The sequence below is a fragment of the Nerophis lumbriciformis genome, linkage group LG15 (assembly GCF_033978685.3).
Source record: "Nerophis lumbriciformis linkage group LG15, RoL_Nlum_v2.1, whole genome shotgun sequence".
Taxonomy (NCBI): domain Eukaryota; kingdom Metazoa; phylum Chordata; class Actinopteri; order Syngnathiformes; family Syngnathidae; genus Nerophis; species Nerophis lumbriciformis.
The window spans coordinates 17,757,501-17,811,650 of NC_084562.2; the positions used below are offsets into that span (position 1 = coordinate 17,757,501).

At 37.9% G+C, this 54,150-nt stretch overlaps 2 protein-coding genes across 3 annotated transcripts; both read left to right on the forward strand.

Annotated features, from left to right (window-relative positions):
• Window positions 1–6,502: 6,502 nt before the first annotated feature.
• Window positions 6,503–36,816, forward strand: zdhhc13 (zDHHC palmitoyltransferase 13). 2 transcript variants are annotated; one of them, XM_072914790.1, is made up of 17 exons: window positions 6,503–6,596; window positions 11,915–12,123; window positions 13,652–13,774; window positions 16,477–16,554; window positions 16,709–16,853; window positions 16,989–17,053; window positions 21,055–21,217; window positions 22,061–22,186; window positions 22,282–22,415; window positions 24,383–24,483; window positions 27,810–27,934; window positions 28,030–28,092; window positions 28,165–28,258; window positions 30,041–30,124; window positions 30,206–30,363; window positions 30,426–30,523; window positions 36,345–36,816. In XM_072914790.1, exons 1-17 carry the CDS (start codon window positions 6,573–6,575, stop codon window positions 36,481–36,483), a joined length of 1,929 nt encoding a protein of 642 aa, XP_072770891.1. In that variant the 5' UTR covers window positions 6,503–6,572; the 3' UTR covers window positions 36,484–36,816. The 2 variants fall into 2 exon arrangements, with proteins under 2 accessions (XP_072770891.1, XP_072770892.1); XM_072914791.1 differs by having other exon boundaries at window positions 6,574–6,702.
• Window positions 36,817–44,476: 7,660 nt separating this feature from the next.
• Window positions 44,477–47,965, forward strand: LOC133616199 (immunoglobulin superfamily containing leucine-rich repeat protein 2-like). The gene has a single exon (XM_061975357.2). The coding sequence runs from the start codon at window positions 44,477–44,479 to the stop codon at window positions 46,508–46,510; it is 2,034 nt and encodes a 677-aa protein (XP_061831341.1). The 3' UTR covers window positions 46,511–47,965.
• Window positions 47,966–54,150: the final 6,185 nt, after the last annotated feature.

The following is a 54,150-nucleotide window of genomic DNA, read 5'->3' on the forward strand; positions in this document are numbered from 1 at the left end:
TAGTGAGAGTCCAGTCCATAGTGGATCTAACATAGTAGTGAGAGTCCAGTCCATAGTGGATCTAACATAATAGTGAGAGTCCAGTCCATAGTGGATCTAACATAATAGTGAAAGTCCAGTCCATAGTGGATCAAACATAATAGTGAGAGTCCAGTCCATAGTGGATCTAACATAATAGTGAGAGTCCAGTCCATAGTGGATCTAACATAATAGTGAGAGTCCAGTCCATAGTGGATCTAACATAATAGTGAGAGTCCAGTCCATAGTGGATCTAACATCATAGTGAGAGTCCAGTCCATAGTGGATCTAACATAATAGTGAGAGTCCAGTCCATAGTGGATCTAACACAACAGTGAGTCCAGTCCATAGTGGATCTAACACAATAGTGAGAGTCCAGTCCATAGTGGATCTAACATAATAGTGAGAGTCCAGTCCATAGTGGATCTAACATAATAGTGAGAGTCCAGTCCATAGTAGATCTAACATAATAGTGAGAGTCCAGTCCATAGTGGGTCTAACATAATAGTGAGAGTCCAGTCCATAGTGGATCTAACATAATAGTGAGAGTCCAGTCCATAGTGGGTCTAACATAGTAGTGAGAGTCCAGTCCATAGTGGATCTAACATCATAGTGAGAGTCCAGTCCATAGTGGATCTAACATAATAGTGAGAGTCCAGTCCATAGTGGATCTAACATAATAGTGAGAGTCCAGTCCATAGTGGATCTAACATAATAGAGAGAGTCCAGTCCATAGTGGATCTAACATAATAGTGAGAGTCCAGTCCATAGTGGATCTAACATAATAGTGAGAGTCCAGTCCATAGTGGGTCTAACATAATAGTGAGAGTCCAGTCCATAGTGGATCTAACATAATAGTGAGAGTCCAGTCCATAGTGGATCTAACATCATAGTGGGAGTCCAAACAAGATAAAACTCTTAAAAAACGCTTTTCCACCCTCTTTTTTTCTTTTCATGACATTGGTCATGAAGACTTTCATTGGTGGTGAAAGTCCTAAAAACAGTCTGTAAAACGTCTGTAGAATGTATACTATCCATGTATAGAGAAAATACTTCAGCCAGTGATGTAGTGGAGGGAATACAACCTGTTTGAGCCCACTGCAACAAGCCAGCTATTTGACTACCACATTCACCCAACAATTATATAACAAGCTCTAAATGAAATTTGATGCATCTGTTCCACAATAACTACATATGTACATTCTCTAGACATTGTAATAACAACCAAAAACAATATAAGAGACATTTTAATTACTTGAATCTGATTAATCCAGTCCAATGAAACAAATAGATTTTGTTCGAAGGAATCCTTGAGAGGTTGTGTTAGTTCATGGCCAGAAGGCGTGACTTATAAACAAATGTACGATCCAATAGCGTTGTGAGACTAAACAATAGGACACAATGACTATGTAAATGTGGTATAAACATACTTGCCAACCCTCCCGGATTTTCCGGGAGACTCCCGAAATTCAGCGCCTCTCCCGAAAACCTCCCGGGACACATTTTCTCCCGAAAATCTCCCGAAATTCAGGCGGACTCAGGTCCATGAGGACCTGAGTCCGCTAACCCACAATATAACCAGCATACCTGCCCAATCACGTTATAACTGTAGAATGATGGAGGGCGAGTTCTTGGTTTCTTATGTGGGTTTATTGTTAGGCAGTTTCATTAACGTCCTCCCAGCGCGGTAACAACACACAACAACAGCAGTCACGTTTTTATATAGCAGTTCGTCTGCCGTAAACAGCAATGTTGTGACATCTAGTGCATTTGATGAAAGCACTTTTGTGCGTGCCACACATCAATGCATCATCAGAGTTCAGCATGGTTAGAAAAATAGTGACAGAGAATAGAACAAGGATGGACAATTCAACCCTTAACTCAACAATGAGTAGATGAGTGGTATGTGTGTGTATAAGTGTAAATAAATGAACACTGAAATTCAAGTATTTATTTTATATATATATATATATATATATATATATATATATATATATGTATAATAAAATTAATATATATATATACGTATATATATATATATATATATATATATATATATATACATATAATAAAATAAATATATATATATACATATATATATATATAGCTAGAATTCACTGAATGTCAAGTATTTGTTATATATATATAGGGACGGCGTGGCGCAGTGGAAGAGTGGCCGTGCGCGACCCGAGGGTCCCTGGTTCAATCCCCACCTAGTACCAACCTCGTCATGTCCGTTGTGTCCTGAGCAAGACACTTCACCCTTGCTCCTGATGGGTGCTGGTTAGCGCCTTGCATGGCAGCTCCCTCCATCAGTGTGTGAATGTGTGTGTGAATGGGTAAATGTGGAAGTAGTGTCAAAGCGCTTTGAGTACCTTGAAGGTAGAAAAGCGCTATACAAGTACAACCCATATATATTATATATATAATACTTGACTTAGTGAATTCTAGCTGTAAATATACTCCTCCCCTTTTAGCCACGCCCCCAACCACGCCCCCCTCCCACTCCGACCACGCCCACCCCCTCCCCCCACCTCCCGAAATCGGAGGTCTCAAGGTTGGCAAGTATGGGTATAAAAAAAATATATAACAGATTGTTTTTTAGGACGGTTAAAGGTAACGTTGTAATTTTACAACAAGGGGTGTTACAGGGTTAATGTAATGCAGACAATTCTGCACGTAATGTGAACATGTTGTAGACGCACATGTTATTAAGGGGCATTAAAATACTCACATGGTGAGGGGTGATGTTTGAAAAAAAAAAAAAAAGAAAAGAAAAGTTGAATGGGATCTTGGCTCCATTGTCAAATAGGCCCTTACATGTTTTTACTGGCTGACCCCGCTTCCTCTATGGTGCATGGCCTGTGACTGCTTATCTTGCCTGTGTGTGTGTGTGTGTGTGTTTTATTCCTACTACCAGTCTCAGTGGACACACACATTAGCACACACGTTCGTGACAGCTGGACTTTAATTGTGCTGCAGTTTAAAATTGGTAGGCGAAACTTTTGACTGTCTTTTAAGGTTTGCAACCAGCAAACACGCAAATGGGCCTGAAAATGGACTGGATGATGTCGCCATCTAGCGTCGGTATGCAGAAGTGCATGGTGTTATTGAGGCACAGACAGTTATTACCCCTTTAAAAGGAATTAAATAGTTTGCATAAAACACACATTGATATGGAAAAAAATAAAACCATCCCAATGGTAAGTCGACTTCCTTTTTTCGACCTTTTATCTCCTAATGACTTTTTATCTCATTATTTTGACTTTTTACCTTAAAATTAGGGCAGTACGGTGGAGCAGTGGTTTGGGGCCTTTCTGTGTGGAGTTTGCATGTTCTCCTGCGTGGGTTCCACCTCCACAGACATGCACCTGGGGATAAGTTGATTGGCAACATGAAATGGTCCCAAGTGTGTGAATGTTGTGTGTCTGTTGTGTGCGACTTGTCCAGGGTGTACCTGCAGCTGGGATAGGCTCCAGCACCCCCCTGATCCCAAGAGGGACAAGCAGTAGTAAATGGATGGATGTAATCCTTATAATTCAACTTTTATTTCATAATACCGACTGGTTATCTCATATTTTCGACTTTTTATCTGTGGTTACGAATTTTCATCTCATAATTTCAATTTCTTGTCTCATAATTACAATTTTCAATCTCAAAATTTGGACTTTTTATCTACTAACTATGATTTACATATTCCATATTTATGACTTTTAACTATTAAGTATGACTTTTTATCTCACAATTTCAACTTTTTATCTCATAATTACAACTTTCTATCTCAACATTTTGACTTTTAATCGACTAATTTGGATTTTCTTTTTTCATAATTATGATATACCTTTTTTCATCTCATAATTTCGACTTTATAATCGCATAGTTACGACTTCTTATCTTATAATTTTGTATTTTCATCTCATAACTTTTGACTTCCTTATTGTATAAATATGACGTTTTTATCTCATAATTTCGACTTTTCATCACGTAGTTATGACTTTTTATCTCATAGTTTTGACCTTTCATTTTATAATTTTCGACTTTCTCATCATTTATCTCATAATTTTAACTTTTTAGCGTATAGTTACGACTTCTTATCTCATCATTTGGACTTTTCATCTCATGATTTTGACTTTTTATTTCATAATTTTGACCTTTCATTTGATAATTTTCAGCTTTCTTATCATTTATCTCATAATTTGGATTTTTTAGCGCATAGTTTCGACTTCTTATCTCATAATTTTTACTTTTCATCTCATAACTTTCGACTTCTTTATTGTATAGCTATGAATTTTTATCTCATAATTTTGACTTTGTCATCAGATAATTATGACTTTTTAATCTCATAATTTCGATTTTGTTATCGTATAAATCTGACTTTTTATCTCATAATTATAACTTTCTTATCTCATCATTTTGACTTTATATCTCATAATTTAGAATTTTCATCTCATAATTTTCGACTTTTTTATAATAAAGTTATGACTTTCTTATCTCGTCATTTCAACTATATCTCACAATTTTGACTTTTCATCTCATAATTTTGACTTTTTATCTCATAATTTCGATTTCTTGTCTTATAATTACAACTTTCTATATGAAATTTTGACTTTTTATCTCGCAATTTCGATTTTCTTAATGGCCATCTCAAAATGTTGACTTTTTATCTCATAAATATGACTTATTTATTCCATGATTATGACTTTTAACTAATAATTATGACTGTCTCATATCATCATTTTGACTTTATTTCATAATTATGACTTACTTATTCCATAATTATGACTTTTAACTAATAATTATGACTCTCTCATCTCAAAATTTTGACTTTCTTATCTCATAATTATGACTTTTTATTTCAACATTTCAACTTTTTATCTCATAATTATAATTTTCTATCTCAATATTTTGACTTTTAATCTACTAATATGGATTTTCTTAATTCATAATTATGACTTTTAACTCCTACATATACCTTTTTTCATCTCATAATCTCGACTTTATAGTCGCACAGTTTTGACTTTTTGTCTCATAATTTCGACCTTTCATTCTATAATTTTCGACTTTTTAATCATTAATCTCATAATTTTGACTTTAGCGCATAGTTACGACTTCTTATCTCATAATTTTGATTTTTCATCTCATAACTTTCGACTTCCTTATTGTATAATTATGACTTTTTATCTCATAATTTTGACGTTCTCCTCGGATAATTATGACTTTTTAATCTCATAATTTCGATTTTGTTATCGTATAATTCTGATTTTTATCTCATAATTATAACTTTTCTTATCTCATCATTTCGACTTTATAACTCATAATTTTCGACTTTTTTAGTATATAATTATGACTTTTTATCTCATTATTTTGACTTTCTTATCGTATTATTATGGTTTATCTCATCATTTTTACTTTCTTATCTCATAATTTCAGCTATATCTCATAATTTCGATGTTGTATCCCATAGTTACGACTTTATATCTTATAATTTTGACTTTTCATCTCATAAATTTCAACTTTCAATGATGACGTTGTTATTGTACAGTAAGCATGACTTTCTTATCTCATGATTAAAAAAATTCTTTATCCACAACCATGATTTTTTTTTTTATCCCATAGTTACTTTTTATCTCATAATTTTGACTTTTCATCACATCATTTTCAACTTCCTTATTGCACAATAATTAATTTGTATCTCATAATTTTGACTTTCTAATCAGATATTATGACTTTTTAACCTCATAATTTCGATTTTGTTATAGTATAAATCTGACTTTTTATCTCATAATTATAACTTTCTTATCTCATTATTTCGACTTTATATCTCATAATTATAACTTTCTTATCTCATCATTTCGACTTTATATCTCATAATTTACAATTTTCATCTCATAATTTTTGCCTTTCTTATCGTATAATTATGACCTATCTCATAATTTGGCCCTTAATCTCAGAATTTCAACTATATCTCATAGTTTCGACTTTTTATCCCATAGTTACGACTTTATATCTTGTAATTTTGACTTTTCATCTCATAAATTTCAACTTTCAATGATGACGTTGTTATTGTACAGTAAGCATGACTTTCTTATCTCATGATAAAAAAAATGTCTTTATTCATAACCATGATTTTTTATTTTTTTATCTTAAAATTATAACTCACTACTGGAGTATTTTTGGTTTGTTTGTTTTTCCTTTCTTTTAATGGCGGAAACGGGATTTTAGAGAGTTGAGTTTGGAGAAATGAAAAGAGTAAATGACAAACTTCAGGAAAAGACAATCAAGGTAGCAACACTCTGACTAAACCGATTTCAAAATAAAGAATACGATCAAGACAACGCAGCACACAGTTCAGTAAACTTCTAATATTATCTGATTTTCACCAAAGTAAAAGTGCTTACGTGGAAAAATCAACAAAATCTAATTATGTTCCGTTGTTCTACGCGTCAAAAAATACATTCCTACCTTTGTTGTGAAAGGCCAATAACGGAAGTAGAATTCTGACTCCGGCCTTTCCATCATTAGTAGGAACTTTCCCTTAATTCCTTCACAACAAAATGGATTGGGACAAAGGCGGTGGCGTAAGTAGGTTTTATATTTCAACAACTCCCGCCTGTGTCGGGGACGGCGCTGTTTTTTAACTTGACATATTTGGATTTATTGTCGCGTTGACAAGGCATGTTGTCGGTAAGTTGCTAGAAGGCGGAAGAAGCTGTGAGACGCAACTGTCAAGATTGTTAGCATGAGCGTGCTAGCCTCTTGGTGTTAGCATCTGCTAGTAAACAATGCTAGCCAGTAAACATGCCAGCTAGCGTCGTGTTCATGTTTGCATCATTCCTGACCCTGATTGGGACCGCTGATTCTCCGCTGTAATTGACGGCTTCGGTTCGGATTTGGGTGAGTGACAGCGGAGGTGCGCGCATCAGTAGCTTCCGTATACTTAAAGTTCAAGTTAAAGTACCAATGATTGTCACACACACACTAGGTGTGGCCAAATTATTCTCTGCATTTGACCCATCACCCTTGATCACCCCCTGGTAGGTGAGGGGAGCAGTGAGCAGCAGCAGTGGCCGCGCCAGGCATACTTGCCAACCCTCCCGATTTTTCCGGGAGACTCCCGAATGTCAGTGTCCCTCCCGAAAATCTCCCGGGGCAACCATTCTCCCGAATTTCTCCCGATTTCCACCCGGACAACAATATTGGGGGCGTGCCATAAAGGCTTACTGAAATGCGATTTTCTTATTTAAACGGGGATAGCAGGTCCATTCTGTGTGTCATACTTGATCATTTCGCGATATTGACATATTTTTGCTGAAAGGATTTAGTAGAGAACATTGGCGTTGTTAGGCCTATTTTAGGGGGGCTCAAGCCCCCCTAAAATATTCTTAAGCCCCCCTAAGTAATTTGGTGTTTTATATATATATATATATATATATATTAGAGATGCGCGGTTTGCGGGCACAACCGCGGAGTCCGCGGATTATCCGCGGATCGGGCGGATGAAATTAAAAAAAAATAGATTTTATCCGCGGGTCGGGTCGGATCGGGCGGGTGAAATAAAAAAAAAAATAGATTTTATCCGCGGGTCGGGTCGGGTCGGGTGGTTGAAATAAAAAAAAAAAAAGATTTTAAATAGATTCAGGTGGCAGTTAAACCAATTCGGAAATATATATACATAGTTAAATGTTGTTACCCACATACGAAAAATGAGCAGGCACCTGCAGCATATGCCACAACAGAAGAAAAAAAAAAAAAGAGATGGACACTTTTACGGAGCGGAGAAGGGACGCCTCGCCGGGGTCCGGGACCGAGGCCCCTTCCCCCGAGAGGGCCCCACCGGGAGCTGTAGCTGAGGCGATCCGCGAGAAGGGCCCGACGCACGTCCAGGGTCACCACCGCGCCCACCGCACCGACACCCCGCCTCGTCCGCCTTCGCCGCGGCCGGCGTCACGCGCAGCAGGTAAGCAGCTTACCTGCCCGCCACCCCCGTGGCCGGGGGCTCGTAACAGGGGTCACTCCGCGCGCTCCGCCCGCGCAGCTTACCTGCCCGCCACCCCTGTTGCCGGGGGCGCGTAACAGGGGTCACTCCGCGCGCAGTGCGCTCACGAAAGGGGTGGGGCTCACCCTGGTTGATATAGACAGCAGCTAGGACGGTGGCCATGGAAGTTGGAACCCGCTAAGGAGTGTGTAACAACCCACCTGCCGAATCAACTAGCCCTGAAAATGGATGGCGCTGGAGCGTCGGGCCCATATACCCGGCCGTCGCCGGCAGCGAGACGCGCTTGGAGGTGCGCTCAGCGCGGCTCCCATATGATTGCGCACTGGTGTGCGTCTGGGTCGTGACAGCGTGGCACGCGAATGTCTGTGCTGCATTGGATCAGTCTCCTTTCTTTAACAGGCAAAAGCTTTATAACCTCACTAATGCCTTGCATCGTCTATATTAGATATATAACAACGGGCGGGTGCGGGCGGATGCGGTTCTGATCAAATGTTAGATCGGGTGGATTGCGGATGGTTGACGACTTTCTGATGCGGTTGCGGATGAAATAATTGCCTATCCGCGCAACTCTAATATATATATATATATATGTATAATTTTTTAAATTTTTTTAACAAATACATGCCGACATATTCATTATAAAGTGGCCCGAATATGAGTTTAAATAAATAATCATATAAACTGTCATTATTCACTCCGTTTCCCCTACTTCATAGCGTAAATCACCAAAAATGATTCCCGGGCGCGGCACCGCTGCTGCCCACTGCTCTCCTCACCTCCCAGGGGGTGAACAAGGGGATGGGTCAAATGCAGAGGACACATTTCACCACACCTAGTGTGTGTGTGTGTGACAATCATTGGTACTTTAAGGTAGAGAGCCCCTTTAGTGTGTCGGTATCCAATCCATTCCACTTGTTCATATAGAAAATGCCCACATCACTCAAAATCCAGTCCGCATTTTCTCTGCGACCTTGCCTGCGGTCCTTGGACTTGTTCATATAGAAAATGCCCACATCACTCTTGTAGAATCTATATAAAGTAATATACATTAGCCTAATGTTAAAATAATGAAAAAACACCATTAAATATATTTGTTTTATTGTATTGTTACATTAATAGCTGTTGTATTATTATAGGATGGCTTGTTAAACATTTCATAGGATTTTCAGAGGGAGGAAAAACCAAGACATTTAATATAACATGTTAAATGAATAAATACATAAAAAGAAAAAGAAAAAAAATGGTTAAAAGCCATCGTCCCGGGGAGCATTTCATTTCGTCCCGTGCATTTTTTAAACAATAATAACAATGAATAATTTCTAAGTATTTGTTAGTATTTTGTGTAGTTTTGTGCTCGTGCGCTACGTTCGCTCTCCTGGGGGCTAAGCCCCCCCCCTGTCCTTAAAAGCTAGTGACGCCCCTGGTAGAGAACATGGACGATAAAGTTCGCAACTTTTGGTCGCTGATAAAAAAGCCTTGCCTGTACCGGAAGTAGCAGACGATATGCGCGTGACGTCACAGGTTGTGGAGCTCCTCACATCTGCACATTGTTTACAATCATGGCCACTAGCAGCGAGAGCGATTCGGACCGAGAAAGCGACGATTTCCCCATTAATTTGAGCGTGGATGAGGAAAGTGAGAGTGAAGGACTAGAGGGCAGTGGGAGCGATTCAGATAGGGAAGATGCTGTGAGAGGCGGGTGGGACCTGATATTCAGCTGGGAATGACTAAAACAGTAAATAAACACAAGACACATACCGTATATACTCTATTAGCCACAACACAACCAGGCTTATATTTAATATGCCACAAATTAATCCCGCATAACAAACACCTCCCCCCGCCCGTCCATATTACCCGCCAATACAACTCAAACACCTGCACAACACACTCAATCCCACAGCCCAAAGTACCGTTCACCTCCCCAAAGTTCATACAGCACATATATTTCCCCAAAGTTACGTACGTGACATGCACATAGCGGCACGCACGTACGGGCAAGCGATCAAATGTTTGGAAGCCGCAGCTGCATGCGTACTCACGGTACCGCATCTGCGCATCCAACTCAAAGTCCTCCTGGTAAGAGTCTCTGTTGTCCCAGTTCTCCACAGGCCAATGGTAAAGCTTGACTGTCATCTTCCGGGAATGTAAACAATGAAACACCGGCTGTGTTATCCGGCACAACAGTCAGGGGGTGCATTCTACGGCGGGGGTGCGTGATTACAACACTTGCCGCAATACACCGCTTCCCACCTACAGCTTTCTTCTATGCTGTCTCCATTGTTCATTGAACAAATTGCAAAAGATTCACCAACACAGATGTCCAGAATACTGTGGAATTTTGCGATGAAAACAGACGACTTAATAGCTGGCCACCATGCTGTCCCAAAATGTCCTTTACAATCCGTGACGTCACGCGCATGCGTCATCATACCGAGACGCTTTTTCAGCAGGATATTTGGTGCAAAATTTAAAATTGCACTTTAGTAAGCTAACCCAGCCGTATTGGCATGTGTTGCAATGTTAAGATTTCATCATTGATATATAAATTATCAGACTGTGTGGTCGGTAGTAGTGGGTTTCAGTAGGCCTTTAAAGGCACTGCCTTTAGCGTCCTCTACAACCTGAAACCTTTCACCCCTTAACAGCCCCATGCTGTCTAGGCGTCCACTTTTCCCCCATATAAACAGCGTGCCGGCCATACTTGCCAACCTTGAGACCTCCGAATTCGGGAGATAGGGGGGGGGCTTGGGTGGTAGTGGGGGTGTATATTGTAGCCCAGAAGAGTTAGGGCTGCAAGGGATTCTGGGTATTTGTTCTGTTGTGTTTATGTTGTGTTACAGTGCGGATGTTCTCCCGAAATGTCTTTGTCATTCTTGTTTGGTGTGGGTTCACAGTGTGGCGCATATTTGTAACAGTGTTAAAGTTGTTTATACGGCCACCCTCAGTGTGACCTGTATGGCTGTTGCCAAGTATGCTTGCATTCATTTGTAAGTGTGTCAAAAGCTGTAGATATTATGTTACTGGGCCGGCACGCTGTTTGTATGGTGAAAAAGCGGACGCAACGACAGGTTGTAGAGGACGCTAAAGGCAGTGCCATCACGGCACCCCCTTAATAATGTTGTCCTGGTGAAAATCGGGAGAAATTCGGGAGAATGGTTGCCCCGGGAGATTTTCGGAAGGGGCACTGAAATTCGGGAGTCTCCCGGAAAAATCGGGAGGGTTGGCAAGTGGCCTAGTGGTTAGAGTGTCCGCCCTGAGATCGGTAGGTTGTGAGTTCAAACCCCGGCCGAGTCATACCAAAGACTATAAAAATGGGACCCATTACCTCCCTGCTTGGCACTCAGCATCAAGGGTTGGAATTGGGGGTTAAATCACCAAAAATGATTCCCGGGTGCGGCACCGCTGCTGCCCACTGCTCCCCTCACCTCCCAGGGGGTAAACAAGGGTGATGGGTCAAATGCATAGAATAATTTCGCCACACCTAATGTGTGTGTGACAATCATTGGTTCTTTAACTTTAACTTTCTTTAAGTATGGTGCCGGCCCAATCACATAATAATGTAGCATTGGACGGGTTTGACAATGGTCTTTACTCGAAGATGTCAAGCAATGCTGACACGTTGTATGATCTTTTAACTGGTTTAATGATAACGTTGGTTTTAAGCACGCACAAGTGGATGCAAGGCATACTTGGTCAACAGCCATACGGGTCACACTGAGGGTGGCCGTATAAACAACTTTAACACTGTTGCAAATATGCGCCACACTGTGAACACACACCAAACAAGAATGACAAACACATTCCGGTAGAGGTGTAACGGTACACAAAAAATCCCCCCCACCCCCCAAAGAATCAGTTCTAGTCCATTTGCACTGATTTGTCCGTTTGTACTTGCAGGATCAAAGTTGCCACCATGGACATTCCACTCATTCACACAGCCATGGCCCCAGAGCAGCGGCGTTCGGTGGCATGGTGCTCCCGTTTATGCCCACTTCTCACGGGCAATTTGGCAAAAACGCCAATGAGTCGCCGGACCTCAGTCTCCAGCCGAAGAAACGATCACTCCTCGATGACAGCAGCAGTTGGGACATAGTGAAGGCAACACAGTAAGGCATTTGTAACACAGTATATTATTGTTTCTTGCAAATAACTAGTTTGTTGCGTATATATTAAGGGTGGAACAGTTCACAAAATCCACTATTAGGATCTTATTGTGGTTTTGTGATACGGTTTTTTGGTTTGGTTGTGCATTGTTCTTTTACCAAATATTTCAATAATCAACCATTTCTATTCGTTGGCTCCTAAAGCTCTGGACCATTGAATTAGTGTAAGCAAAAAATTTACCTTTACTATCTTTATAATAACATGGTATCAAATGAAGCACAAGCTTTATCAGCATCAGAGTTTTTTTGTTTGTTTGAATCAAAACAAAAACAATGTAAACATGGGAATATTATATGTGACTTTTTGCTGTGTCCGAGTTTTTACATTTTAAATGAGTGAAGTAATAAGTTGTAGCCCTGCATATCATTGAGATTAGAGATGTCCGATAATGGCTTTTTTGCCGATATCCGATATTGTCCAACTCTTAATTACCGATTCCAATATCGACCGATACCGATATATGCAGTTGTGGAATTAACACATTATTATTCCTAATTTTATTGTGATGCCCCGCTGGATGCATTAAACAATGTAACAAGGTTTTCCAAAATAAATCAACTCAAGTTATGGAAAAAAATGTCAACATGGCACTGCCATATTTATTGTTGAAGTCACAAAGTGCATTATTTTTTTTAACATGCCTCAAAACAGCAGCTTGGAATTTGGGACATGCTCTCCCTGAGAGAGTAGGGGGAGGTTGAGGGAGGCGGGGTTGAGGTGGGGGAAGGGTATATTGTAGCGTCCCGGAAGAGTTAGTGCTGCAAGGGGTTCTGGGTATTTGTTCTGTTGTGTTTATGTTGTGTTACGGTGCGGATGTTCTCCCGAAATGTTTGTCATTCTTGTTTGGTGTGGGTTCAGTGTGGCGCATATTTGTAACAGTGTTAAAGTTGTTTATACGGCCACCCTCAGTGTGACCTGTGTGGCTGTTGACCAAGTATGCTTTGCATTCACTTGTGTGTGTGAAAAGCCGTAGATATTATGTGATTTATGCCAAAATTGTTCTTTGATTGCAATAAGAAATGTATGTTTAATGTATCCTAAGATTTACTGTTAAAATAAAGCCAATAATGACATTTTTTGTGGACCCTGCGGTACCAAAATATATAGATATATAAAATAATATCTGAACAACACTGCATCATGATTATTCCAGGGTCAGTCAGTGTGTTTCTATTGACAAACTGTAAAAGTGCATTAGCTTAAGATAGTGATCAGCTCGGTCAAAAAGTATGAGGAAGGTTGTTTGCAGATCGGCCACACCTTTTGTCATTGTTGCTCAACTAAACCTTCATTGAAATATGTTTGCAGTGCTTTATTTAAGACATTGGGTTTCTTGCTACTGTGAACATAAGATCATTGTGAAATGTGTTTTCGTTATGGAGTTGATGTGTTGTTTTAAAAACTTAATGTTGACATTTGAGCCTTCTTCTGGAATGTTTGCTGATGTTTTCTCTTTTTGTGTGTGCGCAGGTTCGGTATCTTGGATCGCTGTAAAGAGCTGGTGGATGCAGGATATGATGTCAAGCAGCTGGACAAGGAGAACGTGTCGCTCTTACACTGGGCCGCCATCAATAATCGCTTGGAGCTGGTCAAGTACGAAGACGGGCTGTAGTGTCGGTCTCTGTCTAGCTGGCATGTGATTTTAAAGACTTAAATCACGTTTTAGAATCAACGATTCAAGCAGTAATGCATTTAGGGCTGGGCGATATGGCCTTTTTTTAATATCTCGATTAGGGCTGGGCGATATATCGATACACGCGATATATCGCGGGTTTGTCTCTGTGCGATATAGAAAATGACGTGATATTCGAGTATGCGTTCTCACGCAGTTGCTTTTAGCTGCTGGCATTACACTACAGGCTCTCCTCACTCTTCCCTGTGTCTCCTTCTCACAGACAGACAAGCGCACCTTCTTACACACGTCACATACTGTCACGTCATACGTCCCATACGTATACGCCCTCGCGCAGCAAAGAGGGAGCAGCATGGGTAACGGTAGCTGTGATGCTAGCGCAGCCGTGCGAGTGGTAATACGAGAGAGAGAAGGTGCGAATCTGGTAACAAATGAAGGAATCATTAATTCCCCAAAAAAACAGCAGGGGGTCCATCGTCTGGCGGTGGTTTGGCTTCAAGTGGGAATATGTCGAACAGACAACCGTAATTTGTCAAGTGTGGGGCAAAAGCGTTGCTATAAGAGTAGCATCACTGCTAATATGTAGCATCATTTGAAAAGTCACATGCTAGAGAATGAAGAGTGCTTACCCCGCATGTCAACATCTCCGTTCGGTGCCACACGCCCACACCATCAAAATGCCGAGGCAAACATTTCCAGATCAACACCGTATGAAAAAAATAGTGATTTTCTTTTAGTTGTGATTTCCTTCTCTGCATGAAAGTTTTAAAGTAGCATATATTAATGCAGTATGAAGAAGAATGTTTTAATGTAGACACATAGAATCATCATACTGCTGTGATTATATGCATCAAGTGTTCATTCAAGGCTAAGGCAAAATATCGAGATATATATCGTGTATCGTGACATGGCCTAAAAATATCGAGATTAGGGCTGGGCGATATGGCCTTTTTTTAATATCGCGATATTTTAAGGCCATATCGCGATACACGATATATATCTTGATATTTTGCCTTAGCCTTGAATGAACACTTGATGCATATAATCACACCAGTATGATGATTCTATGTGTCTACATTAAAACATTCTTGTTCATACTGCATTAATGTATGCTAATTTTAAACTTTCATACAGAGAGAGAAATCACAACTAAGTCAATTGACCAAAACTGTGTTTATTAAACAGTTATTAAGCAGTGAAACATTCATGTCATTTCCAAAACCGAAAGTGCAAGATTGTCAGAGACATTTTAAAACAAGCCACTAGTGCACTTTTGTGCATGATGTCACTAAGATGACATCAAAACAACACTAAATTAAAGTGCGCTTTTTGTACAGAACGCCACTACAATAGTTTAAAACAAATAAAGTGCACTTTTGTGCATGATGTCACACAAGGTATTTCAATAACTGTCAAATAAAAATGAGCTGCATAATAGTCAATCAAATAGTGTATGTCCTTTGCTGTGTGGTAGGTTCCTGCGGACGTTATCTCCTTCTGTTGTTGACTATTTGTCTCATACGGTGTTGATGTGGAAATGGTGGCTTGGGCATTTTGTTGGTGTGGCACCGAACGGAGATGTTGACATGCGGAGTTTCAAACACTCTTCATTCTCTAGCGGGTGACTTTTCAAGTGATGCTACACATTAGCAGTAATGCTACTTTTTGTAGCAACGCTTTTGCCCCACACTTGACAAATTACGGCTGTCTGTTCGACATCTTCCCGCTTGAAGCCAAACCACCGCCAGACGATGGACCCCCTGCTGTTTTTCTTGGGAATTAATTATTCCTTCATTTGTTACCAGATTCGCACTTTCTTTCTCTCATATTACCACTCGCACAACAGCTAATGTTACCCATGCCGCTACCTCTGTTCTGCGAGGGCTTATACGTATGTGATGTATGTAAGAAGGTACGCTTGTTTTACGTCTCTGTGAGAAGGAGAGACAAAAAAGAGGGAGAAACGCCTGTAGTGTAATGCCCGCAGCTAAAACAACTGCGTGAGAACGTATACTGGAATATCACGATATACCGTATTTTTCGGAGTATAACCGAAAATGCATAATAAAGAAGGAAAAAAACATGTATAAGTCGCATTTTTGGGGGAAAGTTATTTGATAAAACCCAACACCAAGAATAGACATTTGAAAGGCAATTTAAAATAAATAAAGAATAGTGAACAACAGGCTGAATAAGTGTACGTTATATGACGCATAAATAACCAACTGAGAACGTGCCTGGTATGTTAACGTAACATATTATGGTAAGAGTCATTCAAATAACTATAACATATAGAACATGCTATACGTTTACCAAACAATCTGTCACTCCTAATCGCTAAATCCCATGAAATCTTATACGTCTAGTCTCTCACGTGAATGAGCTAAATAATATTATTTGGTATTTTACGGTAATGTGTTAATAATTTCACACATAAATCGCTCCTGAGTATAAGTCGCACCACCGGCCAAACTATGAAAAAAACTGCAACTTATAGTCCGAAAAATACGGTAGTCATTTTCTATATCGCACAGAGACAAACCCGCGATATATCGACCAGCCTTAGATGCATTCTTAATTTGTAGACGATGCTGCTGCAGGGACAGTGTGGGACACATGGAGGACACATTATTACCGCATATTTTCTTGTGTTTTTTGCTAGCTATTACATTTCTAAAGGGGCGATAGTTGACCAGTTGGGAGGAGATCTGAACTCTACACCTCTTCATTGGGCCATCAGGTGAGAACACTGATTGAATATTGAGTTTTCTTCGCCAAGAACCGTTGAAATATTTTATCGTCCCTTGCAGGAAATAACATACTGTCCAGTTAGTAAGTTCGTCTCTAATTCCTTCCATATAACACAGTATGTGGATTTTTTTTTTCCTGAGCAGACAGGGCCACCTCCTCATGGTCATCCAGCTGATAAGGTATGGAGCAGATGCCTCCATCGCAGACGGAGAAGGTTATCGGGCTCTTCACCTCGCCATCCTCTTCCAGCACATGGCCATCGCAGCGTATCTTATAGCCAAGGGACAGGTCAGAGTCCCTACAACTTGTTCATATGGACACCCTCGACTTGATATGTTACTGTTTTGTCTGCATCTTCTTTGGATTTTCGGACATCTCTGTAGCGTTAGTCGTGACTTACGGTACCTGCCATTCACCTTCTAGGAAGTAGATGGACCCGACTGCAATGGACAGACACCACTGATGTTGGCAGCCCAGAAAATCATTGGGTAAGCTTACTGATGTAATTTACTCCTTTCAGAGTGGGGGAAAAAGACATCTGTTTTAGTCTAAAATTTAAACAAACATTTTTTTTCCGTTGTGACATTATTGTAATATACGAAAGTGTGTTTAATGCTGCAATCCATTGTTGTGTGCATTAAGCCGAAGAATGCTTTTTTATTTATTTATTTATTTTTTGCATCTTGATTTTCCAATTCAATGTTGTCCGTCTGTCTGTGATGGCCCTGTGATGAGGTGGCGACTTGTCCAGGGTATATCTTGCTTTCCGCCCGAATGCAGCTGAGATAGGCTCCAGCACCATCCGCAACCCCGAAAGGGACAAGCGGTAGGAAATGGATGGATGGATGGATTTTCTAATTGAAATATTGTCATCAGGTGTGGGCACAGAAAGACCTCTAGTGGTGCTTTAAACTCTTAAGGCCCAAGCTGTTTGTTTACATGCTTTTTTTTATTTCTCTTTACTATTTGGGCTTATTGGACCCTAATCGAATAAAAACTAAAAATCATCTTTTAATATGATGTACTTAGTCCATAAGTGCACAAACGTGTACTTCATGTGTAGTGACATGCAAATTTTTATTTTTACACTTTTTTCCAAATTCCATTGTATGTTATACTCTTCTGACACCACTAGATAGCAGTATAAATGTCCATATGTCAGCATAAGACCCCAATTCAGTAGTGTACACAATTTGGAAATAAAAGCTAAAAGGTGCTGTCCACGCATGTGGCCACTCAGGCCTTTAGAGGTTAAGGGGAACTGCACTTTTTTTTTTTAAATTGTCTATCAATCACAATCCTTATGGAATAACTTTTTTTTCTTTTTTAATGCATTTTAACTTGTAAATAAATGCTGGCTAAAGTCAGCTAACAATGGGTTTTGTTCTTTTCCGCCTATACAATGCTCAAAAAAACGTTTAAAAACATCCATCAATGTTTAATTTTCATGTGGTAAAGATATATGTAATGTAGTAACAGGCACATTCATAACAACATGTAATATTGATGTATTTTGCTCATTTTAAGCATACGGCGATGCCTTGATATCACAGACACATCACATTGTTTGCCATTTCCTTCAACAACAACACTACTAACCATGGCAGACTTCTCAAGGGACAACAAAGACTATTTTGGAACAAATTATGATCCAGAACCTTATATTTTTTAGCCTGAATTTACGGAGGATGAGCTACAAGCTTTAGAAGTTGAGAAATGAGCAGATCCAGCAAGTAGCAGTATTGCAAAGTGCTCTAAACAAGATTTATAAACTATGAACATACCGTATTTTTCGGAGTATAAGTCGCACCGGAGTATAAGTCGCACCTGCCGAAAATGCATAATAAAAAAGGGGGGGAAAAATATATAAGTCGCACTGGAGCCCCGCCAAACTATGAAAAAAACTGCGACTTATAGTCCGAAAAATACGTTAATAAAACAATCACTTACTGTACAATGTCTGCTCTCACTGGGGTGCTGACTTATGGGATGTTCATCTCTTCCCATTTAGATGAAGAATTTTTCCTAATTTCCTAAAAAGCGTCTTATCGTGTCTTGATCACCTTCTCCAAATCTAAATTGAAAGTGACATAGTTGACCAACTTCTCGGTTAATGGTCACATCCTTGTACTATCCAGGTCAGAAGCAAAATGTATAATCTAGAATGAACTTTTACAACTCAGAGGCGATGCAGCAGCTCACCAGCGTAGTATAGTTTGTCAATATAGCAGCATAAGTGCTCTAAACAAGATGTATAAACTATGAACATAATAAAACAATCACTTACTGTACAATGTCTACTCTCACTGGGATGCTGACTTATGGGATGTTTATCTCTTCCCATTTAGATGGAAGAATTTTTCCTAATTTTCGCGCAGGTAAAAAAATAATAAAACAAAGCGTCTTATCGTGTCTTTCTCACCTTCTCCAAATCTAAATTGAAAGTGACATAGTTGACCAACTTCTCGGTTAATGGCCACATCCTTGTACTATCCAGGTCAGAAGCAAAATGTATAATCTAGAATGAACTTTTACAACTCTGAGGCGATACAGCAGCTCACCAGCGTAGTACAGTTTGTCAATATAGCAGCATGAGCTAGTTAGCTCTCTTTGATCATGGCGCTGCTTAGAGTGCCGGTAGTTCCTCCATGTTAGCGCTTATAAAAACAATATCACTAATACTTGAAAAATATTCAAGTCCCGAGTTGTAAATGGAGTAATGTTGGCGGTTTGTGGATTTTTTTTTAAGGCTTTATGGGCATTGTTAGCCACTTCGTACTTCCCGTACGATGCAAATTATAATGCATAAAAAAGAAAGACACGTGTGTTCTTGTCTTACATAGGATAGTGATGAATTTCAGTTCCCTTTTAAGCACTTGCCCTTTTTCCCGATATAGGAAAAGTGCTGTTTCTGCTGGAGCCCAATTTGTTATTATTTTTAGAAAATTATTTCGGAATAGAAATTACTCTCTACTCCATTCCCCCCCTGCCCCAAAACAATGTTTGTGCAATCCCCTGAGGTCGTTAAGTGCTCAATTAAGCACAACATTAACGCCACAGACAACATTATGTCACTAACGGTCCAACGTTTTGTGAAAATAAAAAAATAAAAACGCAAACCCTCGACCAGCTGTTTACTGACGTTTGTCATGTTTAGCTACATTTAATGGGAGAAACAATAAGCCAGACAGGCAGAGATTTTAAAGTTTTACTGTTATACTAATAGACATGTGCACTCATTTTATTTTTGTTTAATATAACACCAACTGAGAAAAATAAACGTGTGTGTGTGCTGTATTTTTAGGCCTATTGAGAATTTGTCAGCCATTCTTGAGTATTATGCACAGATACATTGATTAGTCTCTTTTACAAAATTATTAAAAAGTAGGGATGTCCGATAATATCGTCAGTCCGATAAATGCTTTAAAATGTAATATCGGAAATTATCGGTATCGGTTTCAAAATTATCGGTATCGGTTTCAAAAAGTAAAATTTATGACTTGTTAAAACGCCACTGTGTACACGGACATAGGGAGAGGTACAGAGCGCCACTAAACCTTAAAGGCACTGCCTATACGTGCCGGCCCAGTCACATGATATCAACAGCTTTTCACACACACAAGAGAATACAAGGCATAATTGGTCAACAGCCGTAGAGGTCACACTGAGGGTGGCCGTATAAACAACTTTAACACTGTTACAAATATGCGCCACACTGTGAACCCACACCAAACAAGAATGACAAACACATTTCGGGAGAACATCCGCACTGTAACACAACATAAACACAACAGAACAAATACCCAGAATCCCTTGCAGCACTAACTCTTCCAGGACGCTACAATATACACCCCCCGCTACCTCCTACCCCCCACCCCCCCACCCCCACCTCAACTCCGCCCCCTCAACCCCGCCCACCTCAACCTTGTCATGCTCTCTCAGGAAGAGCATGTCCCAAATTCCAAGCTGCTGTTTTGAGGCATGTTAAAAAAAAAATAATGCACTTTGTGACTTCAGTAATAAATATGGCAGTGCCATGTTGGCATTTTTTTCCATAACTTGAGTTGATTTTTTTGTAAAACCTTGTTACATTGTTTAATGTATCCAGTGAGGCATCACAACAAAATTAGGTATAATAATGTGTTAATTCCACGACTGTATGTATCGGTTGATATCGGAATCGGAAATTAAGAGTTGGACAATATCTGATATCAGCAAAAAAGCCATTATCGGACATCTCTATTAAAAAGCATATATAATGGAAGAAATGAGCGGTGGGGCCGTGCAAGTGTATGTTGGTAAACCTCACTATCGTAAACCTTGAGTGTCAGCTAGTAGTAGTCAGGAGGTTGAGGGCATACTGTTTTATTTGTGTTTCTTGTTGCTATAAAGGTCAGGGTGTCCTTAGCATTATAATAGTCAGCTGGTTCTACAAGCTTCTTACCAAGAGATGTCTGATAGTAAAACAATCTTGTTTTTCCCGTTGCAGGCCTGAGCCGACTAACTTCTTGATCAAAAACAACGCTTCTGTCAGCGCTGTCGACAAGGTGAACAGGAACACGCCCCTCCACTGTGCGGTTCTGGCGGGAAACGTCGACGCCGCTCATGTCCTGCTGGAGGCCGCAGCCAGCTTGGATCAAGAAAACGTCAATGTGAGTCTCTCAGAAGCGACACGCAAAAGTGATGCTGGAACAGATCTGATGTGCACACAATTCAACATGGCAGTCGTGATCACAATATTTATTGTATCTGCTTGTTTTTCATCACTTGTCAAAAGTACAAAATGGTCCAATAATTAGCTGCTGCAAGAGTTTGCGTAAAACAAATGATGCCTGATTGCGGGGGGTGTATATTGTAGCGTCCCGGAAGAGTTAGTGCTGCAAGGGGTTCTGGGTATTTGTTCTGTTGTGTTTATGTTGTGTTACGGTGCGGATGTTCTCCCGTGATGTGTTTGTCATTCTTATTTGGTGTGGGTTCACAGTGTGGCGCATATTTGTAACAGTGTTAAAGTTGTTTATACGGCCACCCTCAGTGTGACCTGTATGGCTGTTGATCAAGTATGCATGGCATTCACTTGTGTGTGTGAAAAGCCGTAGATATTATGTGACTGGGCCGGCACGCAAAGGCAGTGCCTTTATTGGCGCTCTGTACTTCTTCCTACGTCCTTGTACACAGTTTTAAAAAGTCATAAATGTTACTTATTGAAACCGATACCGATAATTATGAAACCGATACCGATCATTTCCGATATTACATTTTAAAGCATTTATCGGCCGATATTATCGGACATCCCTAACAAATATCCAAATTACAGTTATCAGACGAATGTTTCAAAATTCTTCTACAAATAATTTTTTGCAGCATTTTAGATAATGCTGGTAACACAGAAATAGGCCAATAAAGTGAAAGTGAAAGCACAACGTTTGTGAATACAGTAGATGTCAGGTTAAAGGTCAATCACATCGACAATGTGCTCATGGTTGTATTCCCCTCAGGGTCACACACCACTGGACCTGGCACACCAGGTGCACAGCCCCCTGCTCGTCTTTGTGCTCAACCAAGTCAAACAGGAGAGGATTCGCTCCAGCTCACCGTGCTCACGGATTGTCAACAAATACAAAGTATGCACTCGCATCTTTCACACATGTCACTGCCCTGTCTTCCACAGACATCTTACCAGTTGCTGGTTTTGTGCTTGTATTTTTGTTTGTTTAAGGTGTTTTTGCAATTTTTGCTCTGGACTGCCATGTTTGGCTGTGTTGCTGCCATATTGGATTTGAACTCAGACTCCTGGTTGCTCAAATCGATTCTGCTAGCATGCGCGTTTGGAGCAGTCAGTTTGGCCATCAGGTTTGCATCCATTCTATCTTGACTGTTTGCAGTTAAACAACCTGTTTTTCAAACACTGGACAATTAATCAAATTGTGATTTATTTATTTCGATTTTGGCTTTTCACGATCGTAAGAATATTCTCATCGAAAAAAACAATTAATGGACCGCGTAACGTGCATACAAATTCCTTAGCTTGTATCGGTGAAACGGATTGTCAGGTTCAAACACTGATGACATCTATTAAACAAGACAAGAAGCAAAGAATTAAACAGAGACAGAATTAAATTTGGATCAATTTGAGGAGAGACGCTTGGACATCTGTACCCTTGTACAGTGTCATTACGCTCTACCAAAAGATTGTACGCCTCCCTCTTTATTTGGACTTTCTCTGACCACATGACAACAGCTGCTTCTAAGGGACGAGGTCGTAAACAGCCATCGCCTTTGATTGCAACAGTTCAAAAGAAAAGGTCGTAAACAGGTCACAGAAAATGTCGTAAAAGAGTTCAAAAAGAGGTTCAAAAAGAAGTCGTCTGGAACTTGGGCAGATCCTGCCTTCTTTGCGCTTTGTAGTCCTTGGGTTAAAACAATATCTTTCTGTTGATTACAATACATGAAAGAAAACAGAAACACCTTCATGTTCCTTACCCCCTTACGCAGTGGAGTTTTACAAGCCTTCTTCTTGGTAGGTTTCAAAGACGGCTTTTGCTCTTCACCGGGCACTCAATGTAACACAAAGTTTTTGTGATAACTTAGAAACAATTATTCTAACACGGATAATGAGCAAAAATAAAACCATGTCTACTCGAAGTTTTGGATGTCACCATGGTGGCTACTTTTTATTTGACACATCGCTAGTATGCCTAATCAATAATCACAAAACTCAATAAAAAAATAAAGGCATTTCCGTCTTCACGTAATCGCGGACCGAATAACAGAATTTGCCAATAAAACAGAATCCGACTTTTAAATGCGGAATATCAGCGAAATTGACATAGATGTGAGTGAAATATTGCCATTGTGAGGGGAAGGGAGAATAATGTGTCCGGTACCGCTCATTCATCCCCGAAAACACGTCCTGAACTAAACAATGTAGACGACCACTTAAAACAACGACTAAACTACAAAGCTAAAGCTAGCAAAAAAAACCTACACCCGCAACACATCTTATCTGCCTGTGTTGTTGTGAACGGCATCATCAATATAAGATCAATGTACAAACAGGACAAATCGCAACTTGAGAGACTATCTCTTTTTTTAATTTTTTTAAACAGCCTCAGCTCGCCTCCACACTTGTCAAGCTCAGAAAAGCAGCACACTTACCCCCTTCACAATAACAGCGCTGTGCGCAACACCCGGGCCGGATGCGCTTACAAAATAAAGGTTTATAAAAAAAATTACCTTACACAAGCATAATGTACTTATAGCACTTATTGATACATTTACACAATTATTATGTTTTGACCTAAAATACTGGTAAAAAATTGTCCAAAGATTCATTTAATTAACAAACATGTTATAACATTTTATTTGATACCAAAAGCAAACACTCTATGGTGCTAAAACAAGTGTTAAAGGTAAAAAAACGGAATTTAAATTTTTTTTAAAGCAAAAATAGAATTATAGTTTTTCATATTGCTATTATTTAAATGTGGTGTTACTTTTTTTAATTTTTTATTATTCAATATTTTGTTACTGATTTATATCCAATTGTTTTTAAAATTGTATTTAAAGTTGCGTTTTAGTGGTATAAAAAATACTCGTGATTTTTTAAATAAGTGAATAATTGTGTTATTAATTGTCATAATCGTGATTAGTATTTTTGCCGTAATCGTCCAGCCCTACTATTTACAGGTACATACAAAACAGTTTACATATACATATTAAACTGTGTGTAGTTACATACAAAGGGGGGGTGGGTAGGGACAGTCCCATTCAAATGGTTTGACCTCTCTGTGTGAAACTAAATCTTTGTGCCGAAACAGGATTTTCCCCAGGGCTACCTTTCAGTCCCTTCTACCATCTACAACTCTAATGGCCTCTATTTTCTGGATGTTCATCACCTGGGGCCTCTGGTTCATACCAGATATCCTTTTGCTTGAAGGAACATTAGCAGACGCTGATGGATGAACTGTGCCTACAGTGTTAGCACAATATGATATGAAACTAAGGGCCTGATCTACTTAAGGTTTGCGTGTATGAAAACACATGCAAACTTGATAACACGCGCAAAGCAGATCTACTTAACTTGTGCGCAGAGGATTAGGTGAGCAGAATAAAGACTGTGTCTGTCTTCTTGAATATGCAGAATATATGCTGATCATCAGAACACCTAGAATACTGGGAGATGATGCAAATGGAGTTATTCAGCACGCGCAGTTTGATCTAACAAGACTGAAACTGCTCTGCGGGAGCTATTTTGCGTCTTTATTTATTAGTACGTCTGAAAAGTATACGCAAACTGGCGCAGTTACACACACGGCTGTGGAAAAGGAGGTGGTCGTGCTGCAAAGACAGATGATGGACAGAGAATCCTCCGTTTAACATATTTGGACTGTCAGAAACTAAAAATATTAGACATATCGTGTCTTCAGCAATATAATTTCATAATTTTATAGCTGCTGGATAACTAAAGGGGCTGATTAAAGCTAATTTAATTGATGCGCTTTGGTGTTTCCTGGTGTGTTTTTTTTTTTTAAATACTGTTCGTTTTTTTATTTAGCAAATATATTATTATAATATATCTCCTATATGGAAAAAAAGGTTTTGCAACATGCATTTTCTTGTGTTTGGATCATTCCAGATGCATAAATGTGCTGTTGTCGTGATGGGACATTGCCTCTCTGCAGAGTGTGCTAAAAAAATTGTTTCTGTTGTAAATAGATTGCAATTCTGTATTGTAGAATTGGGTGTTCCATATTATAGATGTTTACTGCTAGTTCAACAACATTGCACACAGTTTGGAAAGCATAACATAAATGTGGAGGGAATTGAGTATTTACATGGCCACAGCCATGTAAATACTAAAGTACAAGTACACGACAAAAAACTAATTTAAAAAAGGCTATCTGCAGCAGTTATCAATTGCACAAGCAGTCTTAGTAGATTACACGCAACACTTGCACTAATAGTACACACAATTTTATTTTTTGGCATATATATATTTGCTAAAGATTGTCAATGGAAACCTGTTGTGATCGTTTTTTTGCTGCAGAATGTGTTGTTGCTGGCCGAGGCCAACTGCCTGGTCACAAGTTTTTTTATTCTGCACCTCCTGCATGGCGAGACTCTGAACTAAAGTACATACCGTATTTTTCGGAGTATAAGTCGTACCGGAGTATAAGTCGCACCTGCCGAAAATGCATAAAAAAAGAAGGAAAAAAACATACCGTATTTTCCGCACTATAAGGCGCACCTAAAAACCACAAATTTTCTCAAAAGCTAACAGTGCGCCTTATAACCCGGTGCGCTTTATTACGATTAATTTTCATAAAGTTTCGATCTCGCAACTTCGGTAAACAGCCGCCATCTTTTTTCCCGGTAGAACAGGAAGCGCTTCTTCTTCTACGCAAGCAACCGCCAAGGAAAGCACCCGCCCCCATAGAACAGGAAGCGCTTCACCCGCCCCCGGAAGAAGAAGAAAAAACGCGCGGATATCACCGTACGTTTCATTTCCTGTTTACATCTGTAAAGACCACAAAATGGCTCCTACTACGCGACAAGGATCCGGATCATAAAAAGACGCAATCTCTCCATCCGCACACGGATTACTACCGTATTTCACAGCAACTGATATTCCTGTGAACTGCACTGTGGAACGGGAGCACGTACGGTGAATATTCGCACCACAGGGAATGAGGAGTCATCCTTCACTGTGGTTCTAGCTTGCCATGCTAACTTCCACCCATCCAAAAGAGACCTTTCCAGCCGGCGTCATCATAAAAGCTAACTCGAAGGGATGGATGGATGAAGAAAAGATGAGCGAGTGGTTAAGGGAAGTTTACGCGAAGAGGCCGGGTGGCTTTTTTCACACAGCTCCGAAGGCGAACACACCTTCACTAAGACGGGCAGATAGCGCCGGTCGACATACGCCAACATCTGCCAGTGGATCGTAAATGCCTGGGCAGATAGTTTCGGTCACAACTGTGGTCCGAGCTTTCCGGAAGGCAGGATTCACAGAACTGCTGCACAACAACAGCGACACTGAATCCGATGACTTCGACGAGGCGGAGCCGGCCATTTTTGGATCCCACGCTTGCGCAACTTTTCAATTCGGACACCGAAGACGAAGAATTCGAAGGATTTACGAATGAAGAATAACTTCAGAAGGTGAGCGCTATGTTTATTTTGTGTGTTGTGACATTAACGTTCGAGCAACATTATGTTGCTATTTATTGCTCTACACCATTTTGAATTTTACTATGTTTGTGATTGCACATTTGCGTACATTTTGGGACAGAGTTGTTAGAACGCTGGTTTTCAATATATTATTAAAGTTTGACTGAACTATCTGACTGTTTTTTTGACATTCTCTTTAGCGCAGCGTTTTTTTTGACATTCACTTTAGCGCAGCGTAGGCGCGGCTTATAGTCCGGGGCGGCTTATTGGTGGACAAAATTATGAAATATGTAATTCATAGAAGGTGCGGCTAATAATCCGGTGCGCCTTATAGTGCGGAAAATACGGTATAAGTCGCACTGGAGCCTGGCCAAACTATTAAAAAAACTGTGACTTATAGTCCGAAAAATACGGTACATACATATATGTGTGTGTGTGTGTGTGTGTGTGTGTGTGTGTGTGTGTGTGTGTGTGTGTATATATATCTCTAGCTGACCTTAAAGGTTTTTAATCAATCAGAAATATCAAGCAGTGTTTTGCATGTGTCACATCTTCCATTGTAATGGATTTAATCGGGTGTAGTTTAGATTTTGTGTTATGCTGATGAGAAGTTTTTGATAATATCCACAAAGTTCAACGAGCAGGATGTTTTATGTGTGACCCATGTTTGTTAATTTTTTGTTCTTGTTGATGTTTTTGTCATGACTAGGGAAGGTTGTTTGGATTGGGTCAATAAAGTTAATGCTGTGCACATAATGATATTGTTGTACAGTTAAAGGTTACTAGCTTGAGTTACTTTTGTTGGCCACCAGGTGGCGCCAAAATGGCAGCTATCAGACCACTGACTGTTTGTATATTATATGATAGCGCCCGGTCAATTTGCTTATTGGACTGGTGCCATCTCGCTGGCCAAATTGAAGATGGGCCGTAGTTTGGACACCCCTGGTTTAGCACGTCTTAGTAGATCAGGCCCAAAATGTATTGTCCATATCTGAAACAAGTGTAGTTTGCACCTTTCTCGACCACTCATCAGGTGGATTGGTTAAAAGTATTTTCTTAACCTTTTGACCCCACATGGACACAGTGCCACAGTCCAGATTCTTTTCACTCTCAACGCCACTGCTCTGCTCTACTACTACCTCCGTGCCTGTCGGACCGACCCTGGCTTTGTCAAGGCGACTGAAGAGGAGAAAAAAATGGTAAGAGAGTTTGTTTTGTTTAGTTTTTCTTCAACCACTGAAAGTGTGGCTATAACGTGTCAATGGAAACCCGTTGTGATCGTTTTGTGTGGCAGAATGTGTTGTTGCTGGCTGAGGCCGGCTGCCTGGACCCCAGTATATTCTGCACCTCCTGCATGGTGAGACTCTGAACTAAAGAACACCGCAGACACAGCGCCAGCCTCTCACTATTATCGTTGACGCTTTCACAGATAAAGAAACCAGTGCGAGCCAGCCACTGCCCCAAATGCGATGCCTGTGTAGCAAAGCAGGACCATCACTCCGCCTGGACCAACACCTGCATTGGTACAGGCCACTTTTGTCTTCTTCTGCAACTTTTACTTTGACCGCAGTCTTTGCAGTCGCTCTTCGCCGCACCACACTTCAAATATTGCAGCTTTACTAAATCGCAGTTTGAAAAACGGCCACCACCATGCTTGACGGTAGACTTGGTGTTCCTGGGATTAAAGGCCTCACCTTTTCTCCTCCAAACATAATGCCGGGTATTGTAGCCAAACAGCTTCATTTTTGTTTCATCTGACCACAGAACTTTCCTCCAGAAGGTCTTATCTTTGTCCATGTGATGTCAGATGAAACACAAATGGAACTGTTTGGCCACAATACCCAGTAGTTTTGGTCACATTTTCAGTAGACTCATAATAAATTCATAAAAGAACCAAACTTCATGAATGTTTTTTGTGACAAACAAGTATGTGCTCCAATCACTCTATCACAAAAAAATAAGAGTTGTAGAAAATGATTGGAAACTCAAGACAGCCATGACATTATGTTCTTTACAAGTGTATGTCAACTTTTGACCACGACTGTAAGTATTGAGCAAAGACTGTAAAATAATTATGTACATGTGATTTCTTTAGTTTTAATACATTTGTGAAATTTAAAAGAAAACAAAAGAACCCGTTGTCATTATGGGGTGTTGTGTGGAGATGTCCGATAATGGCTTTTTTTGCCGATATTCCGATAATTGTCCAACTCTTACTTACCGATTCCGATATCAACCGATACTGATACATACAGTCGTGGAATTAACACATTATTATGCCTAATTTTGTTGTGATGCCCCGCTGGATGCATTAAACAATGTAACAAGGTTTTCCAAAATAAATCAACTCAAGTTATGGAAAAAAAATGCCAACATGGCACTGCCATATTTATTATTGAAGTCACAAAGTGCTTTTTTTTTTTTAACATGCCTCAAAACAGCAGCTTGGAATTTGGGACATGCTCACCCTGAGAAAGCATGAGGAGGTTGAGGTACAAGGGGGTAGAGGATAGCGGCGGGGGGGGGGGGGGGGGGGTATTTTGTAGCGTCCCGGAAGAGTTAGTGCTGCAAGGGGTTCTGGGTATTTGTTCTGTTGTGTTTATGTTGTGTTACGGTGCGGATGTTCTCCCGAAATGTGTTTGTCATTCTTGTTTGGTGTGGGTTCACAGTGTGGCGCATATTTGTAACAGTGTTAAAGTTGTTTATACGGCCACCCTCAGTGTGATCTGTATGGCTGTTGACCAAGTATGCATGGCATTCACTTGTGTGTGTGTGTGTGTGTGAGTGTGTGAAAAGCCGTAGATATTATGTGATTGGGCCGGCATGCAAAGGCAGTGCCTTTAAGGTTTATTGGCGCTCTGTACTTCTCCCTACATCCGTGTACACAGCGGCGTTTTAAAAAGTCATACATTTTACTTTTTGAAACCGATACCGGTAATTTCCGATATTACATTTTAAAGCATTTATCGGCCGATAAAATCGGCAGTCCGATATTGTCGGACATCTCTAGTGTTGTGTGTTGAATTTTGAGGACAAAAATGAGGTCATATTCCATTTTGGAATAAGGCTGGAATATAGCAAAATGTGGGAAAAGTGAAGCGCCGTGATTACTTTTTAAATGTACTGTACTTCCACAACATGACTCAAAGATCATCAATATGACAGGAGTGTTGTAAAAATCGCTTTTTTGCAACCTGCTGTATAAATGTTAGCAGCGCTCCTTTTGCATCCATCCATGTGTTCCTTTCCTTGGGACCAGATGTGTCTCAGCCTCTGCCTGAATACGACGTTCTAACCTGTCTCAGGTGCGAGGAACCACGCCCACTTTGTCCTCTTCCTGCTGGCTCTCGTGCTGACGTGCGTCTGGATGTTCTACGGCTGCCTAACGTGTGAGTCGCCGCATCATGGCGCCACGCCACACAAGCCTCCTTTTCCCACCAACCCGTGATTTTTTTTTTCTTGCCACGCAGACTGGTCCACGCGCTGCACGCTGCACTATGAGACGCAAGGCCTTGTGGGCGTGGCCTTTGCTGTCATCGACTGCTCGCCGTGGCTGCTGTGCGTCTTCGTGCTGGCGCTGTACCACTGCTGCTGGTCCAGCATCATCCTGCTGCTACAGATCTACCAGGTGAGGACGGCACTTTTCCTTCTTGGCATCGGACCGTAACTTCCGCTTCTCTCCTGGGCCAGATTGCCTTCCTGGGACTGACCACTGCCGAGAAGATGAACCTGATGATGCACGCCAGAAAACACCGACAGACGATATCCTTGGCACAGAATCCATACAAGTGAGTTATTGGTCGCGAAACGAAAAACTACGTAACTTTTTCACTTCCAGTTATCATATCGATATTGGAGCGGAGCCTTCAGTGTGGGCCGATACCGGTATTAATCTGATATATCAGCACGAATAATTTAACATACTTGTGTTATTTTGTAGTGTGGGATGTTAGCAAAGGTTTGATCAAGTGAAAGTACACAGAGAACACTAACCTATGTATTACTATCATCCATAATGGACTTATGCAGTCTTTAAGTTGAAGTGGAGTGGTCATTTGATTTTTGGCTACACCTTGTGGCCACAATAATTAATTAGGTTAAGTTCTTGATACAGTAAATTGAATGATGCGGACACGTTTGTTACTGGATACTTTCTAACACTCTTCTGCCTTGGAGACTTTCCATGTGTAAATAATATGCAAACACAATTATTTGATGCATGTTAATATTGACATATGTCATGTTTTATACTAAAATATTGTTCAATTAAGATAGTATTGACTGATACAGATATTAATCTAAAATGATATCAGGCCGAATCATAGTACATACTTGTATTATTTTGTAGTGTGGAATGTTAGCAAAGGTTTGATCAAGTTAAATTACTCAGAACATTAACCTATTTATTATTAACCATCTTGAATGGACTTATGCCGTCTTTAAAATGAAGTTTAGTGGTAATTTGTTTTTTGTTGACACTTAGTAGCCACAATAATTGATTAGGTTAAGTTCTTGACACAGTAAGTTGAATGATGCGGACACGTTTGTTACTGGATACTTTCTAACACGCTTCTGCCTTGGAGACTTTGCATGTGTAAATAATATTCAAACACAATTATTTGATACATGTTAATATTGACATATGTCATGTTTTATACTACAATATTGTTCAATTAAGGATAGTATTGACTGATACAGATATTAATCTAAAATTATATCAGGCCGAATCATAGTACATACTTGTATTATTTTGTAGTGTGGAATGTTAGCAAAGGTTTGATCAAGTTAAATTACTCAGAGAACACTAACCTATTTATTATTAACCATCTTGAATGGACTTATGCCGTCTTTAAAATGAAGTTTAGTGGTAATTTGTTTTTTGGTGACACTTAATAGCCACAATAATTCATTAGGTTAAGTTCTTGACACAGTAAGTTGAATGATGCGGACACGTTTGTTACTGGATACTTTCTAACACGCTTCTGCCTTGGAGACTTTGCATGTGTAAATAATATGCAAACACAATTATTTGATACATGTTAATATTGACATATGTCATGTTTTATACCACAATATTGTTCAATTAAGGATAGTATTGACTGATACAGATATTAATCTAAAATGATATCAGGCCGAATCATAGTACATACTTGTATTATTTTGTAGTGTGGAATGTTAGCAAAGGTTTGATCAAGTTAAATTACTCAGAGAACATTAACCTATTTATTATTAACCATCTTGAATGGACTTATTCCGTCTTTAAAATGAAGTTTAGTGGTAATTTGTTTTTTGGTGACACTTAATAGCCACAATAATTCATTAGGTTAAGTTCTTGACACAGTAAGTTGAATGATGCGGACACGTTTGTTACTGGATACTTTCTAACACGCTTCTGCCTTAGAGACTTTGCATGTGTAAATAATATGCAAACACAATTATTTGATACATGTTAATATTGACATATGTCATGTTTTATACTACAATATTGTTCAATTAAGGATAGTATTGACTGATACAGATATTAATCTAAAATGATATCAGGCCGAATCATAGTACATACTTGTATTATTTTGTAGTGTGGAATGTTAGCAAAGGTTTGATCAAGTTAAATTACTCAGAGAACACTAACCTATTTATTATTAACCATCTTGAATGGACTTATGCCGTCTTTAAAATGAAGTTTAGTGGTCATTTGTTTTTTGGTGACACTTAATAGCCACAATAATTCATTAGGTTAAGTTCTTGACACAGTAAGTTGAATGATGCAGATGCGTTTGTTACTGGATACTTTCTAACACGTTTCTGCCTTGGAGACTTTGTATGTGTAAATAATATACAACTATAATTATTTAGTACTTGTTTATATTGACACATGTCATGTTTTGTACTAAAATATTGTTCATATAAGTATATTTATTACTGGGGTTGTCCCGATACAACTCAGAATACCAATTTTGAAGCCTCAAAGTTTTGACTGATACCAATATTAATCTAAAATGATATGAGGCCGACTCATTGAACATACTTGTATTATTTTGTAGTGTGGAATGTTAGCACAGGTTTGATCAATTAGAATTACTCCGAGAACACTAACCTATTTATTATTAACCATCTGGACTGGACTTATGCTGTCTTTAAGTTGAATTGGAGTGGTCATTTGTTTTTTGGTGACACCTAGTAGCCAAATAATTCATTAGGTTGAGTTCATGACGCAGTACGTTGAATGATGCGGACACGTTTGTTACTGGATACTTTCAAACACGCTTCTACCTTGGAGACTTTGTATGTGTAAATAATATACAACTATAATTATTTGATACTTGTTTGTATTGACACATGTCATGTTTTGTACTAAAATATTGTTCAAATAAGGACACTTATTACCAGGGTTGAACTGATACGACAAAAATACAATTTTTGAAGCTTTGAGTATTGACTGATACCGGTATTAATCTAAAATGATATCAGGACGAATTATAGTACATACTTGTTTTATTTTGTAGTGTGGAATGTAAGCAAAGGTTTGATCAAGTGAAATTACTCAGAACAATGGTAGGCATGATAAACACTAACTCTGTAACAGACTTATGCTGTCTTTAAGTTTAAGTGGATTGGTGATGATTGATGCGGACACGTTTGTTACTGGAAACCTTCCAACACACTTCTTGTTTATATTGACAAATGTGATGTTTTACACGGCAATATTGTTTAATTGCTTAGCTACTGTGTAGCTGCTAGCCCCTAGTGGCCAATAGCCTGAGTGGTTATTGGAGGACATGTAGATGTTTACTGCTGCAGGACTTCTGGTATGGCGACTTTGTGAGTACTTTTCAGCCGCTGTCACGTACTTCTTCCCAGTCAGAGCGTGTTTTCTTTATTTATATTTATTTAATTTTTATTTTATTTTTTATTAAATCAACACGAAAACCCTGCCTCCCCCATTCACACAAAAGGGTTGTTTCCTCCTGTTGTTAATATTCTGGTTCCTACAATATACTGTCTCAGAAAATTAGAATATTGTGATAAAGTTCTTTATTTTCTGTAATGCAATTAAAAAAAACATGAAAATGTCATACATTGTGGATTCATTACACATCAACTGAAATATTGCAAGCCTTTTATTATTTTAATATTGCTGATTATGGCATACAGCTTAAGAAAACTCAAAAATCCTATCTCAAAAAATTAGAATATTTCCTCAGACCAAGTTAAAAAAAAAAAAAGATTTATAACAGCAAAACAAAATCAAACATTTGAAAATGTCAATTAATGCACTCAGTACTTGGTTGGGAATCCTTTTGCACGGATTACTGCATCAATGCGGCGTGGCATGGAGGCAATCAGCCTGTGGCATTGCTGAGGTGTTATGGATGCCCAGGATGCTTCAATAGCGGCCTTTAGCTCATTTGCATTATTGGGTCTGGTGTCTTTCAGCTTCTTCTTCACAATACCCCACAAATTCTCTATAGGGTTCAGGTCAGGGGAGTTGGCAGGCCAATCAAGGACAGTAATGCCATGGTCAGTACACCAGTTACTGGTGGTTTTGGCACTGCTGGATCATGCTGGAAAATGAAATCATCATTTTCATAGAGCTTTTCAACAGATGGAAGCATGTAGTGCTCTAAAATCTCTTGGTACACAGCTGCATTGACTCTGGACTTGATGAAACACAGTGGACCAACACCAGCAGCTGACATGGCTCCCCAAACCATTGCTGACTGTGGGAACTTCACTCTGGATTTCAAGCAACTTGGATTTTGCTCCTCTCCAGCCTTCCTCCAGACTCTAGCGCCTTGACTTCCAAATGAAATACAAAACTTGCTTTCGTCTGAAAACAGGACTCTGGATCACTCTGCAACTGTCCAGTGCTTCTTTTCCATAGCCCAAGTCAGACGCTTCTAGAGATTTTAGAGCACTACATGCTTCCATCTGTTGAAAAGCTCTATGGAGATGATGATTTCATTTTCCAGCATGATCTGGCACTTGCCCACGGTGCCAAAACCACCAGTAACTGGTGTACTGACCATGGCATTACTGTCCTCGATTGGCCTGCCAACTCCCCTGACCTGAACCCCATAGAGCAGGGGTGCTCACACTTCTTCTGCAGGCGACCTACTTTTCAATTGATCAAGTCGTGGGGATCTACCTCATTCATATATATAATTTATATTTACTTATTTATGAAATATATGTTTTTGTTAACAAGTTAAAGGTGTTTAATGATAATGCAAGCATGTTTAACACATATAGTTAATATTGTTAGTACATTAAAGGTGTTTAATGATAACACAAGTATGTTTAATACATATAGTTAATATTGTTAACAAGTTAAAGGTGTTTAAAGATAATGCAAGCATGTTTAACACATATAGTTAATATTGTTAACAAGTTAAAGGTGGTTAAAAATAATACAAGCATGTTAAACACATATAGTTAATATTGTTAACAACTTAAAGGTGGTTAAAGATAATACAAGCATGTTTAACACATATAGATTCCTTTCTTTCATGAAGACAAGAATATAAGTTGGTGTATTACCTGATTCTGATGACTTGCATTGATAGGAATCAGACAGTGGTGATGATAATGTCCGCATTTTCGAATGGAGGAGAAAAAAAGTCCTCCTTTCTGTCCAATACCACATGAAAGTGGTTGGTTTTTGGCATCTTATTTGTCCAGCTTCCGTACTCCTTTGTATGCACTTTACAAGAAATACATTGTCGGCAAACTCCGTAGCTTGCTAGCTTGTGCACACCAGCTTTCTGAGACTCTTATTTTGGTAGCGCAGGCAGGATGAAGCAGAGCTTTTATTGTGCAACTGTGCAGTCGGTCTTTGGAGTTTTGACGACAGGTACGGCGCCAGAGTCTGTAGAAATAAAGTGTTTCTCGCCTTCCAGTCGGTAATTTTAATGAGCTGGCAGCAGCCAGCGTCATCTCAGAAGACCCTCGGGTGCCGTGAATGTCAATCAAGCGACGAAAGTGACGTCATAGTGAAGATTTATGATCGCTCATTTTTAGGACTATTTTTTTAATGCCTGGCTGGTGATCGACCGGTAGATCGCGATCGACGTAATGAGCACCCCTGCCATAGAGAATTTGTGGGGTATTGTGAAGAAGAAGCTGAAAGACACCAGAACCAATAATGCAAATGAGCTAAAGGCCGCTATTAAAGCATCCTGGGCATCCATTACACCTCAGCAATGCCACAGGCTGATTGCCTCCATGCCACGCCGCATTGATGCAGTAATCCGTGCAAAACGATTCCCAAACAAGTATTAATTGACATTTTCAAATGTTTGATTTTGTTTTGCTGTTATAAATCTTCTTTTTTTTTTACTTGGTCTGAGGATATATTCAAATTTTTTGAGATAGGGTTTTTGAGTTTTCTTAAGCTGTATGCCATAATCAGCAATATTAAAATAATAAAATGCTTGCAATATTTCAGTTGATGTGTAATGAATCCAGAATGTATGACATTTTAATTGTTTTAATTGCATTACAGAAAATAAAGAACTTGATCAGAATATTCTAATTTTCTGAGACAGTCCTGTATATATCAGTACAGTCTGTAAGGGATACAGTCAGGATTGTGATTGTGTGTGTGTGCAGTCTGGGCGTGTTTGGGAACGTGCGGTCCTTCTTCCAGCTGCGATGCTGCGGCCTCTTCAAACCAGCCGTCATGGACTGGACGCAGCAGTACCCGCCAGGCCGCGACCAGCGCGTCTTCAAACACGGCGACATGGTGTAGCCGCCCCGGGATCAGCGGCGGGACCTTTGCAGCGGACCAAAAAGCACAGTCTATTTATTTATTTTTTAAGATGGACCAAGTGAAAGACTCGAGGGTAAACGGAAGGAATCGTAGTATCCACGTTTTAGCTTTTTTTGGGTGCAGCCTCGTTGACTATCTTTAGTCCAACTAATCACTTTTATTGAGAAAAGGTTCAACACATCAAGCGTACTTTTTCAACGTGCCCTCTGAGAGTAAAGATCTTTATACGCGCTAAGTCGGTTTTGTATGAATCGCATGTTTGGTAATGAAGTCGCACTACCACACTTCAATAAAGCAACCTGTGTATTCCTATTTAGTCACTAATACTCTTATAACTACAGAAAAATACATTTGTCAACTTCCTAATAATCTTCCTATGGCTTGCAAAGTTCTTAATAATGGTAATAGAGGTTATAAAACCCAAAACCAGTGAAGTTGGCGCGTTGTGTAAATCGTAAAAAAAACAATACAACGATTTGCAAATCCTTTTCAACTTATATTCAATTGAATAGACTGCAAAGACAAGATATTTAACGTTCGAACTGGTAAACTTAGTTATTTTTTGCAAATATTAGCTCATTTGGAATTTGATGCCTGCAACATGTTTGAAAAAAGCCGGCACAAGTGGCAAAAAAGATCTGAGAAAGTTGAGGAACGCTCATCAAACACTTATTTGGAACATCCCACAGGTGAACAGGCTAATTGGGAACAGGTGGGTGCCATGATTGGGTTTAAAAGCAGCTTCCATGAAATGCTCAGTCATTCACAAACAAGGATGGGGCGAGGGTCAACACTTTGTGAACAAATGTGTGAGCAAATTGTCGAACAGTTTAAGAACAATATTTCTCAACCAAGGAATTTAGGGATTTCACCATTTACGGTCCGTAATATCATCAGAAGGTTCATAGAATCTGGAAGAAATCACTGCACGTAAGCGGCAAGGTGGAAAACCAACATTGAATGCCTGTGACCTTCGATCCCTCAGGCGGTCCTGCATCAAAAAGCGACATCAGTGTGTAAAGGATATCACCACATGGACTCAGGAACACTTCAGAAAACCACTGTCAGTAACTACAGTTGGTCGCTACATCTGTAAGTGCAAGTTAAAACTCTACTATGCAAAGCGAAAGCCATTTATCAACAACACCCAGAAACGCTGCCGGCTTCGCTGGGCCTGAGCTCATCTAAGATGGACTGATGCAAAGTGTAAAAGTGTTCTGTGGTCTGACGAGTCCACATTTCTAATTATTTTTGGAAACTGTGAATGTCGTGTCCTCCGGACCAAAGAGGAAAAGAACCATCCCGACTGTTCTAGGCGCAAAGTTGAAAAGCCAGCATCTGTGATGGTATGGGGGTGTATTAGTGCCCAAGACATGGGTAATTTACACATCTGTGAAGGCACCATTAATGCTGAAATGTACATACAGGTTTTGGAGCAACATATGTCGCCATCCAAGGAACGTCTTTTTCTTGGACGCCCCTGCTTATTTCAGTAGGACAATGCCAAGCCACGTGTTACAACAGCGTGGCTTCATAGTAAAAGAGTGCGGGTACTAGACTGGCCTGCCTGTAGTCCAGACCTGTCTCCCAATGTGTGGCGCAATATGAAGCCTAAAATATACACAACGGAGACCCCCGGACTGTTGAACAACTTAAGCTGTACATCAAGCAAGAATGGGAAAGAATTCCACCTGAAAAGCTTAAAAAATGTGTCCTCAGTTCCCAAACGTTTACTGAGTGTTGTTAAAAAGGAAAGGCCATGTAACACAGTGGTGAACATGCCCTTTCCCAACTATTTTGGCACGTGTTGCAGCCATGAAATTCCAAGTTAATTATTATTTGCAAAAAATAATGCGAACCTCACTGGTTTTGGGTTTTGTATTTGTTGGTGCCTTTCAACACTCCTTACAGGCAATAAACATCACAATTGAAAATACTCACTAAAATAAGATATAACAGTCCAAAAGTAGATGGTCAAGATAAATAAGTTTCATGATTCTACTTCCTGTCCACCATGTGATGTGCAATATTCCACATTGTTCATAAAGGTTATGTCTTTGGACAGTAAAATTAATTGTTATAGTTTAAAAAAAAACGAAATTATAAGTCAAAATCATGAGATATTACAATCATCATAATTATGAGATAAAAAGCCGTAATTGTAAAAAAATAAATTATGAGATTAAAAAGTCATAATTGTGAGATAGAAATTTGAATTCATGAGATAAAATACTTATAATTACGATTTACCATTGAAGTATTTTTTATTTAATAAATCGAAATGATGAGATTAAAAATTGATAATTATGAGATAAAAACTCATAATCATCAAAAAGTCATAAATTATGAGATAATAGTCATAATTATACAGATAAAAAGCCATAATGAGATACAATTCCAATTTATGAGGTACAAAAATCTAAATTATAACATTGGAAACTCAAATTAATAACTAAGTTTTTATCTCATAAATAGGACTTTTTAAAAAATCTCATAATTATGATTTACCATTGGGGTATTTTTTTTAAAGATACATCGAAATGATATTAAAAGGTCATCACTATGAAATTTTAAAAAATGAAAAAATTATGAGATTAAGTTGAATTGATGAAAAAGTCCTAATTATGAGATAAAAATCCATAATTGTGGGAAAAAAAATGAGATTAAAAAGTCATAATTGTGAGAAAGAAAGTTGGATTTATGAGATATAAAGTCAAATGAGAAAAATATGAGATAAAGTTGAAATGATGAAAAAGTCATAATTATTAGATTTTAAAAGTTGTAGTTATGAGATAGAAAGTCATAATTATGAGATAAAAAGCCGTAATTGTAAAAAAAAAAAAAAAATTATGAGAATAAAAAGTCAGAATTGTGAGATAGAAAGTTGGATTTATGAGATAAAAAGTCAAATTTTGACTTATAATTACGATTTACCAATGGGGTATTTTTTATATAATACATCGAAATTAGGAGATAAAAAGATATAATTATCAAAAAGTCCTAAATTATGAGATAATAGAGTCATAATTATGAGATAAAAGCCATAATGTGATACAATTCCTACTTGTGAGATACAAAAATCTAAATTATGACATTGGAAACTCAAATTAATAACCAAGTTTTTATCTCATAAATAGGACTTCTTTTTTTTTTTATCTCATAATTATGATTTACCATTGGGCTTTTTTTTTAAAGATACATCGAAATTATATTAAAAGGTCATCACTATCAAATTTAAAAAAAATTAAAACAAATGAGATAAAGTTGAATTGATGAAAAAGTCCTAATTATGAGATAAAAATCCGTCATTGTGAAAAAAAAAATGAGATTAAAAATTTCATAATTCATAATTGTGAGAAAGAAAGTTGGATTTATGAGATATAAAGTCAAATTTTGACTTATAATTACGATTTACCAATGGGGCATTTTTTATATAATACATCGAAATTATGAGATAAAAATTCATGATTATCAAAAAGTCCTAAATTATGAGATAATAGTCATAATTATGAAAAATTTGAATTATGACATTGTAAACTCAAATTAATAACTACGTTTTTATCTCATAGATAGGACTTTTTTTTAAATCTCATAATTATGACTTACTGTTAGGGTGTTGTTATTTAAAGATAAATCGAAATTATATTAAAAGGTCATTACTATGAGATTTTAAAAAAAATCGAAATTATGAGATTAAGTTGAAATGATGAAATAGTCATAATAATGAGATTTAAAAAGACTATTGGGTTAAAAACAGTTTAATTATGAGATAGAAAGTTGTTTGAGATTTGAAAAAAAATAAAAATTACGAGATATAGTTGAAATTATTAAATAAAGTCATAACTATGAGATTTAAAGAAAAAAAAAAAGTCATAATTTGCATAATGTAAAAATGGGCTTCCATATTAATGTGATGTTATTTCCTGTAGAAGGTCCAATTTAGCGGGACGTCCATTTGCTAAATGACATTTAATTGTCACATCTTCTCTTGTGCGAGCTATTAAAAAGGACTGCTGTTGAAAAAAACAAAACAAAGTTTTCACGTATTCTCCAGTGCAATATTTCCTATCAGTGTGTGCAACCTGCAAGTGTACCTAATGAATTGGCCGCTGAGTGAGGACGAGTTTCTCCTCGAAGACGTCACGTGGTCAGGTCCAGCGCTAAGAGGTGGGGACACATCCGCGCATGTGCAGTGGTAAGAGGAGGGGACACATCCTCCCTCAAACTTCCGATGGCGTGTTTGTCTTCTTCTGGACGTCGCAGATCCTCCTCGCCTCAAGATCACCGCTCAGGTGAGATCTCAGCTTTCATCTTTTTTTTGTTTTGTTTCCTGCAGCCTCCTTGTGTTGCTGCACATGTGACCATGTGTGTAACATCTGACGTCACCAAGGACATCTGCTGCGTAGCTGCAATGACACTGTCCGTGCTAATGACGTAGTAGGCTAGTGCAATGGGTGGTCTTTAAATCATTCCCTAAATGTGTCATCAATCAATTACAGTTGGAATTAAATACATACATGTGGTATTAATTGTGCCATTATTTAACTATTCAATCATTTGATTATTACTTAGTTATTTAATCCATTATTTATTTAATAATTTAACAAATGTTTTCATTATTTAATGATTTGATTATTTGATTAATATTTAAATAACTACCTCAATGTGTCAATCAATTACAATTGGAATTAAATAAATACATTTGTTATTAATGTTGCCATTATTTTTATGTAAAAGTACATTTAATTATTCAATCATTTGATCATTATTTATTTCATTATTATGTAATTTAACACATTTTTTCATGATTTAACTCATTATTTCATTGTTTAATTAGTTGATTCACATTTAAATAATTAACTAAATGTTTCATTAATCAATTACAATTGGAATTAAATAAATACATTTGATATTAGTGTTGCCATTATTTGTATGTAAAAGTACATTTCATAATTCAATCATTTGATCAATATTTAATCAATTATTTATTTCATTGTTATATAATTTAACAAATGTTTTCATGATTTAATTCATTATTTCATGATTTAATTATTTGATTAATATTTAAATAACTACCTCAATGTGTCAATCAATTGCAATTGGAATTAAATACATACATTTGTTATTAATGTTGCCATTGTTTTTATGTAAAAGTACATTTAATAAGTCAATCATTTGATCATTATTTAATCAATTATTTGTTTCATTATTATATCATTTAACAAATGTTTTCATGATTTAATTCATTATTTAATTAGTTCATTCATCTTTAAATAATTAACTAAATGTGTCATTAATCAATTACAATTGGAATTAAATCGATAAATGTGTTATTAATTTGCCATTGTTTTTATGTAGAAGTACATTTAATTATTGAATTATTTGATTATTATTGAATTATTTATTTCAATATTTCATAATTTAATGAATGTTTTCATGATTTAATTATGTGATTAATCTTTAAATAACTACCTAAATGTGTCAATCAATTACAATTGGAATTAAATAAATAAATGTTTTATTAATTTGCCATTATTTTTATGTAAAAGTACATTCAATTATTTAATAATTTGATTATTATCTGATCATTATTTTGTAATTTAATAAATGTTTTCATTATTTAATTCATTATTTCATGATTTAATTATTTGATTAATCTTTAGATAACTAATGTGTCATTAATCAATTACAATTGGAATTAAATAAATACATGTGTTATTAATGTTGCCATTATTTTTAAGTAAAAGTACATTTAATTATTCAATCATTTTGGTCATTATTTAATTAATTATTTTTTTAAATTATTATATGATTTAACAAATGTTTTCATGATTTAATTCATTATTTCATTATTACATTAGTTGATTAATCTTTAAACAATTTACTAAATGTTTCATTAATCAATTACAATTGTAATTAAATAAATACATTTGTTATTAATTTTGCCATTATTTTTATGTAAAAGTATAATTAATAATTAAATCATTTGATCATTATTTCATCATTTATTTATTTCATTGTGATATAATTTAACAAATGTTTTCATGATTTAATTCATTATTTCATAATTTAATTATTTGATTAATCTGTAAATAATTACCTAAATGTGTCATTAATCAATTACAATTGGAATTAAATAAATGTGTTATTAATTCTGCCATTCTTTCTATGTAGAAGTATATTTAATTATTTGATAATTTAATTATTATTTAATTCATTATTTATTTCAATATTTTATCATCTAATAAATGTTTTAATGATTTAATTCATTATTTCGTAATTTAATTATTTGATTAATCTTTAAATAATTATCTAAATTTGTCAATCAATTACAATTGGAATTAAATAAATACACGTGTTATTAATTGTGCCATTATTTTTATATAAACGTACATTATTGATCACGTGATTATTATTTAATCAATTATTGATTGTAATACTTTATGATTTAAGTCATTTTTTCACGATTTAATTAATTATTTCATGATTTCTATATTTAATTCATATTTAAATATTTACATAAATGTGACAATAGTTGAATACAGTCAGAATAAATGCATAAATGTGTTAAATTTGTCAATGTATTTATTGTAAAAGTACATTTATTTAATCAATTATTGATTTTAATATTTCATTTTTTTGCAAGATTTAACTAATTATTTCATGATGCCATTATTCAACTAATCTATAAATAATTACCTAAATTTGACAATAACTAATTACAATTGGAATCAAATACATACATGTGTTGTTAAATGTGTCATTAATTTATTTAATATCAAAGTACAAATAATTATTTCATCATTTGAGTAATTATTTACTTACTTTATTTTAATCACAACAACCAAAAATACTCAGCATCCATAGTTAGCAATAGGTTATTAGTCATTTTTGCGAGGGCTATTATTTCCTGAAACTGGACTGAAAGGGTTCACAGAGATTGTTAGACGCTAAGTGTTCATTTAGCTGCTGTGCAACAATTTCTTCGAGGATTTTCGAGATAAAGGGAAGGTGGGACACCGGCCGGTAGTTTACCATGAGGGCAGGATCAAGGTTAGGTCTTTTGAGGAGAGGATGAATAACCGCTTTTTTGAATGCTGAGGGAACAGTGCCAGAGGAAAGTGATAAGTTTATAATATTTACCACTGATGGTCCTAATATTACAAACAGTTCCTTGATAAGTGTCCCAGGAAGTGGGTCAAGTAAACATGTGTTTGTTTTATCCCATTTACACGCCGCAGGAGTTCCTCTAATGTTATTTCATCAAAAAGAGAGAGACTATTAGAGACAATATCCATCGTAAATACATTTGCATCTGTGTTAATAGAACCCAGTTGTAGCTGGGATGCGTTGTCTTTAATCTCCTTTCTAATTAGTTAAAGTTTCTTATTAAAGAAATTCATAAAGTCATCTGCCGAGTGGGTAGAGCTACTGGGAGGAGTCCCTCGTTGGGTTAGCGATGCTACTGTACTGAACAGATATTTAGGATAATTTTTATTGAGGCGGATGAGATTGGAGTATTAATTAGCTTTAACCATCACTCACATTTAGCTGCTGTGCAACAATTATTTCGAGAATTTTCGAGATAAAGGGAAGGTGGGACACCAGCCGGTAGTTTACCATTAGACATTGATGGAAAACCTCATGTTTAGTTGCATGCCATTTGTGTTCCAGCTTTCTACATGATAGTTTAATAGCTCTAGTTTCTTCTGTAAACCAGGGGGTACGCCTTTTAGGGGCCTTTTTTTAGCAACAATGGTGGAATGAAACATTAAAGTTGTTAGTGGGGATATCGATAGAGCCCACATAATTTGGGAATCGCGCCATTACCGAAGGCAGTAGGCCAGCACGAGTCATAGTAGTGACAGCATTAATGTTGCGGCTGCTAAAGCAGTGGTCGTTAGTAGTATTTGTTTGTTGATTTGTTAACTATGCGCTAAAAGGTTGTTACGTTGTTTTACAGGAGCTGAAAATGTCCGCCAGAGAATCCCTGTTGTTTTTGACGGTGGTGAGTTCTACTATCATCAGCGCCTCACTGGAATGCCCGCCGCTTTGCACCTGCTCTATCAAATATAGACGCCATTTTGCTGAATGCTCCTACAAAGACTTGGCCACAATCCCATCCGACCTGCCACACAATGTCGCCACTCTCAGTCTCTCGGCAAACAAGATCCGTACGGTACCACGAGGCGTTTTTGCCAACGTTACCCGGATGATGTCACTGTGGATGGCCCACAACGAAATCGTCTCTATCGAGCCAGGAAGCGTCTCGTCTCTGGTTCATCTGCGCAACTTTGACGTCAGCCATAACAAGATAGCCGACTTTCCATGGGGCGATCTGCAGAATCTGACTCGGCTGCAGCTGCTGAAGATGAACCACAATGAAATGGCCAGCCTTCCTAGCGACGCCTTGGCGAACCTCAAAGACCTGAGGTCCCTCCATCTCAACAACAACAAACTTCTGACTATATCAGAGGGGACGTTCGACTCCTTGACTTCTCTGTCCCATTTGCAGCTCTTCAACAATCCTTTTGCGTGCACTTGTACACTCAGCTGGTTCAGAGATTGGTTCTTGACCTCCACCCTCTCCTTCCCCAAAATGAACCTAATGACTTGTGCTACTCCAAAGGAACTTAAAGGAGAGATGATTGTGAACTTAGCTGAGTCCAAATGCGCTCAGCCGACCGTCACAATCAGGACTCAGCCACATGTTGGCGACACAACTTTGTATGAGGGCGATGCTTTGGTCTTAACTTGTGACTTCAAAGGCAACCCGACGCCATTGGTCATGTGGAGTATTCGCAGTCACCCGAAAGAACCTCATCACTCCTTCTTGTCCAATAGTCCGGTCCAAATCTATCACAATGGAACCGTCATCATCTCACATCTCAGCAAGGATGACAGCGGCAACTACAGCTGCTCTGCCTCCAACAAGTTTGGTACGGCGATTGACTCACTCTTAGTCAAAGTGTCATCAGGGCCAACGTCTGTAGCTATGACCGATACAACCCAACAACCGGTCGTAACTGAAACATCTGTGTTTGATTCCGTAGCTGAGAGAAAAGAAGTCTTGCTTACCTCCTTTCCAACCGCAGAGATCACCCCTCAGTATTTTGAGGAGTCGATAGGTGCGACCAAATGCGGCTTGACTGGTAAAACGAGACATGTTTCAAACCATGTCTTCAATCGGAGCTTGGATGACACGACTCAGCACGTGTTTGACTTTGGCGTCATTGCGCTGGGGGTGTCAGAAACGGAGGTCACCGTAAAACTCAACCCTCTTCTAATACCCAGAGACAGTAACTGGACTATCGCGGTCTCACCAGATAGTCCTCACAATGTCAGCCAAAAGCCTCACAGGCTTCAAGAGAACTCTGAAGAATCCCGTTCAAGAGGGTTGTATCTGTGTGTCACCGCTGACCGCAAACACTCGCCTGTGCTGTGGTCCCAGATTAAAGAGGGCGTCAACACCTACCTACTCAGTGGTCTACGACCAGGTACAAACTACTCCCTGTGTCTGACCTACAAAGGGGAGGACTGTGAGGTTCAAGTGCTCTTCGCCACCAGAAGAAAAGTCCCTAACCTGATCATCATAATCACAGTCAGTATTTGCCTTCTGACCGTGTCAACCGTCCCCCTACTTGGAGCCACATGTTTCCACTTGGTGTACAAATATCGCAGCAAGACGTACAAGCTGATCATGAAGGCCAGAGACCAGTACCAGACGGAAAGGACGCTTGCCACTAACGTTAACGTCCACGCACTTCTAACCGAGTCTCAGGGGGACGTGACCATCAGTCAGCTGGATGAGAGTGGAGATGCAGAGAAGGAGGCGGACACGGAAGAAAGCATAGTGACCGAGACTCAGTCCAGAGGGAATTTGGACGACTGCGAGGTCGGATCGGAGTTCAGCGAGGGGCTTCCTTTGGGGGCTGAAGCAGTCAATATCTCCAGCAATGACAACTATGTGCAGTACATCAGTGACTGTGAACCGGATGTAGCATAAAATAACCTTGTTGCACTTTTAAGCTGACATTGTGCTTAGTGCCAGTGGTGTGTCGTGTTATTTAGGGATGGGTATCGAATTCTGTAGTTTTACAGATACCAATCGACGTCCGTTGTTACTACTGTGTACAGATGAAAGTAAAATCAAACAGTACCATAGTTCGATGCCTCCGTTGCACAAGGCGTCACGTCAGACACAAGCCGACTGCGACACAATTTGAACTGCCAACAAAGCAAGAAGAAGGCACTGGAAAGTACAGTAAGGCTCCGTTTTTTCAAAATGCACTAGCTCAATGCTAATTTATATTAGATTTGCTGTAGACGTGCTACTGATTAACATTAGCAATTTTACATGGCGATTTCAACACCTCAAAATCAGTTAATGGAAACTGCAACTAAGATGCGCGCTACAATCAAACAGCTGTAAGTATAATACTTAACCGTATAACCACTTTGTAGGGCTCAACAAAAGACACAAATGGCTCATTCAACATGATGGCAAAGACTACTTCTTGGTGAAGGTAACACACTGCCATCTAATGTCTTGAAATGGCAACTGCATGCAAGGTCCACAATATAATGCAGTAAAGTATTTGCAAATGAGACACAAAAGTGTAAGAGAACAAGATGATGATTTGCCAGCAGAGCTCAGTGTTAAATGTTAAATAAATACAACATTTGATTTATTTATATACAAAGGTACAGAAAATTGGTGGTGCTGAGAACTTTTATTGACTCCCAAGTACCAGGAATTAGGGTCAGATTGATTCAAAGGTGAAAGGTACTCATGGCTAGTCTTATGTTGACATACTCCAGTCAGATACGCACAATCACTTACCTACTCATTAACTCATTACCTAACCAGCTAACTTATCAACCCGACGGTGATGAATGTCGCAGACGGTGCATTAATTCTGCACAATAACTTGAAATCACTATTTTGTCGCTATTTTGGGGCATTAAGACTTTGCTGCTCATTGGTTTTCTAATTGATTGCCTCAAATCTGTCCAAGATCTTGTCAGCGCCAACTCAAAGGGGACCTATGATGATTCTGATCCACATTCAAATCACTTTCTTGAAGTCTAAAAGTATCGGATATGCTTTGGTGTCAATTTTGCTCCAGAGTCACATATTTATAACCGTCTTTCTGCAATTGTCGTTTTGTGTTTGGAGCCATTCCCTTTAGATTGCAAATTAAGTCCGGCCTGACCATCTCCAAAAGTAACTATTTTAGCAGTCGACTAATCAAAAAAACATGTCGGCTAATCATTAAAGTAATTGCTGAATCCAGCTTTTTACTTACTGGTCCATGTTGACAAAACAGTCCCGTGTAAAATATCGGGGACAAACAAACACGGATGTATTATTTTATAGACATCAGAGGAGGCGCGAGGGCGTGAAACGAGAAGAAAAAAAATAATCCTTTGACTCGTCGACTAATTGGAAAATAGTTGACTGACTAGTAAACAAATTAGAAAAGTAATTGTTTGACTGGTCGGCTAATCAAAAGAAAAATGCAGATTTAGTCGACTAATCGGAAAAAATAATCGTTTGACTAGTCGACTAATCTGCAAAAAAGTTTGACTAGTCGACTAATCTGGAAAATAATCATTTGACTTGTTGACTATTCTGAAATATAATCGTTGGATTAGTCGGCTAATCAAAAAAATAATTGTTTGACTCGTCGACTAATCCGAAAAAAAGTTTGACTCGTCAACTCATCGGAAAAAAGGTTTGACCAGTCAACAAGTCTGAAAAATAATAATTTGACTAGTCGGATAATCAAAAAGATTATTGTTTGACTCGTCGACTAATAATAAAAAAGTTTGACTAATCGGAAAAATAATCATTTCACTTGACGATAATCTGAAATATAATCGTTTGACTCGTCGGCTAATCAAAAAATAAATTTCTGAATATACAACTAATCAGAAAAATTATTGTTTGACTAGTCGACTAATCGAAGAAAGGGGTTTGACCAGTCAACTAGTTTGAAAACTAATCATTTGACTAGTCGTCTAATCAAAAAAAGTATTGTTTGACTAGTCGACTAATCTGAAAAATAATCATATGACATGTCGACTAATCAAAAAAAAAATTGCTGAATCCAGCTTTTTACTTACTGGTCCATTTTGACAAAACAGTCCCGTGTAAAATGTCGTGGACAAACAAACACGGATGTATTATTTTATAGACATCAGAGGAGGCGCGAGGGCGTGAAACGAGAAAGAAAAAAATAATCTTTTGACTCGTCGACTAATCAGAAAATAGTTTTCTGACTAGTAAACAAATTAGAAAAGTAATTGTTTGACTGGTCGGCTAATCAAAAGAAAAATGCTGATTTAGTCGACTAATCGGAAAAAATAATCGTTTGACTAGTTGACTAATCTGAAAAAAGTTTGACTAGTCGACTAATCTGGAAAATAATGATTTGACTTGTTGACTATTCTGAAATATAATTGTTGGACTAGTCGGCTAATCAAAAAAAAAATTGTTTGACTCGTCGACGAATCGGAAAAAAAGTTTGACTAGTCGACTAATCGGAGAAAAGGTTTGACCAGTCAACTAGTTTGAAAAATAATAATTTGACTAGTCGGCTAATCAAAGAGATAATTGTTTGACTAGTCGACTAATCGTAAAAAAGTTTGACTCGTCGACTATTCGGAAAAATAATGTCACTTGTCGACTAATCTGAAATAAAATCATTTGACTCGTCGGCTAATCAAAAATTACATTTCTGAATATACAACTAATCAAAAAATTTTCTGTTTGACTAGTCGACTAATCGAAGAAAGGGGTTTGACCAGTCAACTAGTCTGAAAAATAATCATTTGACTAGTCGTCTAATCAAAAAAAGTATTGCTTGACTAGTCAACTAATCTGAAAAATAATCATATGACATGTCGGCTAATCAAAATAATTTTTGCAGAATCCAGCTTTTTACTTACTGGTCCATGTTGACAAAACAGTCCCGTGTAAAATGTCGTGGACAAACAAACACGGATGTATTATTTTATAGACATCAGAGGAGGCGCGAGGGCGTGAAACGAGAAGGAAAAAAATAATCCTTTGACTTGTCGACTAATCAGAAAATAGTTTTCTGACTAGTAAACTAATTAGAAAAGTAATTGTTTGACTGGTCGGCTAATCAAAAGAAAAATGCTGATTTAGTCGACTAATCGGAAAAAATAATCGTTTGACTAGTTGACTAATCTGAAAAAATGTTTGACTAGTCGACTAATCTGGAAAATAATCATTTGACTTGTTGACTAACCTGAAATATAATCGTTGGAACTAGTCGGCTAATCAAAAAAATAATTTTTTGACTCGTCGACTAATCGGGAAAAAAGTTTGACTAGTCGACTAATCGTAAAAAAGTTTGACTAGTCGACTAATTGGAAAAATAATAATTTCACTTGTCAACTAATCTGAAAAATAATCATATGACATGTCAGCTAATAAAAAAAAAAAAATTGCTGAATCCAGCTTTTTACTTACTGGTCCATGTTGACAAAACAGTCCCGTGTAAAATGTCGTGGACAAACAAACACGGATGTATTATTTTATAGACATCAGAGGAGGCGCGAGGGCGTTAAACGAGAAGGAAAAAAATAATCTTTTGACTCGTCGACTAATCAGAAAATAGTTTTCTGACTAATAAACAAATTAGAAAAGTAATTGTTTGACTGGTCGGCTGATCAAAAGAAAAATGCTGATTCATCTGAAAAAAAGTTTGACTAGTCACCTAATCTGGAACATAATCATTTGACTTGTTGACTATTCTGAAATATAATCGTTGGACTAGTCGGCTAATCAAAAAAATAATTGTTTGACTCGTGGACTAATCGGGGAAAAATTTGACTCGTCGACTAATCGAAGAAAAGGTTTGACCAGTCAACTAGTCTGAAAAATAATCATTTGACTAGTCGGCTAATCAAAAAGATTATTGTTTGACTAGTCGACTAATCGTAACAAAGTTTGACTAGTCGACTAATTGGAAAAATAATAATTTCACATGTCGACTAATCTGAAATATAATTATTTGACTCGTCGGCTAATCAAAAAATACATTTCTGAATACACAACTAATCAAAAAAAATGTTGTTCGACTAGTCGACTAATTGAAGAAAGGGGTTTGACCAGTCAACTAGTCTGAAAACTAATCATTTGACTAGTTGTCTAATCAAAAAAAAAATTGCTGAATCCAGCTTTTTACTTACTGGTCCATTTTGACAAAACAGTCCCGTGTAAAATGTCGTGAACAAACAAACACGGATGTATTATTTTATAGACATCAGAGGAGGCGCGAGGGCGTGAAACGAGAAGGAAAAAAATAATCCTTTGACTCGTCGACTAATTGGAAAATAGTTGACTGACTAGTAAACAAATTAGAAAAGTAATTGTTTGACTGGTCGGCTAATCAAAAGAAAAATGCTGATTCACCTGAAAAAAAGTTTGACTAGTCGCCTAATCTGGAAAATAATAATGTGACTTGTTGACTATTCTGAAATATAATTGTTGGACTAGTCGGCTAATCAAAAAAAATAATTGTTTGACTCGTCAACGAATCGGAAAAAAAGTTTGACTCGTCGACTAATCGGAGAAAAGGTTTGACCGGTCAACTAGTTTGAAAAATAATAATTTGACTAGTCGGCTAATCAAAGAGATTATTGTTTGACTAGTCGACTAATCGTAACAAAGTTTGACTAGTCGACTAATCGGAAAAATAATAATTTCACTTGTCGACTAATCTGAAATATAATCATTTGACTCGTCGGCTAATCAAAAATTACATTTCTGAATATACAACTAATCAAAAATGTTTCTGTTTGACTAGTCGACTAATCGAAGAAAGGGGTTTGACCAGTCAACTAGTCTGAAAAATAATCATTTGACTAGTCGTCTAATCAAAAAAAGTATTGCTTGACTAGTCGACTAATCTGAAAAATAATCATATGACATGTCGGCTAATCAACATTTTTTTTGCAGAATCCAGCTTTTTACTTACTGGTCCATGTTGACAAAACAGTCCCTTGTAAAATGTCATGGACAAACAAAGACAGAAGTATTTATTTTATAGACATCAGAGGAGGCGCGAGGGTGTGAAACGAGAAGGAAAAAAATAATCCTTTGACTCGTCGACTAATCAGAAAATAGTTTTCTGACTAGTAAACAAATTAGAAAAGTAATTGTTTGACTGGTCGGCTAATCAAAAGAAAAATGCTGATTTAGTCGACTAATCTGTAAAAATAATCGTTTGACTAGTCGACTAATCCGAAAAAAAGTTTGACGAGTCGACTAATCTGGAAAATAATCATTTGATTTATTGACTAATCTGAAATATAATCGTTGCACGAGTCAGTTAGTCAAAAAAATAATAATTTGACCTGTCGACTAATCTGAAATATAATCGTTTGACTAGTCAGTTAATCAAAAAATACATTTCTGAATATTCAACTAATCAAAAAAATAATTTTTTGACTAGTCGACCAATCGAATAAAAGGTTTGATAAGTCAACTAGTCTGAAAAATAATCATTGACCAGTCGGCTAATCAAAAAAATAATTGCCAACTTGTCGACTAATCTGAAAAAAAAAAAAAAATACTATTTGACTAATCTGAAAAATAATCATACGACATGTCGGCTAATCAAAAAAGTAATTGCTGAATCCAGCTTTTTACTTACTGGTCCATGTTGACAAAATAGTCCTGTGTAAAATATCGCGGACAAACAAAGACAGAAGTATTTATTTTATAGACATCAGAGGAGGCGCGAGGGCGTGAAATGAGAAGGAAAAAAATAATTGTTTGACCCGTCGACTAATCGGAAAATAGTTGTCTGACGAGTAGAGAAATCGGAAAAGTAATTGTTTGACTGGTCTGCTAATCAAAAAAATAATAATCGTTTGATGAGTCAACTAATTGGAAAAAAACGTTTTACCAGTCGACTAATCTGAAAAATAATAATTCGACTTGTCGACTAATCTGAAAAATAATCATTTGACTTGTCGACTAATCTGAAAAATAATCTTTTGACTTGTCGACTAATCTGAAATATAATCGTTTGACTAGTCAACTAATTGAAAAAAAATATTGTTTGACTAGTCGACTAACCGAAGAAAAAGTTTGACCAGTCAACTAGTCTGAAAAATAATAAATCGACTACTCGGCTAATCAAAAAAAAAAAATAGCTGACTAGTTGACTAATCTGAAAAATATTCATATGACATGTCGGCTAATCAAAAAAAAAATTGCTACTTACTGGTCCATGTTGACAAAACAGTCCCGTGTAAAATGTCGTGGACAAACTAACTCAGAAGTATTTCTTTCATGGACATCAGAGCAGGTGGGAGGGCATGAAACGAGAAGGAATAACAGCAGATACTAGAAATAACCCTCCCCCGACACTTTGGCATTGTTTAATAACTTTGTAACAACATTTATAAGTCAGAGAAGAGGAAAATGATCAAAGATCCCCTTTGGACAATATGGAATGTATCTTTCCTTCAGTCTCAGTTCAACAGCCAGCAGATCATTTCTTCTCGCTCAAGGCTTACGTAAGAAGAAATTTGGCGGGGTCAAAAACAAGAAATATCGACAGTCGCGTTGCAAAATGCAGCACTTGCTAAATATAGCTCTGATATTAGCAAATGGGGGAAAAAACCTCCATAAATAAAAGTGCGAACGTTGGCGAAATAACACTTATTAATTATACAGTATATAATGTAGCCTATGGCAGTGATTCTCAATCTGTGGTCCGCCGAAGAATGGCTTAAAGGACAGTGTTGTATTTTGCTATATTTATACAGTGTTACTGTTCGAACTGTGTAATGTTACCAAATGATTAGATCTAGAGTACAGGCCAAAAGTTTGGACACACCTTCTCATTCAATGCATTTTCCTTATTTTCATGACTATTTAGATTGTAGATTGTCACGGAAGGCATCAAAACTATGAACGAACACATGTGGAGTTATATGTGGGGCTGCATAGCTCGGTTGGGTACTTGAGGGTTCCAGGTTCGATCCCCGCTTCCGCCATCCTAGTCACTGCCGTTGTGTCCTTGGGCAAGACACTTAACCCACCTGCTCCGAGTGCCACCCACACTGGTTTAAATGTAACTTAGATATTGGGTTTCACTATGTAAAAGCGCTTTGAGTCACTATATACAAACCCTGTTTCCATATGAGTTGTGAAATTGTGTTAGATGTAAATATAAACGGAATACAATGATTTGCAAATCCTTTTCAACCCATATTCAATTAAATGCACTACAAAGACAACATATTTGATGTTCAAACTCATAAACTTTATTTATTTTTTGCAAATAATAATTAACTTGGAATTTCATGGCTGCTACACGTGCCAAAGTAGTTGGGAAAGGGCATGTTCACCACTGTGTTACATGGCCTTTCCTTTTTAACAACACTCAGGAACTGAGAAGACACATTTTTTAAGCTTCTCAGGTGGAATTCTTTCCCATTCTTGCTTGATGTACAGCTTAAGTTGTTCAACAGTCCGGGGGTCTCCATTGTGGTATTTTAGGCTTCATAATGCGCCACACATTTTCAATGGGAGACAGGTCTGGACTACAGGCAGGCCAGTCTAGTACCCGCACTCTTTTACTATGAAGCCACGTT

Bases quoted from the DNA above. Each gene is read 5' to 3' on its own strand.
- zdhhc13 (XM_072914790.1), top strand. From the start codon at position 6,573: ATGGATTGGGACAAAGGCGGTGGC. The intron at 22,416-24,382 runs GTTTGCATCCAT...GTGCCGAAACAG, and splicing joins GCAGTCAGTTTGGCCATCAG to GATTTTCCCCAGGGCTACCT. The intron at 30,364-30,425 runs GTGAGGACGGCA...CTCCTGGGCCAG, and splicing joins TGCTGCTACAGATCTACCAG to ATTGCCTTCCTGGGACTGAC.
- LOC133616199 (XM_061975357.2), top strand. From the start codon at position 44,477: ATGTCCGCCAGAGAATCCCTGTTGTTTTTGACGGTGGTGAGTTCTACT.